At 32.4% G+C, this 72,089-nt stretch overlaps 3 protein-coding genes and 3 long non-coding RNA genes across 6 annotated transcripts; 4 read left to right on the forward strand and 2 right to left on the reverse strand.

The window, feature by feature from the left end:
* Positions 1-11,318: 11,318 nt before the first annotated feature.
* LOC128281504 (uncharacterized) lies at positions 11,319-12,349 on the reverse strand. The gene is made up of 2 exons (XR_008271724.1): positions 12,220-12,349; positions 11,319-11,838 (listed from the first exon to the last, which is right to left on the reverse strand). It is a non-coding gene; the product is annotated as an uncharacterized LOC128281504 (long non-coding RNA).
* On the forward strand, positions 11,479-12,578 carry LOC108488437 (uncharacterized). Its single transcript, XR_001871757.2, has 2 exons — positions 11,479-11,782; positions 12,245-12,578. It is a non-coding gene; the product is annotated as an uncharacterized LOC108488437 (long non-coding RNA).
* A 29,549-nt stretch (positions 12,579-42,127) lies between these two features.
* LOC108489708 (serine/arginine-rich SC35-like splicing factor SCL28) lies at positions 42,128-45,564 on the forward strand. Its single transcript, XM_017794412.2, has 7 exons — positions 42,128-42,447; positions 42,843-42,920; positions 43,174-43,338; positions 43,454-43,512; positions 43,630-43,669; positions 44,737-45,096; positions 45,218-45,564. Exons 1-7 carry the CDS (start codon positions 42,266-42,268, stop codon positions 45,225-45,227), a joined length of 894 nt encoding a protein of 297 aa, XP_017649901.1. The 5' UTR covers positions 42,128-42,265; the 3' UTR covers positions 45,228-45,564.
* Positions 45,565-49,490: 3,926 nt separating this feature from the next.
* On the reverse strand, positions 49,491-51,227 carry LOC108487078 (NADH dehydrogenase [ubiquinone] 1 alpha subcomplex subunit 8-B). The gene is made up of 3 exons (XM_017791308.2): positions 51,091-51,227; positions 50,768-51,008; positions 49,491-49,823 (listed from the first exon to the last, which is right to left on the reverse strand). The coding sequence occupies exons 2-3, from the start codon at positions 50,953-50,955 to the stop codon at positions 49,691-49,693; spliced, it is 321 nt and encodes a 106-aa protein (XP_017646797.1). The 5' UTR covers positions 50,956-51,008; positions 51,091-51,227; the 3' UTR covers positions 49,491-49,690.
* Positions 51,228-51,262: 35 nt separating this feature from the next.
* On the forward strand, positions 51,263-53,150 carry LOC108487079 (uncharacterized). Its single transcript, XM_017791309.2, has 2 exons — positions 51,263-51,357; positions 52,736-53,150. Exon 2 carries the CDS (start codon positions 52,738-52,740, stop codon positions 52,912-52,914), a length of 177 nt encoding a protein of 58 aa, XP_017646798.2. The 5' UTR covers positions 51,263-51,357; positions 52,736-52,737; the 3' UTR covers positions 52,915-53,150.
* A 792-nt stretch (positions 53,151-53,942) lies between these two features.
* On the forward strand, positions 53,943-70,592 carry LOC108489554 (uncharacterized). The gene is made up of 5 exons (XR_001872010.2): positions 53,943-54,638; positions 55,533-55,650; positions 65,693-65,811; positions 69,515-69,633; positions 70,150-70,592. It is a non-coding gene; the product is annotated as an uncharacterized LOC108489554 (long non-coding RNA).
* Positions 70,593-72,089: the final 1,497 nt, after the last annotated feature.

Below are 72,089 nucleotides of genomic sequence, written 5' to 3' on the forward strand. Positions count from 1 at the left end.
AACAAGTAATGCCGCCATATCTTCAAGGTGAACACTATGGCTGCTAGTTCAAGGTCATGGGTCGGATAGTTTCTCTCATGCGGCTTTAGTTGTCTCGACGCGTAAGCCACAACTCGACCTTCTTGCATCAACACACAACCTAACCCAAGCAAGGATGCGTCATCAGATATGACAAACTCTTTACCGGACCTACTGTATTTAGTCTGGGGCCTCGGTTAAATGTGTTTTAGTCGATCGAAACTTTCTTGACAAAGATTCGACCACTCGAACTTAACATCTTTTGAAGTAGTTTTGTCATCGGTGCAGCTATCATCGAAAAACCTTTCACAAATCGTCGATAGTATCCCAAGAAGCCCCAAAAGCTCCTAACCTCGGTAACATTCCTTGAGGTTTCTAATCGACTATGGTCGAAATTTTGTTCGGGTCCACCTCGACACCGATCGCGGACACCACGTGCCCCAAAAAGCTAACCTCTTTCAACCAAAATTCACATTTATCGAACTTTATGATAACGCTTATCTCGTAAGATTTGCAACACTAGCCTCAGTGTTCAAGATGTTCGGTTTCATCTCTCGAATAGACCAAAATGTCATCGATAAATACAACTACGAACCGATCCAAGTATGGCTGAAAATTCTATTCATTAAATCCATAAATACCGCAGGGCATTAGTAAGCCCAAACGGCATCACCAAGAATTCAGAGTGACCGTACCTCGCTCTAAAAGCGTCTTGGGTATGTCCGATTCTCGGACCCTTAACCGATAGTACCCGACCTCAAATCTATCTTTGAAAACACTGAGGCTCCCTTTAATTGATCAAACAAATCGTCAATTCATGGCAACGGATATTTGTTCTTTATCGTCACTTTATTCAACTGACGATAGTCGATGCACAATCTCATAGTTCCATCCTTCTTCTTCACAAACAATACCGGTGCGCCTATGGAGAAAAACTCGGTCGAGTGAAACCTCTATCCGTCAATTCTTGCAATTGAACCTTTAATTCCTTTAATTCCGTTAATGCCATACGATACGGGGCTATTGAGATCGGCGTAGTACCTAGTACAACTTCGATGCCGAATTCCACTTCTCGAACCGGTGGCAATCCCAGAACTCCTCGTGAAAAACATCTGAATACTCACAAACCACTGGTACCGATTCGAGTTTCCTTTCCGTCTCTTTACTTTCAAACACATACGCAAGGTATGTTTCACACCCCTTTTTCACATACCTCCGAGCGGTCATAGAAGATATTATCGCTGGCACTCCTTTTAAATCAGTAGACTCGACTCAGACTACCTCATTATTTGTACTCCTCAAATCAATGGTTTTCCTTTTGCGATCCACCAACTTGCATCATGTACGGTCAGCCAATCCATACCAAGAATAACATCGAATTCATCAAATGGTAGAAGCATCAGATCGGCCGGAAAACAGGATTCTCGAATTATTAGGGGGCATCTCTTGCACACTTTATCAACGAGTACGTATTGACCCAAAGGGTTTGACACTGAATTACGAACTCAAGAGACTCAACAGTAGAGTCTTCTTGGATGCTAAGGTTTCACATACATATGAATGAGTAGAGCCGGGTCAATCAATGCAATCACACTAGTATCAAAGAGAGTGAAAGTACCGTGATAACATCGGGGAGGATGCCTCTCTCTCGTGCGCGGATGGCATATGCTCTAGCAGAACACGGGTCTCGGATCGGACACCAGATTAGAGGCTCCTCTCGACTACCACCCTTACCTCCAGAGATTCTCGGGGTCTACCTCCACCGTCGCTCCACTAGGTCTTGCACCTTGCGTCTTATTCCTCTCATCTAGCTCCGTGCAATCTCTAATGAAGTGGTCCTTCGAACCGCATCCATAACAGGCCCTATTAACAGACTTACCCCAACATTCACCTAGGTGTCGTCTTCCATATTGGGGGCATTCAGGTCTCTCTTGACGATTATTGCCCACACTAGCTACCGAAGTAGCTCGGGAGTCCGTCAATAGTCGGGCTCTGATGGAAATTCCCGCAGTCGCCCTCGATTTATTAGTGTCCTCCCTGAACTTCTTTACTGCCGAGAACGGAGCTTTACTCGCCAATCTTTTACGATAATCTCTGGCTTCAAATTCAGCCTTCTTCTTTTCCTTTCCGAGTTCTTCCGCTTGCGTGCTCGCTCGACTAGTGTTACGAACTCCTTTATCTCCAAAATACCCACTAGCGACTTTAAGTTTTCATTCAATCCTTCTTCAAATCTTTTGCACATAGCAACCTCATCACCACACACTCCGAGCATACCGACTAAGTCTTACGAACTCATGTTCAGATTCAGATACTGGCCATCCGCCTTGCTTGAGTTCCAAGAATTCCTTACGCTTCGATCGATGAACTGTTGACTAATGTATTTCTTTCAAAATTCGGATTGAAAGAAATCCCAAGTAACTCGTTCATTTAGGACTATGGAAATTAAAGTCCTCCACCAATAGTAAGCTGAGTCTCGCAACAAGGATATAGCACACTTAAGACATTCATCGGGTGTGCATGACAGTTCATCTAACACTCGAATGGTGTTATCGAGCCAGAATTCGGCTCTTTCGGCATCATCAGTGACTATGGCCTTGAACTCCTCGGCCCCGCGCTTCCTAACCAAGTCTACAGGTGGTTTGCTTAACCTCACAGGATCAGTAACTAGAGGCATTGCAGACTCTTGGGGTGGAGTATTTAAATTCGGGAATGGTTGGACAGCTGAGTTGGTTCGGGCATATTGCGCGACCCACTCATTCATCATGGTGAAGAAGGCTTGTTTCGCCCCTTCATTTTGATTATTCGCGGATGACTGAGGCTCAACAGGTGGTGTCCCTTGTGCGGAGCAGCCGCTACACTTTCAACGTCATCCACCAAGGGTCTCTATCCCGGTTCCATTGCTAATCAAAACAAAAATTTCAACCGTCAAGTCATCACATTATTAAGCACTAACAATTTGGCATGTATAGCTACACTCACACGCCGCTATGGTAGTCCTAGAACCGACTAAACCATAGCTCGATACCAATAAATGTAACACCCCAAACCCGTGACCGCCACTGGATTTGACCACGTGGTGTTACGGGCTTACTTCCCTTTATTTGTCTCTCTCGAAATATTTGATTTGCCTCCAGGCAAAGCTAGTTAACTGCGTCACTGTCACCTTAAAGTCATATCTCGAGTTCCAGAACTCGAAAATCAGTTCCGTCAATTTTCCTGAAACTAGACTCATAATCCCATCTACACATTTTTTCTAGAATTTTTGGTCAAGCCAATTAGTACATTTTATTAGTTAAAGTCACCCCTGTTTCAGAGTTCGACTACACTGACCTTTGCGCATTACGACCTGGATATCATCTCGTACAGAGCTCCAATGATCATGCTGTTTGTTTCTAATGAAACTAGACTCAAAGGGGAATCTATGCATATAAGGAATGACTCCTAATTTTTTCTGGATAATTTATAGTAAATTTTCAAAGTCAAAACAGAGGATCCAGAAACTGTTCTGGCCCTGTCTCACAAAATCTCAAATATCTCTTAAAATACGACTCATATGATCGTTTCGTTTCATCCATATGAAAATAGATTCATCAAGGTTCAATTTCATAATTTATTCACTATTTAATTCTACTTATACTATTTTTAGTGATTTTTCCATCTCACCTCACTACTGCTGGCAGCATCTGTTACTGAAGCAAACAATGACTATTTCATAATTCTTCCATGGCCAACTATTTCATCATACATGGCCAACTATTTCATCATACATAATACAACTATGGCCACCTTATCAAAATTAAGGTTTTTAAGGCTCGTGACTATAGGTTTTAGGATCACACTCAACCGACCACATAGGCCATTTTCGCATGGCTTAAAGTTTACAACCCACAATTCAACAAAACAAAATAGCCTATACATGCCAAATGTTCTCCTAGTTTAACTACGAAGACAATACCAAAAGATTTCCAGCCGGTGTGATGACTTCAACGACGGTTCCGAGCACGCATAAATGATACGAGTCCAAGAGACCTAAAATGGGTGACAAGAAAACACCGAGTGAGTTTATAACTCAAGAAGTCATAAGCATTCATCAACCATCCATTAATAAAATTATCACAACATGAAACGATAAACGACGCTAGGTACTCCATCCATATCAAAACTATACCATAATTCCTGACCTTTCGGTTCAATCTCATACCAAGTCATACATCCACATTTCATATTCCGTATAATAAGATATTTGAGGCATTTTCACACACCAACTCATTTTCACCATAATCATACAATTGCAATCATCACATAGATTTAAAGCTTACCAAGCTCAACCCCGAGCATGAGCATATTGCCTATTCGTCATGAGCTCAAGGTACTTACCCGATCCGCTGTCCGGATTAACTCGATAATGTCGCACACTCAGTGCCAATTGTAATGCAAGAGCATATAGTGAATCCGCACACTTAGTGCTATAAAATCAGCTCGCACACATAATGCTATATAATCAAATTCGCACACTTAGTGCTATAAAATCAGCTCGCACACATAGTGCTATATAATTTGAGCTCGCACACTTAGTGCCATATATTTCCAGCTTGCACACTTAGTGCCATTCTCGCCACCGTACACACTTATTGCCCGCACACTTAGTGCCGAAAGCAAATTTTCTACACTTTTCACTATCTCTTTTACATTCATCAATATCATCTTTTCATACACATACATTCGTATATATTTCATCTCATTAAACACAATTTCATAGATATTACGATCATTTAATCAATAACAAATATATGCTTAATGACTTACCTTGTGTTAGGTAAAACGGTTCCAACTCAACTACTCGATGCTCTTTCCCTTGCCTTTGCTTGATTCTCCCCTTTAACTTCTTGTGCTAAATCAATAAGTTAACTAGTTTAACTGTCTTGCTAAATATTTATATCAAAATATTAATAATTTCATAGCATAGGAGACACATGACAAATTCATATATTTCTACTTTATGCTTTTGAGCTATTCGCTAATAACCTTATGCAATCACCATACTATCAAGAGTCCAATCACACATGCATATCCATACTTGGGCATTCGCAATCACCCTTGTTAATTTCTCATTTTCATCGGTTATATGTATACGTAATCCTAAGGTAATATTACGAATGGGCTTACATATATATGCATCTATGGTCGAATGACCAAGCTCAACTCGACATCACATATGCTCCTTATTGATGGTCGAATATGTATATATATATATATATATATATATATATCAACTATGCTATCACCTTTAACTCATCAAATCACAAAATTTTATCTCATGAACACTTGACCCATTTCTCATGAGAATGAAACAACAAATAAGATGAACATCCCATTTTACCCTATGTGGCCGAATGCACCATTTGCTACCCAACTAATGATTTCACAATTCCAACCTCATTTCAACCTCTAGTTATGCCATATAACATGAAAACAACCTCTACCCCTAACTCTTGATGTACGGCTTAGTGCTCCAAATCTCCATAGTAGTCTTGAGTTTCTTGACATTGTTAAAATGTATGCAACAATTGGATAAACATGTATAAACAAAGGTTTAAACAACACTTCAAGACTCACCTCCAACTAGCAAAAGGGTTGCCGAACTTCATAAATGAAGACTCTCTATTTCCTTCCCTTAGTTTCGGTTTTGGCAAGATGGAGAAGAAGATGAACACTCCTCTTCCATTATCTCTTTTATTAATCTCTATTTCTCATCTATTTTAATTTTACTTGCCAATATAAAATGATAAACAACATAACTTGGTGGGATGAAGCCTTGCTTGGCGGCCACTTAACATGGATTGGGCTTTTGACATGCAAATCCAATCTTTCCTATTTTAATACTATTTGGTCCTTACTCATTTACCTATCATAATTCTCTAAGTCTCTCAACTAAATCCTTTCAAGCAAAATTCACATTCCTCCTATAAAATTTAAAACATCAAATTTTTATACAAGTACTATCACACATATAAGATATGCAAATAAAATTTTAAATAAATTTTATGACTCGGTTTTGTGGTCTCGAAACCACTTCCCGACTAGGGTCAATTTGGGGCTGTCACAGCCTTCGTTTAAACAATTATTAAAAGACATGGGTGAAATACTAAAGGGACCTTCGGTTACTTTGAGCAAATGAGAAATTGCAACCCAACACGTTAGGGCACGATTCCGCGAATTGCCAAATATCGAATATCGCTTTCGTTTTAAAGAATTCTTAAATAATAGTGAAACTAGCTTAAAACGCATTAATTCAATTTGAAATAAGACGAAATTAATCATAAAAATTTGTATTTTATAAAACCACATTTCGTAAACCAAGTGGAAAACAATGATATGGGGTAATATATGTACGCATAAAAGTATGACAATGGAAGAATGAAGATAATGCAATTTATTTAATCAACTAACAAGCACTTAAACAACTAAGTATAACTAACTTGGAAATATAACTCAATTTCAATCATGCATGGAGAATAATTAACATGACAATATAAAGCAATGAATAAATAATATGCAACGACAACATACATGGCATAATATAAAATGATTACTACTAGATGCACAAAACTAAATGCAAATCGAAGAAGCAATATGGTATAAAACTATTTTAAAACAATGATAAGTACACGATACACACTATATGAATTGATGGATTGATAAATTGAAAAACATTTGTAAAGACAAGCTTAATATACACATGCAATCATTAGAATATATATTGTAGAATGAATATTTTAAAATACATAATATATAAGTTGACAAATTTGTGTGGAAACTAAGAGTACATAATTATTGAAATAAATATTATAGAATAAAAGTTTGAATCAAATTGCATGTAAAATATTTTAAACACAAATTCATTTATAGGTTTACAAAGTACATGATAATTTAAATAATATATGATACAAAAGAATAATAAAGATACATGACAAGACATAATACACAAAATAGATTTATAAAAATATGTACGTAAATCTATTGTAAAAGATCATGAGATTAATAATAATATATATATAAATTTTAAGTTAGTCTAAAATTATACATACCTTTATATCAAAACATTTAAATAATAGGCTATATAAAACATAAAAGCAATATAATATAAGGAAATATTCAAAATAATAATTTTATAATTACAAAAATGAAGTTTCTAAAATTGTTTCATATATACATAAAGAAAATACTTGACAAATCATAGAGCAAAAAGTGTTTTAAAATAGAAAAAAATCTATTAAAGTAATAAGTGTATTAATATATATACATATAAATCTAAAAGTAAGTACATGTAAATTAACATAGAAATGATAATATGTATAGGTTTAATAATGTATATAAATCAAATATGTGTACTAGTATAAGTAAGTATAAAATAATTTTATGCAAAGCATGTATACTGAAACATGGTAGAATAAAATATATGCTAAAATACATGGATAGAGTCAAAAGTCATTATATGTATGAAAATACATTAACTTTATTATAATATATATGTATATGTATAATAATATAAAGGAAATAAATATTTAAAGTATACAAAATGTGATAATAACATTACAAAAACAAATTTACAATAATGAAGAAACAATTACCAAATTTGTTTGAAAATGTACAAATAAATAAATAAGAATAAAAAGGGTTATAAAATAAAAAAGACTTAATTAAAATTAAACTAAAGCAAAAGGGGTAATTCAAAAATAAATCAATAATGGTAAGAGGGCCAATAGGTAATGCGCACAGTTGTGTAGGGACTCGAACTGGAAATATTCCAGGCCCCCAAAAAGCAGCACACAAGCGCAGACCAAAATGCGAACGCACACAAATTATAGGGAAAATTTAAAAGAAAAGGAGATACGTATATAACTGATTTGAAAACGACGCGAAAGGGGAAGGACTGATATTGCAAATAAACCCTTACCGAAAAAATGCGTGGGTCCTCGGGACAGCAAACTGGATCGGGTCGGGGCTCTTACCAAACGACGTCGTTTTTGAGCCACTGAAACAGGCTCGAAACGGCGTCGTATTTGGCCCTTAAAAGAGCTGAAACTGAAACAGTCATTCAAACCCTAGCCCCCCAATCCTTTCTCCTCAGCCGAAACCTAATCCCCTCATTCTGTTTGAATCTCAAGAGGTCCTAGCCGCCACTTGACCACCCCGAAAGGTGATCGACGGAGGGAGATTTGTACTCTCGCCGACCTTGCTTGGGTCCTTGCTTTAAGGACTTCCGATTTCAGCCCTTACACCCCATCCCGACTTCGATTAAAGTGAAGGAGACGAGGATTCCGGCGGTTCATGCGTATAGGTAACCCCGTTGCTCCCTTTTACCCTTTTTTATGCTCGAAATGACAGTATGTGCAACCAAACAATAAGAAAAGAAGATGAAAACAAACAGGAAAGAAGGGCCAAAGCCGAATAATCACCTTTTCAAGGTTTTGATTTCTTTTCTTTGTATTCAATATGCAAAAATGTGCGTGTATTCCTCTGAAAAAAACTTTACAATCGAAGATAGTAGGCTTTTATAGCCGAATGTTCGAAAAAAAAGTAAAAAATACAATTTTTCCTTTTGTTTTCGTGTTGCTGCTGTTGTTTTGGCTTACTAGCAGGTACGGGGTGTGTATTGGCATCGACGGAGGTTTGTCTTTGGCTGGCGTGGCGTGGTTGACGACATTTGAGCGCGTCTGGCGCTAGGGCCTCGACTACAACGCAAAGAAGGGAGGGGTGACCTAGGGTTGCTAAAGCAGTTTTAGTTTTTGGGCCGTTTGGGCCTTGAGGCTTTGGATTGTTTTGTAAATGGGCTAGGGTATTAGTTATAGGGTCATGTAATTGGGATTGGGTATTTTGCTGTAGGATATTTGGGTCTTTAATTTGAGGTTATTTGGGTTTTAAGGTCTTGAATTAATTTTGGGCTTTGGACTATAACAGGACATTTAATTAATTATTGGTTTTTTTGTTTCTTTATTTTGTATTTTGGTTCTAACGTGGGCTCGGGCAAATTGGCCCGTTTACAACGTGTATGTCCTTAGCCAAGAAAGTTTAAGGGTACAACTATACCTTGTTAAATGTCCAAAGACCATAGTGGTATGTGTAACACCCCTAACCCGTATCCGTTGCCGGACTAGGGTTACAAGCCATTATAGTACAAAAACATAATTCTAAACTTTCACAAATCTAATCATAGTGTATTATCATGAATCATTTATTCATTAGCAAATATATATTTACATACACAAATACTTTTGTCGAAACCATTTTTATTTGAAAAAAACGGGATCGACTTTTAAAGTAAAATGTGGAGTCGCCACCAATCTTTTGTTTTAGGTATGATTGGATCACCTACTAAAACATTTTGTTCCATTTAAACTAATTTTGGTCCACGTAAATTTAAAATTGGGTTCGGGAGCCGGTTACGTATGAGGAAGGGTTAGCACCCTCACTACGCCCAAAAACTAGTACCAGATTGATTAAGTGTTGTCCTTTAGTCTAGGCTTGTTTTAAAAAAAATTGAAATATGGTTCCTTTTAAAACATTTGAGTGGTTCAAATTGGTCTTCAAAACTCTCTCGTTTCAAAGGTATACAGCATTACATCCAGCACGATAGGACATGATCCTTTATACCTTTGAAAACACGATTGATTTTTGACTTCCAAAAGCTCTTAGTCAAAAATTACAAAAGGATGTCCAAATATTTAGTCCAACGAAAAATCGAAACCCAGCACGGTAGGGCATGATTTTTTGAATTTCTAAATATTGAACATTGCCTTGTTTTAAAAAAAAATTAAAATGAATGATTATAAACTAGCTCAAAAACGCCTTAATCTTATTTGAAATGAAATGGAATAATTGATTTAAAGAGTTGAAAATTACAAAGTGACATTTGTAAACCAAAAGAAAAATAATAAACATGAGATAATATGTACACATAAAATACAATACTTGATGAATGTAGATAATATAACCTTATTGAACCAACTAGTAAAACAAACAATCAATTATAACTAATCCAAAATATAACCAAATTCATAGGCATGGACATAGAAAATGAATAAATGTGGTGTAACTAATATATATGAAATAACATAAAACCATTAACATATGAGATGCCAAACAACATAAAACTAATATGATACAAAACACTTTCGAAAAAAAGTGGTACATTGATGAGCACGTAACACATGCTAGAACTTGAAATAATTTATAAAGGAAAACTAATAATAGATACATTTTAAAGTAGATGTTGCACAAAAAGACGTTTAAGTCAGATAACATGCAAAGTGTCAAAAACATTTGTTGAAATACATACAATAAAGGAAAATTTAAATAATATATAAAATATGAAAGGATAGCAAAAATACATAATAAAATATAGCAAAAATATATAATAAAATATAATCCTAAGAAATACACATAATAGGTTTACAAAACATATATCTACATAAATAGATTTAGAAGTAAATATTTGTAAAAAAATAGCATGAGATTAATAGTATATATAAAATTAATTTAATTTTTCCATAAATTATATATGTAATGATTTTAAAAATATAATTATGTATACAAAGAAAAACTATATGTATAAAATCCATGAATTTAATGATGTATATAGATCAAACATATGTTCCAAGATATATATGTATGTGTAAAAAGAATTTTGAAATAAATAATTTATAAAATAATTTTACATGAAATAAATAGATTTGGATTAATGATACATATAGATAATACATACATAAAGATAATAATATATGAAAGTGTATAAAATAAGTAAATTGTACAATTTAAAATAGGGTCCTTAAAAGAAACACATTATACACATAAATAAATTTAAAGGAAAATATATATACATACATAGAAAAATATTTACATAGAATAATATGAAATCAATAACGTGTACTATAGTAAAAATAATTTAATATAAGTTATGTATGTGTATGTATAATAGTATTGGATTAAATATCATACGAATCTTTAAACATAGAAATATATATATATATATATATATATATATATATATATAAAAAGAACATTTTAAATAAACAAATTAAAATATATATATATTTACATATATATATATACATGTATATAAATGAAAGTATAAAATAACAAACTAAGACCATGCAAAATTAATAAAATACTCCAAGATAATATATTAAATGACTAATTACAAATAAATTTTAAAAATAAAAGAATTACAAAGAATAAAAATATAAGCAGAAAATAAAAATAAAAACTCAATTGAGACAAAAATAAAACTAAAAGGACAATTTACAAATAAATAAAGCAACAAAGCATAATTAAGGATTAAAACACAACACGTACAAATGTTTGAGGACTAAAAGAGAAATTGTCCCAAATTCGAAAACGCAGCGTTTAACTATAGGCTAAATTAAAACTGCGTACAAATCTTAGGTAAAAATTAACAAGAAAGAAAATATAAAAAGGATCCTATCAAATAATAGCGCAGACAGGAAGGACGAATTGCGTAATTTACCCATCTGAAGTGCAAAGGCGCGAATCAGGGCTACGGAGCGGGTCGACGCGCGGATCCCCTTCCCCTTAAACGAAACCGTTTCTTCCCTTTTATAAAACCAAACATTTCCTTCAAAGAACAAAGAAAACAATCGGCCATCTCTAAAATAACCCTAGCCCCCTTTCCTTGATTCTTCCTCAACCAATCCCAAATCTCTACCCTCAGACGCCGTACCCTCGCCTCTAATAGTGGCCGACGGTGAGTAAATCTTCCCTTTCTAACCTCATTTAGAAAAACATTTAAGAATCTAACACCTTCAACCACAAAGAATCAAAAGAACGTCTCAACCTTGGTTGGATTCAGTTTTAATGGGGGAGAAACTTCGACGATATTCTAATGATTCAGGAGACCCCTATCATTTATCCTCTTCTTTTTTGTTTATAGCAGATGCAAAAATGAAAGCAAAAAAAGACGAAAAAAATTGAAATATAATAAATCACCTTCGAGTAATATTGATTTTCTGATTATTCTTGTATTTCATTTAGTATCCGTATTGTATTTTTGTGAAAAAAAAAGATCCCTTTACACTTGACTTCATTCGGTTTTATAGCCGAAAAATAAAAATATAAATAAAATCAAAAAATATAAATTTTCTTGCTGTAATTTGCTATTATTGGTTATCAATTACTGCTTACCATTGTAGGTGTTAGTCTATTGCAGGTGTGTATAGCGTGGAGAAGCCGTTCGTGGGCGTGTCGACGTGGAGTGTGAAGTAACGGCGCGTGTGGAAGCTGGCACGAAGGCAGCAGCGGTGCTGGAAGCTGCTGGAAACCAGTTGCGACGCAAGGGAAAGAAACCCTTAGGGTTTCTGCTCAAAAATGTCTTGGGTCGTTTGGGCCTGTCTCAGGATAATTGGGTAGGGTTTCAATTGGGTTAAGGCTATTAGGAATTTGGGTTAATAATTTGCTTGTAAGTGGGCTAGGTAATTTGGGCTTGTAACATGGACATTGAACTGCTGATTATTGGGTTTTATTTTGTTATTATTATTTTTTTATTTTGGCTTTGGTATGGTTTTGGTTTAGGCCCGGGCAAAATAGGCTTATTACAACTTTCTTTTTATATATATATATATATATATATCCAAACCATCATTCGAATTCACAAACATATACATAAATATGTGTACACATAATTATCATTTTCAAAATGCATAATTTCCATGGTGAACTATTACATAAAATTACTATTCAAATGGTCATTTATCAATGTTTCATTTACAAGACTTATTAAACAAAACAATCTGAATAACTAATCATTATTTAACCTTATAGCCAAATATAAAACTCATACATTTTCTATGCAAATCGAACTAAATTAACCTATGCATATTCGAACATATGCATGTCTCATACAATGCACTATCAAATTTACATTAATCATGCCTAACATTATAATCAAAACAAAATAAACCATTACCAAATTTATTATTATACAAAACACTATTCATTTGGTAAACTTTCATCTCTTTAACCAAATAGGCAAATCCTTATCATCATATTCCTTTCAACTTTATTACATCACAAACAAATATACATTCACACATGAAATCATGTATAAACCTCTTATAAGTTACATATTTTAAACTCATCATTCAAATATATTTTATCCAAACCAAAAACCTAAACCAAACAAATAATTATATCATGAAAATTATATATATAATCATTACATCAATCCACTTTCAGATCTAACATTAATAAATCATTTTCAAACATACCACATATATCACATATTTCATTCACATATAATATATAACATACCAACTAAAAGTAAGCTCAAACCATAACCAAGTATGAACGAATCTATCATGGAAATTAAGCCATTTTCGCATGGCTAAAGTTATACATATTCAAGGTCGAACAAAATACGAATTAGCCTATACATGCCAAAAGTTCAAAGATAAACTTTTAAAAATACCGAAAGCTAACGATAGTGTGGATGACTTCGATCATGATCCCCGAGCTCGTAACTTACAACCAAAATCTATAAAAACAGGGTAACAAACACACACAGTGTAAGCTAACTTAGCTTAGTAAGCCTTAAGCAAATTAAACAACTCAATGAATAATCAAAACATTCAAACTAACCAAATTATATCCATAATATTATACTTCATCTTAATAAATTACCTTGGCCGGATGTTCACAATCAATTATATAATACCAGATAAATATTTCATATAAATTGATTATACAAGATCAAATATTTCATCACATAGTCACTTACATATATGGCCAATTATACAAGATTCATTATATTTTCACATGTGGCCGAATATATGAGTTAAATAAAACATCACATATAACCTATAGTTCAAATTCAATATAGCATCACTTATGGCCGAATATGCACATATAAGATAACTTCACATATAATCGAACATTCAAGTTCAATATAAGCTCACATGTACTTACCCTTTTGGCCGAACATATATAATGCAATTTAGCTCAATTTCACTTGCTCAGTATCCACAATAACTTGAATTTTCATCATCATAAACTTGAAAACAAATTACCGGTATAAACCTGTTAGGCATAAGCCGGGATCACACACCGGTACAAGGCTTGCTAGACTCAAAGTCTGATATTTATTCACCGGCACTAAGCTTGCTAGGCATAAAGCCCGATCAAAGTCACCAGCACAAGGTTTGCTAGGCTCAAGGCCCAAATATCACAATTACAAAAATCATTCCACAACATTTCACATATATCAAATCGTATAATATTCCATGTAACACGTATACATTTTCAGAGGCTTTGATATCATTTAAATACAACTTAATCACATTAATTTATTTACATATATCATTCGGCTATCAACTAATACATTATAAAATTTGAATCATCATAGTAAATCATTCTATGTTCAAAATAAACCATGTTTAATTGCTTAAAGACGTACCTCGGATATCAACGGACGTTACGAATCGACTATTCAACTATTTTTGTTTTTCCCCGATCCAAGTCCGATTTCCTTTGTTTTTGATCTATATAATTTCAAATTAATCTCATTTAAACATAATTTCATTCAATTTAATCCAACAACACATAAATGGGCAAATTACCATTTTACCTCTGATATTTCATACTTTTACAAATTACTCCTAATTGCATAAAACACAAAATACACAAAATCTCAACACAACATAGTTAAGCCAAATCTTCTATATACTCATACTAATCCATTTATTTCATCTATTTCACATTTTAGTCCTTCAATTTATTATTTTTGCAATTTAGTCCTAATTACTCAAAATCTTCAAATACTCCAATACAAAACATGTTAATCTAAAACATATTTTTGATATTTCATCATCAAACATCACAAAACACAAATATTCATCAATGGCATAACTCAAAATATTCACCGAAATCAAAAATTCAAGCATGGGTCGGGTAGTATTCGAAGCAACGATCTCAAAAACGTAAAAATCATCAAAATCCGAAACAAAACATACCTTAAAATTGAACCAACAATGGCCGAATACCTTGTTTATTTTTTTCTTTTCTTTCTTCTTTTATTTTGCAACAAGGTATGAATGCATGGCTTTTTTTTATTTTCGCAACAACAAGGTACAAATGCATGGCTTTCTTATTTTTTTATGTTTTAATATAATATAAGTTAACTTTTAACATGTTTGACTTATTTAACCTTATAAATATAAAAACATAAACATATATTTTATGGGTATATTTGGCCATCACTAAATTAATGGATTATTTGCAACATAAATACTCCATATTAAAAAGCCACTATCAAATCAACCTTTATGATTTAAACTATCAAGTTTTCAACTTACGCGATTAAGTCCTTTTATCAAATTAATCACACAAACAATCAAATTTTCGTATGAAATTTTCACACATGTAAATTCACATATAATAAACACAAATAATAATATTTAAATATTTTCTGACTCAGATTCGTAGTCCCGAAACCACTTTTCTTATTAGGGTCTAAATCGGACTGTTCCAGTATGTATGGATGTTAGAGGGTGACCAAAGGCTTGGAAAATAGCCCTAAAAAGGTCCACACGGGTAGACACACGGGCATGTGTCTAGGCCGTGTGTGACACACGGTCAACCCTTATGGGCGTGTTGCTTGGCCGTGTGTCCCCTGCACCTAGAATTATAGGTCAGTTTGCATGGTAGTAAACATATAGACAGAGACACGGTCGTGTGTCTTAACCGTATCGAGGACACGACCTAGCACATGGGCGTTTCCTTGGGCTGTGTGCCCCCAAATAAGTGATCACATCATAAACAAAATGTTTGGGTTTTTGGACACGGGTGATGACATGCGCCTGTCTAGGCTGTGTGAGGGACACGGGTCAGGGACACGGGCGTGTGCTTGGCCGTGTGAAAACCCCTATAGGTTCGAAATGAAAAATAAATCAAATAATTCAACATAGGTGAGGGGCATAGGCGCGTCCCTATGCACACGAGCGTGTGCTTTGCCTCCACAGGAGCGTGTGAGGCATAACCCTAGGCATTTTACTAAAATTTTCTATAGTTTTCAGTTTCGTCCCTGACCGCTAATAATACACAATTTGGGCACCGTAGGCCCATAATAGGGACAATATGATTTTGTTCAATTGGTTTGAATTTGGAAATGAAATTTTATAACTCCTCTTTTCGAGATGTTCGAGTATGTGTCCAGTAATGCCTCGTACTTTGTCCCGGTCTCAGGTACGGGTAAGGGGTGTTACAAATCATAATAGGCATGCAATCAACTAAACATTCATAGCAAAATCATAAAACATCTACCAAATTGCCTTTTATTCCCAAACCCAATTAAAAAAATAATGTAACACCCCTAACCCACATCCGTCACCGAAATAGAGTTACAAAATGTTATCGAAGTTTACAGAATAATTACATAAAAATTCCATTATTTACTTATATTCACATCAAAGTTGTCCACTCGATTCATAGTCACTAAATTATTTATATCTGGAGCTACAGAACTACAAATTAATATCTGTAAAAATCATTTAAAACTAGACTCATATATCTTTTGACCATAAAATTTTTAGAATTTATTGATTAGCCAAAAATTACAGTTTATTCTTTAAAGTTACCCCTATTTTGCTATTTGACAATTTCAACCTTTCTTTACTAAAAATTAATTATCTCATAGTACAGAATTCGGGAGATGTTTCGTTTGTTTCTTTTGAAACTAGACTCATTAAGGATATTAAGAATATAAATTATAACCTATAATTATTTTTTTACAATTTTTAATGATTTTCCAAAGTTAGAACAGGGGAGCTCAAAGTCACTCTGACCTTGTCTAACAAAAATTCAAATATCTCCTAATATGAAAGTCTTTTGCTTGCACTGTTTCTTCTATGTGAAACTAGATTCAATAGGCTTTAATTTCATATCTTATTAAACTTCTAATTCGATTTCCATGATTTATGGTGAATTTTCAAATTTGAACTACTACTACTAACCAAAAACATTTTTAGTACAAAATATTGTTAACTAGTTTATAACATCTTTACTTCATTTCATTTAAACTCTATACATGCCATATAAATATTTAAACATAAAAAAAAGCTACCGGAATTGATCTGGATAGTGTGCCTTGTTGTGTTGATCCGATCTACCAACTTCACTTCAATTTAATCTGCATAAAAATATCAAACACACACAAGTAAGCTTATTGAAGTTTAGTAAGTTCATAGGTTTAAAAGTAATGCTTGCCAAACATAATATTTCCAAACAATAACAATACATTTACTAAAGTTCCTCGCCATTCACAACCACTGTTATAATACTTCATATAGTTGAGCTCAACATTAACAACTACTCAATCTCTTTCATTTGGTTCACTCCTCTTGTATTATTTATTATCGAATTAGGAAACGACTTACGAAATTGAGTACGTTGTTGCTCGGTGCAACGATTCACAACTCAGTATGGTTTTTCTCATTGAAATACCTTACCTACATTTTACAACTCGGTATGGGAAATGCCATACCTACGTTTCTTAACTCAGTATGGATAATACCATACCTACGTTTTACAACTCAGTATGGTTAATACCATACTTACGTTTCACAACTCAGTATGGATGATACCATACCTACATTTCACAACTTTGCCATGGATCAACCTTGGTCTTATCCGTCAATTCATCACATGTCACAATACGAACGTACTCAACCCTATGTTTTTCCTAATTTGAATTTCCACCTTTATTCTTTCATTTTAACATAATTTTCACAATCCCATAGCAAATTCATATTTAATAACACATTATATCATTCAATAATTTACAAATAAACATGTAAATTCAACCATATGAACTTACCCGACTGATTTGTAGAAGATATTGAAATTTAGGGACTATTCCGCAATTTTTTCTTTTTCTCGTTCTTATTTGGATTCTTGATCTATAATGTAAAATATTTTCACTAATTAGCATTTATTTCCTTTCTATTTCACTTCACAATTTATGCTCTTCAATTTTTAAAATTACACTTTTACCCCAAAATTTATAGTTTTTATAATTTAGTCCCTGCTCAATTCACCCATCAATTGAACTAATTTTTCTCAATTAACACTTTATTTTATCATTATAAACTATTTAACAACCTTTGATATTCTGAATTTCAACACCAACCTCTAATTCACAACTTTTTTACAATTAGGTCCTAAATACCATTTTCTATCAAAATCACTTAATAAAACCACCTTAATATGAAATTAGAACTTAAATTTCATAATAATTCATCATAAACTTCCCTTAATCAGCTAGGGTAACTTCCAATTTCACCCACCAAATCAAAAACTAATGAATTTTATAAGTGGACCTAATTGTAAAAGTCATAAAAAACATAAAAATTATCAAGAAAAAGCAAGAATTAAACTCACATGATGTAAAAATATGAAAACCAGCTTTCTCCAAATTTCCTATGACGTTTTGGCTGAGAAAATATGAAGAGATCTCTAGATTTTTCAATTTTGTCCTTATTTTATATGTTAAAGTTGTAAAATTTCCAATTTTGCCCTTATTTCTCTTATTTTTCTGCTGATTTTCTTGCCCTTTACATCCAACCTATTCACTTTTAGGCTTAATTTCCCTTTAAATCCTTAAGCTATTTAATCCTTCTAGCAAATTTTGCTTTTGTTGCAATTTAGTCCTTTTTATTTAATTGACTACCCAAACGTTAAAATTTCTCAACCAAACTTTAATACTAACTTAATGATGCGCCATAAATATTTCTAAAAATATTTATGGCTTGATTTTCAAATACGACGTCTCAATACCTCGTTTTTGACCTGTTTGACCTAATAAATTCTTTTAATTCAATAAATTCACCAATTCATAAATTCTTCTAAATTCTCACTTGACTCATAAATATTAAATTACTATCTTGTTCAATCTTACTTTTCGAATTTAGTGATCTCAAATCACCATTTCCGACACTACTGAAAATTAGGCCGTTACAAATAACACTTACTAATAGCAACTAAGTTCCTGGCTTGGATCACTTCTCGAGACCACACCGCTCACTCCAGCACTACTTATCTGCAATGGTTTAAAAGGAGTAGTTGAGCTTAACAAGCTCAGTGAATGCCCAGAATAACCACTACGCAAACAAGTCATCATGCATTAACCAAACAACTTATAGCATTTTTCCAAAACGTCTTTAACTTAGTGCCATAATTTACATATTTAATAATCTTTCATGTATCCCTTTTACCCATTTAAACGCAATTTATAATAATTTGCATAGCATCCACATACTCGTTTAGGCATACATCACATTACACATATATACACTCTTAAGGATAATTTGACACTTGAGCTATGAAACATAAAAGTGAGCTCTATCATCACTCATCGGATACACGGATCTCCAACACACCACACATAGACTCGTAGAGTCAAACATATCCCATAAGTGCAGCTTATAGCCAACAGCCTCCAATACACCAAACACACATATACCGATGAATGAAGGTTAGCTCGCATTCCCTTATCTCTCCAAAAATTATCCATGGGCTTCAACGCCCCAAATATCACAACACATATAAATGAGTACTCACAACCCTATGGATGTCAACTATATCCAATGGTCTCATTAAGTCACAAGGCCAAAATATCCATACTGTCATCAAATATTACTTTATTGATTATTCATTCATATTCTCTGCATAACCATATCATAGCACATTATACACACTGTCACATGGCATGAATAACATACCCTCATATTTACCGTCACAACAGTTATCACAACATGTTCATATTTGGTCACATCATAACTCTTTTTATCACAACTCACAAACATATTTATAACATATTTAGCATAGGTAAAAGAAAACTTACACTCGGAATTTAGAGAAGGGATTTAGGCTACCTCTAAATTCCCAAATAACACAATGAATCGCTTACGAGCAACTAATCCAAACACTAACCAAAATATATGCTTTTGCCAAAAACTAAAAACTTAGACAAGTTTTTCTTTGCCTTTATCGTTACTCTTTGAAGGTCCTATTGACTCTGACGTTTCAACAAGACAAACACAAACACACATTCAACAATCAGTCATCAACTTCATTAAAATAGTCACAAATATAAACCTAAACTACTTTATCTTTTACCAAAACTTTCAACATTGAAAACTTTATATCAAATATCTCGGCCTACACATAATCTTTTTACAAGAAACGAATTCCATTCATCTACATATTCATATACGACTAATTATCAACTTTTAAACTGCACAAAACTATACTTTTTAAGGTATCAAAATATTTCGACAAGTTTTGGCTTTTATGGCGAAAATTCATTAAAACTTAAGAATTTCTTAAAAAAGTTCAAAGTAACTTTATAAAGCTTCTAATCATGTTAAACTCAAGAAAATATATGCATTTGATCAAAAAATCGAAAAACCCAAAAGCTTGACAATAGAAGAACTATTGTATTTTTGGGTGTTTTTCTTGGTCTTTTATAGAGGTTTAAGGTTCAAGAGTGATAGAAATCAAAGAGGATTAGGAATTGGAGTTCAAAATTGATTGAAATAGCAAGAGAGAATCAAGGGATGGCAACACTAGTTTTGGAGAAGAGTTAACGTGAAAAACTGTAGGTGGGAAGAAGAAATAGGTTGGTTTTAAATTTGGTCTAATTCTTCTTAAAAACTCACAATTTTGAATCTTTTACAAATCAGTCATTTTTCTAAAATTAAATGTATTTAAAACTCATTTTCATAAATTGATTTAATTTCCTAAAAAATATAATTGAAAACATTACCGATTTGCGATGTCATAGAATTCCGGACACTCGAAGGCTAAAATTTCTAAAATACCCCTAAAACTCTTAGGCCCTATTTTGGGGTGTGACACCATGTCATTGGTTAGTGGATGGTTTGGTTACCAACTATTGATATTAGGTATTAAGTGATAAAAAGGAATAAAACATTTTTTTCTTTAAGATTATCTTTTCAACCGTGAGAAACTCCATTTTTGGAGCAAGGAAGATTTGACCAACTCCTTTCTAAGCTTGGGTGAGATTTTAGGGTTCATTTCTAATTATTTTTATGTTTTTAAGTTGGTTTTAGCTTAATCTAGCCCAAGGGTTAATTTGTGAAGTTGTTAAAAGTTTAAGGACTCACCATGAGTAAGATAGGTGAGTTTGTGAACTTAGTTGTTGGATCCTAGAGTCTAATGGTTAATTATAAGTATTTTGTTAAGTGATTTTTGATGATTTTGAGTTTGAAGACCTATTTGAGAAAATAGTAAATCTCAATGAGAATAATATGAAATAGTGGAAGATTTGGGCTATAACGAACTTATTAAAAATTCGACTAGCTTGTTTTTTTTAGATTGTAATTAAATTGTAACATCCTGATTTTCGGGTTTTTCGCGATTATTGATATTTTAAGTAAGTTTCTAAAATTTGGTATGTGATTATGGAATTCATAATTTGGGTATGTAAATGGGCTTATGGAAGGCCCATGAGTTGGCTTAAACCCGGTAGAATTTTTTTAAAATTTTGGACTTAGGAGTTAGGGGTTCTGGCGAGGTGCCCTTAAATAAAGTTGTGGGTAAAGTGTATCACAAAAAGAGCCTTGGTAAAGTGGTAAGGGTGACGCCACTAAGCTCCTAAAAAGGTGGCGTGTGGAGCTTAAGGGAGGACATGGGATCGATTCCCTGGAATGGCAAAGGTAATGTTATTTTTATGCTTGTGCATGCTAGAGTTTAAAGTTGGATGGAACTCTATGGGAGAGAGTTTAAAATAGTCAAGATGCGTGGATTAAGGAGGGATAAGGGGAGAGATTTTAGGGATTTGAGAAAGGGATAGAGCTTAGCTGATTTGAAGGGATTAGAGAGGGGATTTCGGCAGAGGGGTATTAGGTTAGCAATTTCGGCATTAGGGTCTTAGCTGTGCCGTTTTCTCTTTTGTTTTAGTTTTTCTCTTCTTTCTTCTTCTCTAGCCGAATCTACCATCTTTCCTCTCATCTTTTCTCCCTTTTCTTTTTCAAAAACCAGCCCATTACTTTCCTCTACTCATTTATTATTTCTTTCCATAATCTCTACTTCCGCCGAAATACCGCAAAAGCCGAAATTAGTGAAGATAGGGGGTACCGATTCTTTGTGACCAGCAACCTTTTCCTTCCTTTTCAATTGTTGGCATTCAATTCCTTTACCTTTTAGGCATCCGGATTCAAGAGGAGTAAGACTGTGGTAATTACTCAAACTCTAAACAATTCCTAGAGTAACTTTTGGCCAAAAGCCGAAACCCCTCTAGTTTAGGGAGGTGGCCGAATGTGGGTATAGGCCTTATGGGGTCTTCTTTTAATATTTTTATGGTTTATTTAGTGGAGGAGTAGCAAGGTGTAGTGTCAACTTAGAGTTGCTTGGATCACCGGAGTGGCTAGACCTAGTCATCAATCGCGACAAAGGTAAGATTCCTAAGGCCATTATGGATGGTGGCCGAATGTGTAAGTATTAATATTAGATGATTTTTGGTTTAGTTCAATTATGGGAAGCTGATTATTAATGATGGATTATAGGAGAAATCGTGTAGGAGATCTCGTCGAGGAATATCGCCAAAACAGGTGTGTAACGAACCTTTTTCATAAGCTTAAAGCGATAAATGCCGAAAAGCCGAAATACCGAAATTCTGGCATTTCGAGGACTCGTGAGCAAGCGAATGCTCATTAGTTAGTTAAATTCGTTGAGATGATGATCAGGAACATTGGAAATGGTAAGAACGTGATTTTTGGCATTCACGGTAAGTTGGGCCTCGAGGGGCTACAATAAGGCCCAATAGGCTTTCGGGCCCATTGGGGTAAAATTGGTAGAAAACGGAAATCTGTTAAATTGCATGTTAAGACTGTTAATACTGTTGTGGATATAGGCTAAATGGGTCTAGATGACGAAATTGGCTAAGTAGGGCCCATTAGGGGTTTTAGGCCCAATAACTCGATTTCGCTAAAAAAATGGGCCAGAATCACTGTTTGCACTCATGAATTGTTAGTAACCATTAATGAATATGGAAACCCTAATTTTTGGTAAAATTAAAAGATTACCCTTATAACATGAAAATGACCGTTTTGCTCTTAGGTAAAAATGACCATTATACCCCTAGGGTTTATGTATGATTTTAATACATGGGATTTTGATAAACATGGTATGTATGATATGCACATGACATGTATGATATGCACATGATATGTATGATATGCACATGATGTATTCATAAATGCATTGGGTTGGGTTTTATATGAATAGAGGAAGTGAAAAAGGGCTTATGCCCTAGTTATCAAAAGGGCTTATGCCCCAGTTATCAAAAGGGCTTATACCCTAGTTATTAAAGGGCTTATGACCCAGTTATTAAAAGGGCTTTTGCCCCAGTTATTAAAAGAGGCTAGACCTCCAGATATATGATAAACCAGCTATGCTGCCAGTGGAGGGTTATGGCGGGGTGGGTCGAGTTAATCCCCACATGGTGTGCTGGTTGGTACGGGTGGAGAGTAGCGGATGGTGGGTTGAGTAGTCTCCCCAATTGGGCTTTCATTCTTTCATTGACATTATAGGTGATATTGAAATGGGCCTATGGGTCATACCGTTTACAGTAAAGGCTTCGGCCCAGTAATATGAAATTTGAAAAGGCTTCGGCCCAGTGTTATGAAATATGAAATATGAAAAGGGCTATGGCCCAGTACATGTTTGAGATTGGATTTGGGCTTAGACCCAACAGTCATCATTGTTTTGGGCTCGAAAGGGCTTGTTGCACACTGAGTTTCCAAACTCACCCCCTTTCCTTAACCTTGCAGGTGAGCCTTGATGTGGGGACTTGGGCCGAATGGGATTCAGAATGGCCACGGTGATCGCTTTTGGACCTTTAAATAAGCGTTGGTTTTCATTTAATTTCCTTTAATTATTATTTATTTTTGGGTTGTAATAAGGCCATTTTTAACTTTTCTTTTATTTCTTCTCGGGATTATTTTATTTTTAATAACTTCAAACCTGGTTGATAATTGTTCAAATGGGCTAGACTTAGGACGTGTTTTCAAAGCGATGCTTGTTTTCAAAATATCTCAACACCACGATTAATCGATTTATCAAAGACGTCCACTTAAACAAATTTAAACTCGATATAACAAAGTGTGGATATAGTTGTGGGCATGTCTAGGATTGGATCCAATCAAAGAGCTTGGTACTTAAGCAGCCTTCATGGCTCACCTCCTCTGTCTCGGATACCTACCTGGTGCCCAGTTTCCATACACTTTGTTAACTCAACAAAATATATGATTTTTAAAACACTAAAATGGAACGTGGGTTTTCAACTCCAACGTGGCATGTCAGGTTCGGCCATAACGTCTGGGCCGGGTTTGGGGTGTTACATAAATTGTGAGTGTCGATTGAGGGACTTAATTCCACAAATATTAAAATGTTAAGGGTAATTTAGTAAAATCATTTTAAAATGGATTATAGGTTTGAATTAGTTATTTTAAGTTTTTTTTTTTTGGATTATGTAATTGAAAGAAATTATTATCTAGATAAAGACATCCAACAACTGGACCTGAATCGTGGAAAAGCGAAGGTTTCAGATTAGTCATTGATTCTATCGGTGTAATCGCATTAGTCAAGGTAAGTTCATATAACTGTAACTAACTATTTTTTTTAATAGAAAATTTATTAATGTTGCGCTTTGTATAACTTCTATTGTAATTAAAATTATGAATTTGTTATTTGAATGAAGTTGAAACGTTTATGTAATTGAAGATTATGTGGGTAAAATTATGAGATTCATGGAATAATATGAAAACACACCCCGTTTGAACCTTGTGAATACTTCGAATACAAAAGACATGTCATTAGTGATCATATGTTTTCGAGTGTTGGTCTTGGATGTTCTACCGATGGCTGAGATCTTACATTTGTTACAGATTTTCCAGCTAGTGTGAGCAACATTGTGTACATTAAAATCCTAACACACAGCTCGTATGAGCAAGACTTCCGTGTATCTAATAATGTTTCATTTGGTTCCACGGGCATTAAAGGCTTAAACTAAGCAAAGTGATTTCATGGTAAATCATGTGTTAAATGGAATGATCAAATGTTTCATGTATGAGTTCACCAACTTGTGAGAATGATGATTAAAAATAGGAATTGGAGATACACATGAGCATGATAATCGAATAATGCATTAACTTTATAATTAAAGCCTTTTTGGTAAGTTCTTGTTTAAATTTTATACGACTTTACTAAGCATTATATGCTTATGTATTTGTCTTTCATTCTTGTAGATCATTGGAAAGCTCGATTGGTTGGAATTTTGTTGGAGCACAATCACACTATTCAATCATCATTTCGGTAGCTTTTGGTTACTTTGGTTAAGGTTATAAATGGCATATAATAAGGCTTAAATATTATCTTGGTTTGTTTTGATTAGGTGCCAGGTTTATTTGTGTTTTATTGCCTTTTTTTAGGATGTTTTGTGAACATTGTATAGATATGTGATGTTAAATTCTTATGCATGCCCTTTTGAAAGTTAGTAGTATTGGTTGCTTTGGCATGTTTTAGGCTTGTTTAAATGTGTTTTTAAAGTATGAAAATAGTTGATTTTGATTTGGCTTGGAACCTAGGTGTTGGATGAAAGTTTGCCTTGTTTTAGAAGTTTTTTAAGGTGCACACGGCCTAGGTTCTTCCACATGAACGTGTGACACACACGGCTTGGCCATATGGTCATGTGTCTTATTAATTTTTAGGTGCAGGATTTTTCACACGGTCACAATTAGTTACACGGTCTGGCTACACGGTCGTGTGACCCTTGTTTCCAAAATTTTTAAATTTTTGCATATTTTTCTATTTTGATTCAAATTGCTCCCAAATTATCCCCAAACTATTTTAGGGCCCCGTAAGCTCGATTTATAAGTGTATTTTTACCCTGATTTTTCCAAGTTATTGAATGTTATCATTTATTTTATATTTTTGTTTCTATTTGATGATAGATGTGCTATTTTGTATTGTAATGCTCCATAACCCCAATCCAAAGACAAAGACGAGTTAGGGGTGTTACAGATACCTTAGGAAATATATCGATACCTTAATAAAAGTATTGATACTAGATCGATACCTACCAGGGTTTGAAAATGGCAAAATGTCAATTTGGTATAGATTATTAAAGGGGTATCAATATCTTGTAAAATATCGATACTTAGACAAAAAAGTATCAATACTTTTTGTCCTGGAGGAATTCTAACTTGTTTGAAAATAGCTAAAACATATTTGAAAAAGTTTGATTCAATTGAAACCATTTCAATTTAATTTTTATGAAATTGCTCTAACTTTAATTTTATTCAAAAACACATTAATTTGTTATATGGAAACATACTATCCAATAAGGCTTAGATTAACAATCTCCCCTTTTTTGAAATAACAAAACATTTTGTAGTTTTTTTTGAATAGGTTGCTCTCCCTTAATAAAAGTCATTTTCAATTTAAGTTTCCCTATATAAAAATCATTTTCAATTTAAGGCATAAAGATTTGGAGCATAAAAATTTGAAATAAGCTCAAATTTGACATTCATTTTGCTTTGAAAACATAGTCACTAAAATTAGTATATAAGCAATCAATCAACCATAAAATTTACCTTTCTCTTCTCCCCCCTTTTTTTATATAAAAAAACTAATCAAGTAAAACTTAAGAGGAAAAGAATGTCGTTAGTCTAAAGATAGATATATTAAAAATAAAGAACAAATGAACTACCATATCAAATAAAATTAATGTGCAATCACATAGAATTTGCATTTGTTCACCTTGAAGCAATGCTCCTTACCTACAAACATAGAATTAAGTTTTTGAGACCCAATTTCTTTTGGGTCCATAATCTTTAGTCTTCAAAATCTTAGTCCCTTTAGGAATCTTTTTTTGAAAGAGCTTCCTTGTCTTAAGTAGCACCAAGTCCTTTAGGGACCCATACACTCTTAACAAGTTTTCCCTTATAAAATCTTGAGGGACCTCTATGTTTATAGAAAATAAAGCTATTTTAAACAAAGTTTTGTTTTGAATTTTCTCCTTTTTCAAAAACTTTGTTAGAGTTAGCTTTTTCACTCTTAAGCAACTCAAGTTGCTTTTGATGATCCTCATGAACTTTTAAAAGTAAATTATGCAAGTCTAAAATTTTCTTTTCAAAGTCATTAATAATTTCTTACATTTTGTTTACTTTCTCTTCAAGTTCATTATTGGTTTTGGAAAGTAAGTCGTTTTCATTTCTCAATTTTGAAACTTTTTTTTTTTGTGTTTTGATATCATGACTTCAAATTCCAAACTATAACAACTCGTTTTCAGTTAAATCGAAACAGTGGTTTCGGGACCACAAATCTGATGTCAAAATATTTATTTTATTATTATTTTATTTCCTACGGCATGATAGTAATACTATATAAAAATTTTGTTAAGAAATTTTACCGTTTATATGCTTAATTTGATAAAAAAGACTAAATCACATAAAATGTAAAAGTTGAGTTCTAGTAGCTAAAAATATTAAATAGCTATAGAACCTTAAAGTATGAGTCCTTATATTGAAATTAGACCATTTTGTTGATAGTGGATGTACATGGCTTGGCATAAGTGTAATTAGTGATGTTTTTAAAGGTTATTTAAGTAAATCATAAAATAACTGATAAAAACAAATGAAATAAAATAAGCCATCATCTTTTCTTTCATCATTTACAACTGAAATTAGAAGAGAAAGAAGCCATTATTGAAGCTAGGGTTAAGAAGCCATTATTGAAGCTAGGGTTCGGCCATGCTTGTTTGGCTTGATTGGTATATACTTTTGTCCCATTTTTAATGATTTATATGTTTACGGGATCGTTGTAGTTTTAAATATGCACGAGTTTTTTTTGAGTTATGGAAGAAAATGATTAGTTGTTGTTAGATAAACAATTTTTGTAAAGAGATTTTTGATGAAAATGTCAAATAGGGATTAAATTGAAAAAATAAAAAATTTTACATGGTGAAATAGTGAATTAAATGAAATATAAAGCTTCCTAGGGACCTAATTGATATTCGTCTATAGTGGGTTGTCGTGGAATTTCATGAATTTCCATTTTTATGAGTTAAGGACTAAATTACAAAGAAATTAAAAGTATAAGGGTAAAATGGTAATTTTTCTAAAATATTTATTTTGGGTTAAATTGAATGAAATATATATTGAATTAAGTTAAATTTATCCGTATAGATCAGGACAAACCTCGTACGACTTTAGATATGGGCAAAGGGAAAGTCTTGGATTAATCGCCTCCGTATCTACGTATACTCGTCGAGGTAAGTTCGTGTAATTAAATTGTGTATATATGCTTTTGATTGGAGTATACTTGTGTTTTGAATTGTTATACGTATCCAACGACGTACGACTATTACTAAGCCCTGTTTGAACCTTAGGAATTTGTAGGATAGAAATGACATGTCATTAGGGTTTACATGATTCAGGTGCTGGTCCTAAACATCCTACCGATGGCTGAGGTCCGGCATGTGTTGCAAATACTCCACAGATTGTGTGAGTAGCATCGTGTAGCTACGTTTAGACTCACAGCTCGTGTGAGCATACTAATTCACAGCTCATGTGAGCATGCATGTACAGGATTTGACAGATTACAGTTAAATGAGTTAGCACACTATGTATGAGCTATCCCAAGTATCCAACAGTATTCTAATGGTTCAACGAGAATTATTCTAGTGCGAAATGGTAATGGTTCATTACGGACTATTACAGGGATACATATGAAATATATGGAAATGTTGTTACATGGTTTATGGAAAATTGAATTGGATAATACATGCATATGAAACTTAATCAATTGTTGTGCTCATCCATGATTATTGGTTTGTATATGTATTTACATGGCTAACATGGTTGGTGTATATGTACTTAGGCATTTGGCCAAGTTATGTTGGGATGTGTTATGTTTATCTTACCTATTTTGTGATTAAATGGTAAGTTATGTTTTAAGTTATACGAACTTACTAAGCTTAAATGCTTACTCTATGTTATTTTTTGTGTTTTATAGTGAATCGGAAGCTCGTTCAGGTTGGAAGCTTGTCGGAGCTATATCACACTATTTATCGGCTCTTTTAGTACTTTCGGTTGTTTAATTTTGGTTATAATGGCATGTATAAGTATCTTGGCTAATGTTGGCCATGTGTTTTGAAGTTGAAATGACCATTTGGTTTGGCTTAAGTTATGGTATTTTGGTTGTGTAATAAATATAGATTTGGCATGTAAATATTAGCCTTAAAATGGTTGATGTTTGGCTTGTTATGTTTGAAAGATGGATGATGGAATGATAATTCAAATATGCATATGGTAAGTTTCATTATGAAGCATGTGAATGTGGTGATTTGGTGCATTAGTTATAAGTGAATTATATGATTACTTGATGATAATTCTTGAATGACATATTTAGTACCTTTTGGTATGTTTTTGATAGGTAAAATAAATAGTACAATATGGTATAAAATTTGTTAAGCCTTAGTTGATCATTTGATCAATTTGTGTTTATATTGGTACATGTTTTGATGTTGTCATTTGAGGTGCCTTTGGACATATTGGTTGTATGATATTATACCATATGTATATGACTTGTTTATGCATGATTTTGGTGCCTTGTTATGGCTTGTGTATATGTGTAATTTTTGGTTGTAGGTATGTGCTAAGTTGGGTGAGAAAAATGGCTTGTAAAATGGCCTATTTTCGTCCACACGGGTGTTGTATCTTAGCCATGTATGACATACAGCCAATTGACACGACTGTGTGTCCCTTGTAGCTTTTAAAGGGCTGCAAGTCAAGCTATTATGTGGCCTGGCACACGGCCTAGCACACAGGTGTGTGGGGTTATTATGAAGGGTATACGGCCGGTACACAGGCATGTGGCTTGGCCGTGCGACCCAAGTCAGTGAGTTACACGGGCATAGACACAGGCTGGGACATGGCCATGTGTCCCTACTTCGAATGCCCATAAGGCCTGAGACATGGGCATATCTCTTCGCCGTGTGACCCCTACAGTGTTGAAAATTTTCAATGTTTTCTGAAAAAATTCTCTGAGTTTTTGATTTAGTCCTGACTTGTTTCTAAACGTATTTAGGGCCTCGAGGACTCATGTAAGGGACAATATGTATATTTTGACTTTGTTTTATTTATTGATATGATATGAAATGTTTATAGATATGTGTTTGTATGATTTGAAAACTCAAGTAATGCTCTGTAACCCTACTCCGGCAACGAATGCTGGTTAGGGGTGTTACACAAACCCATTTCATCATAGGCATCTTGCAACTCATCAAAAGAATAATTATTTAAAGTAGATGAGTTAGAAGTTACCTTAGGATCATTGATGGCCATAAGGCATAAGTTGGCTACTTTATCATCGGATGAATCTTCATCACTCCAAGCAGCAAAACATGTTTTTTGTTTGCTAGACCCCTTCTTTTTAAGTTGAGGACAATCATACTTGATGTGTCCCAGTTTCTTGCACTCATAGCAAATAATGTGATCTTTCTCCTTGGTAGATTCAAGCTTGAGTCATTCCTTCTTTTGAAATTCTCTTCCTTTGTTGGACCTCATGAATCTCTTGAATCTTCTAGCAAACATCTTCATCTCTTTATCTTCATCCACTTCTTCACTTGATTCACTATCGTTATTAGTAGTGGATTTTAGAGCTTTACCAATATTCTTCTTCATAACTCTTTCTTCTTCCCTCACTTTGTTAAGCCTCATCTCATGTGTAAGCAAAGAACCGATGAGCTTATCCAATTATAGAGTTTCTAATTTCTTTACTTCTTCAATTGCGATCACCTTGGCTCCCCATGATGTAGGTAAGCTATGAAGCACCTTCCTTATCACCTCTTCATTTGGATAAGTCTTCCCATAAGTGTAACAACCCATTTTTAGTCGAATCGGAACAGTGGTTTTGAGACCACAAATTCGAGGTTAAAAAATATTTTAATATTATTTAAAGTGTTTACAGCATGATAGTATGTATGTGTGAAAGTTTTTTGAAGTAATTTTATCGTTTAAATGGCCAATTTGAGAAAAAAGAACTTAATCGCAAAAAATGCAAAACTTAGATTCTAATAGCTAAAGGTGTAAATACCTATAGAACCTTAATGTTAATGTCCTTATGTTGTAATTTGACCATCCTTAGTGTAAGTGGACAATATTGGACATTAAATGGATGTTTTAAATGGTTTATCATTAAGGTTATCTTTGTAATTTAGTTATTAAAGTTAAATTAAATGAAACAAAAATAAAAATATGGTTCATTCATCTTCTCCACTACCGAATTTAGAATAAAGAAATGTCTATAAAGGCTTGCTAGGTTTCGACTATTATATTCCTTGATTGTAAGTCCGTTTTTGCTCGGTTTTTAATGATTTCTATGTTTTTGTGATCGTTGCATCTAGTACTAGCTAGACTAGGGGCTATTTTGCAAAACTGTTAAAGATTTTGAAAGTTTCCATTGATGAATATGTATGATTTTTGATGTTTGATGGTAGATTATGAATATTTATTATGAATTGTGCAAGTTTTGTAAAGTGATTTTTAGTGAAAATGTAAAATAGGGATTAAATTGAGAAATATGCAAAGTTAGTGGGTATAATATGAAATAAATGAAAATTATAGGCTGCTAGGGGCATATGGTAATTCGGCTAACATCGGTATAATTGGAATTTCATTAATTTGTAATTTTATGAAATAAGGACTAAATTGTAAAAAATGTGACAGTTTAGGGGTAAATATGTAAAATAGTCATAATATGTATTTTGGATTGAATTGAATAAATAGTTGATTAAATAAGTTAATTTTGAATATATATAGATCAAGAAAAACGGAATTCGGGTCAAGATCGGGGAAAAATGAAAGTTATCGACTAAACGACTTATTTAGTCATTTACACATCCGAGGTAAGTTTGTATGTAATAAACATTGTTATAAATATGCTTTAAATGCTTTGATATTGCATAAATTGTGTATACGAGACTACAGTCATATTTGACAACAATTCGGCTATGTATGGCACTTAGTGTGCTATTCAAGATAGCTTCGACTATGTATTGGCACTTAGAATTCGAGTATTCGACATTTTTCCATTTGAGTATGAGTTTGTTATGGATTGGTTCAGGTATGTATATGAATCATACGAGCTTTAAATTGAAGAAGTTATGAAGTTTGCATATAAGTATATGATTAAACATGTGGAAGCTTTGTTAGTATTTATGAATTATGAATTAACAAGTTCAAATTGATGAATTGTGTATTTATGATTAGTTGAGTTTATTTCATATGAGCTTACTAAGCTATAAAGCTTCCTTTGTTTATTTTTCCCATGCTTTATAGTGATTTCAAAGCTAGCTCGGATTCAGGGATCTTCGGGGACTACGTCATGCTATCCAACCATCACTTTGGTACTTTTGAGCTTTTGGTTTGGTCATATGGCATGTATAGGATTATGGTTATTTTGATATGTATCTTGATAGTGAGTTTTTCCATTTGATATGGCTTATGAATGGTTATGTTTTGGTTTGTACATATAGCTATGAGACTTGGCTTAATTTTCCTAGTTTGGTTATGTATATATATAAGTATGCATATGGTTTATATTGAGTGATTGAGGTTGGTTTGCAATGTTATTGATAGTTGGTATTATATATGTCAAATGGTTGATAATTGAGAAGCTATGTGCTTGTGGATTGATGTATGATGATACATGTTGGGAAAATGTTTAATTAGATGATTTGAATATGTAAAGTTGGTATGATTTGAATGAGTAAAATAGGAGATAGTAAGCATGCTAGTTGTTGGAATTGAAATGATTTGTTTTAGTCTTGATTTTGGTTGAATTGGATGATCATTTATGCTATAAGTGAGTACAATTTAAATTGTATAGGTATGCACAAATTTTGGGTTGCAAATTGGCTTGGTAAATAGCCTATTTTTGTCCACATGGGCAGAGGCACGGGCATGTGTCTCAGCCGTGTGTGACACACGGTCTTGTTACACAGCCGTGTGTCCCTTGGTGTTGAAATTTAAATCAAGTCAGTATGCTCTACACGGCCTCACACACGGGCGTGTGACTTGGCCGTGTGGCATTTAGTATACCCTACAGATTTTACACCGCCTAGTACACAACCTGGCGCACAGGCGTATGAGGCCATTTCTAGGGCACACGGGCATGTGTATTGGCCGTGTGACCCAAGTCAGAGGGTTACACGGGGTAAGACACGGGCTGGGACACAGCCATGTGCTTTCATTTCGAATGTTCACATAGCTTGTGACACGGGCGTGTCTAGTGGCCGTGTGAGACACATGGCCTGGCCACACGGGCGTGTGTCCCCTGTTTTGACAAAAATTTTCCAAGTTCACGAAAGTTTCTTAAGATATCGGTTTAGTCCCGAACCACTCCTAATGTATGTTTAGAGCTTCGTAGGCTCGTATTAGGGACAAATTGATTAAGATTGAATAATGATTGTATGAATTGATTTAAATGTATGTGAAAAGTATGTATAAATGTGTTGTAAGTTCGGTAATCCTCCGTAACCTTATTTCGGCATTGAATACAGGTGAGAGGTGTTACAATAAGACTTTAATCCATTTATGATAATTGTAAACCAATCAGACATCTCCTTGATATCTTCTTCAGGCTTCATCTTGAAAGTTTCGTAGTCGAGAGTAAGGATTCCAAGTTTAGACTTCTTCACTTGGCTAATGCCTTCATGGGTGACTTCAAGTTTGCCTCATATCTCATTGGCGTTTGAACAAGACGAAACTCTACTATACTCATTTGGACCAGGTGCACAAAATAGAGTATGCATTGCCTTAGCATTTTGTTACATGTTCTTCCTATCTTCCTCATTCCATTCATTTTTGCTTTTTGGAACAAAGATCTCTCCTTCTTTCTTTGGAGGTATGGTTGGACCATCTGTGATGATATCCTACACGACATAATCATTAGCTTATATAAACAAGGTCATTATAGTATTCCAATAAGAATAATTTGGACCATTGAAATAAGGAGGTTTATTGATGGATTGAGACTCACCAAGGAATATTGACCCAAAAGTAGACGTCATTATTGTCGAATGGGTTGATGATTGTTTTGAGCTTTTTCGAGGATCTTTTATTGGTTTTTAAACTGTCTTTAGAGGCTAACTCTGATACCAATTGTTAGCCCTGAAGGATTAACTCGAAATCGCCAATGGAAAAGTTGAATAAGCCTTTGATAAGTTTTGGTGGAAGCAATGAAAATTATGCAACAAAGAACACAATGATTTATAGTGGTTTGGCCCCAATTGCCTACTCTACTACCTTAGCTTACCACAACTAAGGATTTTCCTGAATTTACTAATTTGGCAACCTTTGACGACAATGCTTAACCTTACAATCTCTTTTGAGATTTATGCTTCAAAATCTGAAGATACAACTCTCTTAAGGTTTCTACCCAAACATTAAGAATTAACCCTATCTCAAAGAGAAACAAATAAGCAAACAAAGAAACAATCCTTACAAGATTAGGATGTTTTCCAATTAAGCACAAATACAAAGAAAAACATTTGAGCTAAATGAATACAATGAAAGCTCACAAATGTTTGCAAGAAAAGGTATGCATGAATTAAGCTTTAGGTTGTTTTGATTGATCTTTAAGCTTTACAAATGTTTCTTCTTGTTGCTAAACCTTTGAAAGATGGTATTTATACCCTTTAATTGATTTTCAACCATTTTGGTTGTTGTAGAAGTGAATATAGCCGTTGGGGATAAAATATCAGGTCACTAACTTCACCTGCAGCAACAAGTATCTATACCTACTAAAAGGGTATCGATATTTTTTGTAATTAATGTTGATTTCAGTGACTGTTGGAGCAGGAATATCAATACCTTAGGAAACATATTGATACCTTAAGAAAAGTATCGATACTGGATCGATACCTACTAGGGTTTGAGAATGGCAGGATGTTAATTTGGTATCGATTATTAAAGGGGTATTGATATCTTGTAAAATATCAATACTTAGACAAAAGGAATTAATACTTTTTCTCCTAGAGCAATTCTAACTTGTTTGAAAATGGTTAAAACATATTTGAAAAAGTTTGACTCAATTGAAATCATTTCAACTTGATTTTTATGAAATTGCTCTAACTTTAATTTTATTCAAAAACACTTTAATTTGTTATGTCAAAACATATTATCCAATAAGGCTTAGTTTAGCACATAGTCATTCATGTCCTTATATGTAATCAAAATACCAAATTTCTAGCATCTAAAAGTTGACCATAATGCCAATCTAATAGCCTATTATTTGATAACAAGCATAAGCTCACATGTCATACTAATAACATCCAATTTAACCATCAAAATGTTATACCATAATAACCAACAAAATCTCACATTTTTTATCATTCCATATCATTATCAAACTTACCAAAACTCCATAATGATATATACATCCTCTCACATACTTAACAATTACATTCAAAATTACCGTTTCCAAGCCATAAGATATCATAACCACATACCAACAAGCACACATAATTTACACAATACCATTAAACACTTAACTTTCAATCCAAAACACATAAATACAATTCAACTCCTATTTGCATGCCACATAACTTAGTTGAACGAATAAAGGTATACCAAAACGAAGGTTGGATAGTATGATCTTCAAGATGATCCGATTTGCTGAGTTTGACAAATTCAACTACAGAAAATGAAACAGAGTAAGCTTTAAATAAGCTTAGTAATTTCATTGGATTAAAACGATAACTTACCTCAAATCACATTAATTTATACTGAATTAACTAATTTATCTATATCCTTGTCACAACATATCACATTTACAAGGTGAGCATTTCGTACATATAAACCATTAACTATCCATTCATTTCAATATCATTTCTAAGTAATTGTTAAATACATACTCATCATTTGTTCAATTCAATCATCTAACATTTTAATAACCATATAAACATATCCATTTTCCATGCATTTCAAACATATCCATTTCCATGTATCTCATGGAATCAATAACTACTCTTTCTTTTATAAAGTTAGTCAGATGAACTAAATAATAAGATATAGATACGCGGGTAATTACACCACATCAGATAGCTTAATAGAGCAATAATTACACCACACCAAGGCATAATAGTGCAAAGCCTGTAGGCACAAATATCATATCTTGCAATGTATCATCCCTCCACCACACCAAATAGCTCAATAGAGCGATAACTACACCACATTAAAGTCTTTGTAGAGTCAAAGCTCAATAATCTGCAAAAAATGCAGGATTTTGACGTAAATAGTGATATCTCTGTCAAATCTTTTACTCCATATAAAATTTTAAACATATCCCGTACTAGCGCACAATCAACCCTATTAACATACCAATTGTATCTTATCCTACGTTTATCTGAGCTTTATTAACATAGCAAGACAATTCTTTACAGTTCAGTTCTTTTCTCACCTTTGTACCAATTTGAGTACAGTTTCAAAATATCATATATATACTAAAAACTCAAATTTTAAGTACATTCAACATATTTTTAAATATAAATACCCTATAGGAACTTACCAGGTATAAACAATAGTAGGAGAAAGGTTAGGGACTAATTCATAATTTTCTCTTTTCCTCGGTTATCTACTGATTCATTTGATTTATGCATAAAAAAAAAGTTTGACTGAACCTTTATCTTCTCTAATGGTGAAAACGACAATGAAGGATGAAGAAAGATGATATGATTTTCATGGTTTTCTTTTTCTTTAATGTTTAATATACATATAACTTTAATTAATAAAATTTTAACATATACAATAAATAAAAGTCAAGCCTCAATTGTCCATCATGTTATAGGATTATGGTCTAAATACCATATAAGTCCTCCCACATTTACTAAATAAGCCATTTAATTAATAAAATTAATGTGACTTACTTTTATGATTTAGTTCTTTTTCCTTAATTAATATCAAATCATCAAAATTTCCGGATCAAACTTCAATCCACTTATACAATAAATTCGTAAATATTTTATTAAATATTTGCGAGCTCGGTTTATGAAAATGAAGTCCTGATACCTCATTTTTCAAAACCACTAACTTTCGGTACAAACCACTTATACTTTGACTAATTGACCAATTAATAAAATTTATTAAATCAAAATTCAAAATAACACTATATTTAACTTGTAAATATTAAATAATAATATTTAAGAACTCAATCATTGGAATCGTAGTCCCAAAACTACTATTTTCGACACTACTGAAAAATGAACTATTATAAAACTTATAGTTGTAGGTTTCAATTCTAAATTTGAACTCTTCTATAGACAAAGAGTGAAAGTTGATATATATTACTTTTGTAAGGTTTTGAATTCGCTATGTGAGCAAAAAAAAAAATATTTCAATAATGTTACTTAATTTATGTTACTTAATTTAATAGGGTTGAGCAATCGATTGATTTAGTCTAAAAATTAAAGACCGACAGAATCAATTTTTTCATTTTAAAACCAGACTCAAACTGATTTATCTATAAAATTTTAAAAATAATTAACCTAATTTCGGTTAATTTGGTCAAAAACCTGACAAAACCAACTTTATTTGGTTTTTTTTAAATTATACAAATTACTGCATAACAAATATTCTTACACAATAGTAGACACACATAGATAGTAATATAACACAACACAATAATACAACACAGCAGAACACAATATATCTATAATCTATAATATAAATAAAATATGAGTTTAGAAAATTTGAATTGACGAGAATATTTGTTATTGTTTATCATATTATTATATGGACATTAGAATAATAATTTATTGTTATATTACTAATTAGATAAAAACAAAAAAATAATTAAACATTAATTTATTTAATATAATTAGATAAATTAAAAATAATAATACATCTTTAGATAAATGATATATGCATATTTTTTTGGTAAAGATTAAATAAGTTGAAACTGATATAGTACGTATATATAGAGAGAGAGTATTAACTAATATATGGTTGTGGAGCAAGTTTTAGTGATCCCGGATGAAGTTGCTCGCTTTGGCAGCCAGTGAACCGTTCTTCTTGTTGTTGCTCATCTTGGAATAGCATGATCTTGTGTTGTAGTCGCCGTACGTCTGCCAGAAGCGAGTATATATCTTCCAGTGCACAGATATTTGGCCGATGAAGTATTTTTTCCGTTTCCTATTCGGGAAGTGGATATAGTATGTTGTGGAAGGCAGCTGACGTAGTTTGCAAAGGATTTGTCTTATGAAGAGTAGTTTGCTGTGTGTTTTGGTGATAGGTTGTGGCAATTGCTGTTGCTGAGCCATATTTTTGGGAATGGGCATCTTTCTTAAAAGAGAAAATGACATATTTGGGTAGGTACTCGAGGGGTTGTAATGGACTGGGTAGATGTTGAAAGGTTTGTGCTTGTGTTCGTCGGTTTGCGGTTTTCACCGGTTTGAGTTTGATATTTGTTGCGATGATAATATGTTAAAAATTTTAAATTATTTTAGGTGATTTGATGCAAGTTGAAAGGTAAAATGAAATGAGAAGTAAAGAGAGAACTAAAATAATATTTTTATGTAAAGTTGAAAGGTAAATAAATTATTATATCTATATTTTATGAACCAATATTAATATTTTCATCATGTTATATGGATATTAGAAGTATATAATCTAACTATCTATCAAAGAAAAAAAAATCAACGCTTTACAATATATAGATTATTTATTTTAGAACTCAAAGAAACATTATTATTCAATTATTATTTAATTTATTTTTTTAATATAATAATGATTGAATCCTAATCTATTAATTTTAATTCATTTATAAAACAACTAATTTATTTATATAATTTTGTCGGAGATTAAGACAATAAAATTTAAAGAGTTGATTTCACCAAAAATAAATAAATTTGAAGAGTTGAAAGTATGGAATGCAATGTGTTCATATTTTAAGCATTAGAGAACAACAAGTCTTTCTGAATACTTTTTCTTTATATATTTACTTATCTTTTAATGTATTAATTATATAAAATTAAACTTTTCATTAAAAATAAAATAATTAAACATGCATATTCACGCAACGCACTTACCGTAAGAATACTAGTTACGGAAAAGACACATCATAATGAATTTTATAGTCCAACAAAACACTATAACATAATAATTAATTGACATAATTGAACGCGATGAGAACTGAGTGAGGAAATCATGTGATCAAATTTGCCCTAAATGGTATTACCCATATATCTATACTATATATAAAGATTCGATTAAGTTGGTATTACCCATAATCGAGTCTCAACTCAATTATTAAATTACCAAAATACTCTTATTTTAACAAAGCAATAAATATTAATTTAAAGATATTTTTCATTTTATATAAAATCTAGAAAAAATTCATGCTTATTATGAGATTTGAACCCAAAACACCAAATATACACTTTCTCAACTTTATCATCTCAACTAAAGTAACTCTTGGTTTTTTATATGAACTTTTAAAAAATTTATTTTCATCCACATGGTGGGTATGTCATAATCTTATTGCTAATGTCGCCGATTGAGTTAGTATCACAAGTAAACTCGATATAAACTAAAAAAAAATGACAATTTTATGATGAACAATTGGAGTGTATTTAATATTCTTAATATAATGTATTTACCTATTTAAATTTCCTTTTACTCATGATTTAAACTATTTTTCTAATTTTGGTACATATTGCATATGTGTTATTATTAGTTTCAAGTCTTATATTTAATATCGTTAATTATAAATGCAACCATATGTTCTAAATACGTGATTTTCACATGCATACATGCGTGGTAGAATTTCTAGTGGTAAAAGTACTATAGAGACCCTTGTATTAGAAGTTAGATTGCATTTTGCCCCATTCACTAAAAAAGGGGGCAAATTAGTCCCTTGCATAAGATAAAAGAGCAAAATGATCATTTTTGTTAAAAATTTCATCTATTTCTCCAGTTAAAAACTAGTATGACAAACGGAATAACTAGACGATTATACATGGTGTGCTACCTATACCTCATGCTAATGTAAATAGACCAGTTTTTAATAGTAAAAATTCATGAAATTTTTAACTAAAAGACCTATTTGCTTTTTGATATTACGTATATAGATTAATTTGTTCGTTTTTAAATAAAGAAAATAAAATATAATTTGACTCTCCATAGTACTTTTACCTTTTAATTTATCATTATTCTTTTATTAAACGTATTTATTATTGAAGTGGAAACTGAAGTACAAAATTGATTGATTTTAGTATTTTGGATTTATTTTATTAGTTACTTTATTATTCTTTTATGCTTAAATGGTAAATGAATTATTTCATCTTCTAATTCCTATCTGTCTGTTGAATATAAATTAAGAAAAAGTGGACTAAAATGTGAAAATTTGATAACGTTAATGATTTTTTCATAACAAATTAAATTTGATGACTAAAGTATAATTTAAATGTGTAATTTACCGTTTAAAAAATTACATCTCAATGTTATAAAAATGAGACAGGTACCTCATTTTTAGCTCTACAAATGTAGTTAGAGGTGAGCTTTTGATTGAATCGAGTAAAAATATTTTGAGTTAATTGAGTTGACAAGTCCTATTTTATCATCCTAACTCGATTTGAAATTTTTTTGAATCGAGTTGAGTGAAATGAAATTTAAATCGAGCCGAATCAAGTGAAATTTTTTGAGTTAAATTAAAAAATTAAACATGTCAAATTAAAATTTTGTTACAATATAATTAATTTCATGTTCATGCACGTAATTTTGAAATCATATATATCTGAAAACATTTTCAAAACAAAATAAAAAATTAATATGATAAAATTGAATTATTAATACTTATTTAGGTCCTTAAAATTATTATTCTAGAAATTTTTAATTTTTAACTTTCTTTATATATATTTTAAATTCTTTTATTTTTTATAAATTTAAAAATATTTTGAATTTTGAAAAATAATTTGAATTATTTTGTAATTTTTGAAAGAGAAATCAATTTGCTCATTTTTCAAACTTGACAGGGACCAATAGAATATTTACACCAATTTATTATTCGAATTATTCAAAATTTGAGTTATTCGAAATGCAAAATTCAACTTAATTCAAACTCAAATTATTTATTCATATTAACTCGAACAATTCAAATAACTTAATTTGATTAACTCAAAATTTAATTTTTTTTATCTTTTTATTTGAATCTAGTTTTACTCACCACTATATATAATGGGTATGATTAGACCACAAATGTTTAAATAGTAAACTTGGGCAGAACATTTGCACTAAAAAAACAAAAAAAGGGCCTCTGTTTATGAAACGAGAGCAGACGAGCCCAACATCTGAGCCATTGACTTTCGCTATAGTTAATTTTACACTCTATTTGTTTTTGGGTAAACTCCAACATTAGTCACTACACTATAAATAAGTTATTGTTTTAATCATTTAATTGAAAAAAGTTATAATTTGGTCACTAATCTCTTCAAAAGTTTCCATTTAAATCACTGGGCTAATAAAATTGATGCTATATAGCTTTCTTTGTTCGCACTGTTTGTACCAATCAAAAGTTCTTTTTTCCTTTCTCTTTTACAATTTATTTTTTTCACGAAATAACTTTAAATATTACGAATCTACGAACTAAAATTCAAACAAACTTTTTTCTCCGATCTTCGACACTGACCATTAGATCAACTTAGATCTACGGCATGTTTTTTCTACTCGTCGATGGGTATTGATGTCGAATTGTCACTTAAAGCTCACTAGCAGAATTTTCCTTTTTTTTTAAAAAAATTAACAGTCTAATAACTTAAATAAAAAAAATTAGAATAGTTCGGTGATTTATATGAAATATTCCAAATAGTTTAATGATAAAATTATAACTTATTTTAAGTAAGTGACCAAAAGAAAAGCTTACCCATAATATAGTGACTAATTGTGTAGTTTACCCTTATTGTTTTTTTAACTCTGACTCGCAGCAGTCAAATTTTTTTTATTTTATTAATTTTAACCTTCGCTTATTATCTCTTTCCCTATGTTAAAGAAGTGCATTTCTCCCTCCAAAACTTTGCAAACACGCCGTCCTCTTCATTTATTATCATTTTTCATTGTTTTCGTTTGGTTTAGGGTTTCATTTTTCTGTTTAGTACGAGATGGGGAGGTATCGGAGCCGGAGCAAAAGCTACAGTCCTCGTCGTCGTAGCCGGAGTCCCACTCGTGGAAGGAAGAGGTACGACGATGAACCTCGCAATCGCCAGCGATCTCACCGTGACCACCGTCGCCGCTCCCCTCTCCCTTCTGGTTTGCTCATTCGCAATCTCCCTCTCGACGCTAGGTATTCACATCTCTCCCGCTTCCGCGTATTCTTATCCGCTCTGATTTTAACTCTAGTTATTTATTTATTTATTTTTTTATGGGTTCTGTATTCGATTACTTGTCCTATGAATGTGTTAGAAGAGAGGAAATTTGAAAATTTGGTTCAAATTTTAGGGCTTTGTAACTGTTTACGGTTCTCGCCCCTCCATTTGTTCTTATCGATACTGATTTTAACTGTAATTTTGTTTAGGGTTTTCTCTATTCAATTACTTTTCTTATTGAGTATGTGTTAGAAGAGAGGAAATTTGTAATTTTGGTTTAATTGTTGAGTCTTATTAACTGACATTTGTGCAATAGTAAGTTTCCTTATCGAGAAATGGATTTATAAAAGTTTAATTTCATTGTGCTGTGCAGGCCTGAAGATCTTAGGGTTCCCTTTGAACGGTATGGTCCGGTGAAGGACGTTTATCTGCCAAAAAACTATTATACAGGGTATGTTATTGCTTGCTTCTGTATTCATATGTGTGTTTGTTTTTCTTTGATGTTTCATCATTTAGTTTTGCTTCTTCTAGTTTTATGTTGAAATTTGTAGTGCTTTGAATACAAGGCAAGAGCATAATAATGTTCTTTACTGAAATTGCTTTTGTATCCATTTGATGACCTGCAGATATTTTGTTTTTAGTAACAGTAAAGGTCTCCTACTCTTTAATTATGCTTGTAATGATTTAATGATTTGAATTTATAGGGAACCACGGGGCTTTGGTTTTGTGAAGTTTCGGTATGGTGAAGATGCTGCTGAAGCAAAACAACGAATGAACCATCAAGTTATTGGTGGACGTGAGATAAGAATTGTTTTTGCTGAGGAGAATAGAAAGACTCCCCAAGAAATGCGTCTGACTGCCCGTGTAAGGTGCTGCACCACATTTCTCTCTTATGTACACCAATGGTTATATTCTTTGTTCTTAAGTCTTAGAATAAAAAGCTGATGTGGTAATCGTTGTTTACTCTTTCATTTCTGTTTAAAGTGGTCGAGATAGGGGAAGCAGGAGAACACCGCCTAGGTCCCCAAGACGCCGATATCGCTGTCAGTTAAACACTTATGCTTCTTGCATTTATCTTAACCTTTTCAATTACTAGGTAATGGCTTTTGGAGGATAATTCTCTTTCTTAACGTGAGCTCAATTATTGTTTGTGGTCACAGCTTACTCTCGCTCACCTTCACCTGCTGGGCATGATTCAAGGTTTGAAATTTACTTATCAGAAATTTTTTGTGGTTTTCTTCTAATGTGTTATTAGTGGCTGTTCTTTTTGTTGCCTAACTCTACTCTTTTACATATCTAATGTTGTAGAGCTTTTTAACTGTGAATTTCATTTACCCTTTCTTTTGATTCAGACCATCGCTGTCAATTAGACACAATGCAAAACCACCAGTGAATCAAAATAATATTTGCTGTGATGGCCTTGTTTATGCAGATAGTAAAGTGAAAAGAGATTCCTAAAGACTTCTGGATTAATAAAGATTAAAGAGATCATAAAGTGATGGACAACTTGATTTTCTATCAAAGCTTCTCCATAAGTATTATCCATAATCCCACCTTCACCAGCCATTGACTACAAATTGCATGAGGTCTTGTTTTTTGACCTTGGGTTTGTCAGGCTTGCTGCCATTGAATGAACTGACCAGCTAAAATGTTTGTGAGATGATTAGTATCCCAGGAGTATCTTATCTTTTCCTTTTACATCTAAGCTTCTCATTAGTGTTTTTGTTTTCCATGAGAAAATTTTGTTAAGTTTGATATCTTCTTTTCATATACTATCCAGTTAAGAAAGAATTTAGAGCTTATATTTGGTCAAAGAAAGAACCATCCTCAAACAAAGGAAGCCAATCAAAGTATTTACTGGTAGAGATTTGTTGGCAGTGTACAAGAAAAAGTTAATTTGAGGTTTAGAAAGTTGGGCCAAAGAGAGCTATGAAGTTGTCAGATGCTGATCAACCAGTACAACATTATAGAGACTTAACTCTCAGTTTTTTGGATCCAAGTATTATATTTTTGTTCAGAAACACTGGAAAGGTACAGGTGAAGGTCAATATTTTAATCCGCTGATTTGTGCGAGGATGTTATTAAAAAATTGTTGTCATTGTCTTTGGAAGAAGGTTTGCCTTTATGAAGAATGGAAATGCTCCTTTTATACTTTCTTTTTAATTTTTCTATATGACCTGAATATATCTGCTTGCCCTGATAGTCATTATGTGTTAATTTTTTTGGTGTATTAGTTTCTTATGCATTCTTTTTTCACATGAAACTAGAGACAGGGATCAGAGGGGGAAAGATTATCACCACTCCCCTAGGCGGTCTAGATCAATTTCTCAGGATCGTGGTATGAGAGATGATTATCGCTCTCCCAGTCGGTCCAGATCCATGTCAAGGGATCGTGGGGCAAAAGATGATTATCGCTCTCCCAGGCGATCTAGATCTGTTTCTCGGTCTCTTTCTCCACGTTCTCCACATGGTGACAGGGACAGGGAATACAGAACCAAGCAGAGGTCCCCTAGTCCTAGGGAGAATGGTCAGAGTCTACAAGATGAGAGAGATCATGTGAGCAGCAGGTCAAAGAGCCCAAGGCGTGTCAATCGCAGTCCTTCAAGGTCTCGTTCACGATCTTTGAGGTAGGTGCTTTCCAACTTTCTGTTTCTTAAAGGCCTTAGGGTATACATACTTGATTTGATACTTTGAACCGATTCTTGTGCAACAATTAAAGTTAGAATATGTATGCATTTGTGTCTGCAGTCCTCGCTAGCAGCTTTCCAAATGATGCTGCCTTCTCATGGCTCTATGCACGTGGTTACTGCTGGAAACTGTAAGTGTGTTTGTCCGGTGCTTTATATTTACGTACAAGTAGGTACCATGTGGTAGTGGTGGGTAGATTATGGACATGTATGGAGTCTAGCGGGTTTTTGAAGTGTCTGTTGATATGTTTCTGCAACTTGTTTTGAATGATTTTAGAGATACAATTTGATGTTGCAGTCTACTTCAATCCTGAAAGGATTTATCTAAATACACTTTAGTATAGTCTTGTTTAATGGGAGTTGCTAACTGATCTGAAATCTTGTTATATGCAAATTTACTTGAGATAATATTGTGTATGATGGGTTTGGCGATTGTGGATTTTGGAGTTAGCAATCGTAATCATATTCATCAGTGGAGTCTGGATTTAGTTTCAATTCATCTATTTAATAATTTTCAAGGAGTGGATTCAAATCTAACTGACGACACAACCAACTAATTTGTGTTTTTCTTAAAACAAATTTTGCATCCAGTTTGGTCTAGTTCTATGGTTTTCAGGTTTCAGTATCAGAAAAATTAGTATAAAAAAATTGAAAATGTCATTATGGGGTATTTTGATTTTGTATAATTTTATAAAAAAAAAGAATAATTTAAATTAAATCAGAGTGTGATATATAAAGTTATTACATAAAACAAACGCCATAATCTAGTGTTTCTTTATAAGCTTGTTTATTATGATTCCCATAATATTTTAGACGCCTGGTTTAGTTGATGAAAAACTTAATATGAATACTAGAAACAGTACTAATTTGATTTGACGTTTGGTAAACAAATTTGTTGATCAACTAAAGCAAAAGTCATTTTGTCCTTAACAAAAGAAGATATTTAATATCATGATTAAATATACTATTTTTATATTTATGGCATAAAATTAATACGAGATTGTTTTTTTTTTACATGAAAATATTTTATAAAGTATAAACCAAAAAGTTTTGGCATGAATTGTGATATTTAAAAAAAATTCTGAATTATATAATTTCAAAAGATTAAAAAATAAAATATATTAGTTGAAAACAACGTCAGAAGAACTAGGTAGAAACATAGCTCTAAACTTCACTTTTTGAGCAAAGGACATTTTGGACGACAAAAATTTATGAGGGGAAAAAACCTAAATAAAAAAATTTCCTCTCTAAAAATTTACGGTCATATGATTTCTCAAGTGATACTATGCTTAGGATATTGCCAATGGTACTTTTTTTTTTTTCTGGTTCCGGTCATTCCCAAAAAACTTGGGGTCCTTTTTTCTTTACATTTTCTAAGACTTGAAATAACCAATTTTAAGACCGGTGAGGAACCTCTGGACAAAACAAATGAATTATTAAATTATGTTGATTTGGGTAGAAAAATTATTTAATAAATTTATAAAAATAATATGACTTTGGTTGAGGTATTGAATGTTATAATGTCTTGGGTTTAAATTTCATTATATGTATATATTTTTAGAGTTTATATAAAATAAAATAAGATAAAAATACTTCAAAATAATATTTGTTGTTGGATTTTGGTAATTTTGCATTTGAGTTAAGACTTTCATTGATGAGTAACTACATCTCAAATAAACATCTATCATGTGGGTGAAAAAATATGTAATAAATATATTTATTAAAGATTTATATAAAAATCAATTGATGCTTTGATTACAACAACAAAGTTAAATGTTTATTATGTATAGTGTCATGGGTTTAAATCTTATTATCAATTTTTATTGATTTATTATATATAAAAAAATACTCTCATAAAAATATAACTTAATTTATATATGAGAAGGTAATTTAATAATTTTACAATTGAATTAAAGTCTAGTTAACTTATGACATCAACTTAATAAAATATTTAATATAAGTATACATAAATAGATGGTCATGATAAGCCGTGTATAGGAACATATCATAAAGCTTGGTTTCAAATTCTATAAACTTTACTCCTCCCAAGTTATCATATATAATCTATATTTTATATAAAAGCACGAGTTTGGAAAAAAATGAACCAATGAGAATAACTTTTATTTTTCACCATATTACTAAATTGACATTTAAAAATATTTATAATTTAATTTAAAATTATTAGTTATAACTCTTTAAAAACAAGTTGTGACAATTGTATTAACTCTATAATAGAATTATAGCTTGAATAAAAGTCTAAGGATACTCACTCTCAATAAGTCAAAATAATTAATAATTAAGGTTAAAATATAATTTTAAAAATTCTGATTTTTTATTTTTATAAGTATTTTTTATTTTCATATTTATTAACATAAAAAATAAAGTTATAACTTGAATAGAAGTCTAAGTATATAAATAGAGATTGATTTTATCTCTTAATTAACATTAGGCTTATATTTCAATTAAAATTTAAGTTTAGATCTATAAATAGCATTAATTTGTAGCATCAGAATCTCAAAAAGAAAGATCTGGACAAAAATGGCATCGGATAGATATGCAAGATCGTTTTAATTAAATTTTTTATAAGCTATTTATTCCGTGCGAAGCAAGTACTCTAGACCTGTTCATGGGCTTAGCTATCTGCCCAGGCTTGAAGGCTCACCTAAAATTTGAAAGGGTTTGAGTAAAAATATTAGGCCTAAAAAATGAGCTTTGGAAAAAAATTAAGCCTAGTTAAAATATGGGTCGGGTTTGAGCTTGAACATTTAAAGCCCAAACTTGGCCCAACCTGACCTGTTTTAAGTTTATAATACATTATATTATGTTATTTTTATATATTATATAATTTAGAACACATTAAAAAAATAAACCTATACTAAATATATAATATTACTCTAATGTAAACATTAATAAAAAAATGTTAAGATGATTATATAAAAATTTTCAATAAATAAAAAATGTATAAAATTATTAAATATTAAAATAAAACAATATAAATATATCTTAAAAAATAAAAAAATATCGGTGGGCTTAAAATGGGCTTGGGTTAGCCTTTTACAAATATGGATGAGTTTGGAAAAAATTTTAAACCCAAAATTCAAGTCAATTTGACTTGAGCAAGCATAAAGTATATTTATATCATGCTTAGGCGACTCGAACTCAACCCATGAACACATCTAAATTACTCTTTTATACTTTCTTTTTACCTTATTATTGTTATTATTATTATTATACATTAAGTTGTAAACAAATGAGAGATTTTTAAAAAAGTAAAAATATTTATCATATAAAATTTCAAAATTATTTTTAATTACTATTATTAAATATGTCTATTAATTTAATGTAAATATCATGAAGATTAAACGGGTGAGATATTTTTTAAAAAGTAAACGGAATTTACCATATAAGATATCAATAATTATTTTTTAATCACTATTATTAACTGTGGTTATTATTTAATGTAAATATATTTCATATTTAATCAATTTAGTGTAAATATATATTGTACTTATCATGAATCATTATTATAATTTATACATTTTATTTTACCACTTTTAATTTTAATTTAATATTATAATTTACTTTTTAATATATTTCTAAATTTCTATACTATTTTCAAATTTTTATTTATAAAATATTATTTATTTTAAATATTACTTACATTAAATATATTGTATATATTATATATTATTTATTTTAATTTATAAAAAAATTAAACACGTAAAATCACATGCAACATTAGAAACTAATGTTAAATAAATGGTGAGATTATTAGGTATATTACTAACAAATAAGAAACAAATTATAAAGTGATAAATCTCAAAATTATACTTGAATCTTGATTTAATGTGCAGTTGCTTACATGAACTTTAATTTGGTGCAATTATAAATGTGAAACTCTAATTGTAGTTCAAATGTATACTTGAAACTTTAATTTTGATTTAATCATACACATTTAAAGAAATAAATACATCAATTTATTTCTTATATTTGATGAATATAATTATTTATGTATAATATATTAACAAAAAATAATGTTATATTAATAATTTACAAAAGTTAGATTAAATTAAAATTTAATGTATAAAATTACACAAAATCAAAATTCATATATAGTTTTAATATTTATCCCATTTAATAAACAAATAAAGCGAAACGAGGATACAACAGGGCCAATTTACTTACTATTGTTTTAGTTTTGTTTGCTGTAGCATATATTTCCTTTAGCAGCTGATCAGAAAGAAAAAAAAGGAAAAGATATGCATGAATGAAGGGAAGAAGATCATGAACGAGAATCACACTCATCATGAATTATGTTTAAAAAAATGGAGTCATTTTCGGATGAAAATAGAAAAAAGAGAATTTTGGCAAGAACAGTCTTTTTATCCATACATGAGGGGATACAATGCCGAAAGCATATATAATGGGACAGTTCTTGTTCAATGCAAACTGGACCTAACTTATTCATAATTCAAGCATGAAAAGAGAATGTGTTTGATGAGTGCCAGCTGCTGGCTGCTGCTGAAAGCCGAAGTCAGTCCAAAGGGCAAGCTTTCTCAAAGGCTTGTTGCTCTTTGCGACATAAATCGAACTCATTTGTGTAGTAATACATGCATCCCACATAAGCTTCCATGGGGTCTTTGCATCTCTGATACAGATCTTTTAGCCTGCACCACGCGGTCCAACATTCCATAATTCAGATTAAAAAAGAAACGGAAAGGGTAACAGTAATGCACAATGTAGTCACCTATTCGAGTAATGCTTTGAGTTCCCCCCCAAAAATGTGCTTTTTAAAATATCCGGACAAGGGTACAAAGATAGGATTCACCTAAGTTCCTCCAAACACATAGAAAAGCTTAAAAGAATAAAGATGGAACATACCTATATTTGACACACGAACCAAGTTCGATAACATAGAGTAAGAACCGCAAAATATTCAGTGTTCAGAGGCATTTTTTAAGCTACAAAATGCTATAAACCCAAATCAAGTGAATGCGGCAAATGTCTTACTCTTGATTGGAGAAGTGGGAAGCCCCATTTTTACAATCAAACACAAACAGAAAGCCGAAAACCTATTAAAACTCAGTTGGTTTTCAGTAAATAGATCTAAAAAAGAATCAAACTAACATAAAGAGGAAGAAAAAACATCAGATTCAATGGCTCGGTTACACATGAATCTATTTCGCCTAATCATAGGGAGACTTAACATGGATTCATTTGAAGTTTCCATTGCTAATTGAAACACAAAGATACCAAATGAGAGATGATCATTTCCCCGCCCCGCCTACCCAAAGAGATAAACCCTATGTTTCTCGAGGATATGCCCGTACCTATATCGATATGGATACTTTCGAGAGAAATGACCTATCCCTATCCTTTTAACCACACTTTCACAGTATAAAACCTCCTAAAAAACCTGTTCCAAAATTTCCATTACAAAGATATTAAAACCAATAATCCTAATTATCACACATTTTCCTAGTTAATTTCATTTCCCAGTTTTAATTCCCTTTCAATTCCAACATTGTCATATACGAACCAATTGAGCAAGAAAAACCCACAAAGAAATTCAAAATGGGAAAAACTGAAAATTGAAAAAAAAAATGCTTACACTCCAAGGGCACAGCGAGTAGCTTGGCGGCCCTTATCGAGACATTTCTCAGGGTTGGGATCTTTCTTCTTACACTTGAGGAACTCCACGTTTTCGGACATACATTTAATCTCTATGTGCTTTGCTGATGACATCAGCACCGACGACGTTGGGATCGGTTCCCCCGTCGCATCCACCACTTTCGCCATTTCCGCCACCGAACCCAGAAAGAAATAAAAAAAAATAAAAAGATCGCTTCTTTCTGCATCAACAATGAAAAGACGTCAAAATTTCATCAATCAAGATGAAAAAAAGGGAAAAATTACTGGGAATTAATCTCTTACCTTAATCAAGTAAAGGGTTTTCACTTAAACACTGAGATAGAGAATAGGGTTGTAAAGGACTCAAGAGTGAAGAGTTAAGGTTTTGTTTAAACAGACGTAAACGGTGGAGTTGGTTGGTAATTCATTTTTGCTTTGAAGGGTATTTACGTCATTCCATGTTTCTTTTTGGGGTTTTATGCTTCCAATCCCAAAACCCTTGCTTTCTTCAGTTTTCTTTTCTCTTTTGTGCCAATCACCAAAGCAGTCATTTTCCGAGACAATTTAAGGGTAAGTTAAATTAAATTATTGTGATTTGATTTAATGTTAAAGTGACTTCCTTAGATCTCTTCTTTGCTTAGTTTTTCATCTGTTTTTTTATGGATAAAATGTTGAATTTGCTGAAATTTGTAGAGATCTTCGAATTGACTTTACCCCTTGAAAAGTGTAGGCAAAAGATTTCATTTTTCTTTTCCGTTTCATTGTTGCATAGGAAATTTCCTTTTTCCTTCTTTTGCCTATTGCAATTGGAGTGACCGTTCTTTATATTACTATACATGTTTGGCATCAATGATCAAACTTAAATTGTCGGGTTGGGTTGGGTTGGTTTTGGATATGACAAAGAAAGGCATGATTTTGAGCAATGTCCCTTGGCTCATTTAGATAATGCCTTTAAACCTGAAAGAATTGGTGATTGATTGTCAGTGCTGAATTATTGCTAGAATCCATTTTTGTTTTGAAATGGACAGGATGTTTTGACATTGAATATTACATAATTTGCTCGGGTTGGGGGGATTGATATAATGAAGTAAAGGATTGGATATCAGGCTCACTTCCTTTGCATTCTAGACTTGCTTAGGTGAAGCTAGTAAGCTGAAATGGTGATGGATTAGCAACCAGGTGATTATTTTATGATTTTCTCTTGGAGAGCCAGGGTTGTCAAGGCATTGTGTTACAGTCCCAAGTTACGGATCGAGTCACTGGATGATTTGTAGGAAATTTGTTTGACTTAACTGATCTTTTCCCTTTGTTTCTGTTTCTTTCGTGGGATGACCCATAATGAACAAGTGGAACTCGTCAAAGGGAATTCCAGACCTTAGAATCGTTAAAAGTGTCTTAAACCCCTGAATATTAGAATAAATTCCGACTTAATTTATTCTTATTTGCAACAGCAGCTATCTTTTTTTTTAATCCCAAATTTAGTGTGAGCATTTTATTTGTCTCTTTAACACTTTATAACTCTTCCCCCCTTCTGCAAAGTTTATAAGTTAAATAAAATTCATTGTCTAGAGAATCTCTTTGTTATTCACACTGAGGTGGACTCTGTAAAAGAAATTGTCAACTTGACTAGGTTTGTTGGTCGCCAGTAAACACTTGAATATGTTTTGAGTGATGCGGGATATGATGGTGTGGTGTGGAGGGCTTTATGTGTTATCATTGGACCTCTTTGTTGCTCATGGTATGCATTTGGACTCAAATCCGTTGCTCACTCACTCCGATGCCATGTTTAAATTGTGTGCATTTATAACTGTGGGCAAAACATAATAAGTACGGTTTTCTTCATACATATATACAACATGCATGTAAGGATGGATGTTTTGTGCTGTTTATGTTATAAAAATGCATCCGTTCGTACTGATTAGGTTGGTGTTTTCTTGTGTATGTATAGAGATGGGCGACAAGAAGAAAAAGACTTTTATGTTTATCCGTCTTGTCTCGGCTGCTGGGACTGGATTCTTCTACGTGAAGAGGAAAAGTGCTAAGAAAGTGGCTGAGAAACTCGAGTTCCGCAAGTATGATCCCCGGGTAAATCGCCATGTTCTTTTTACAGAGCAAAAAATGAAATAAGGAACCTGTTATTTTGCTTGCAGCTATTCCGTTCTCAACTTATTGACTTTTTAGATTGATGTAGCCGTACTGTTTTTGGTAGAAGATACCAAATTATGCGAACTGGAATGAAAGATGATCGTGTTTTGTCAAATTTGTTTAAGCCTCCAAAGCTTGCATTATCATGTATTAAATGCATCATTTAAAGAGACGGTCAATGAGCAAAACATATATTTTAGGTTAAATTATGAGGATAATCCCTGTACTTGTTGATTTGTGTGGGTTGTCTTTCTACTTTTATTTGCTTTAGTTTGGTCCCTCATTTTCAGTTAGCTCTACTAAAAAATTATTTACAATAACAAATTTAGCCTCTCAATCTTTACCACTGTTATCAATTTGACCTCTACTTTTTTTTCTTATAAAAATATTAAAAAAAACTATAAAATTATATTAAAAAATTATAGATTAGTTAAAATTTTTTAAATGTGTCGACAAATTAACGAAAAAAAAAAAACACTGAAACTTAATATCAATCACTAGATTAGAAATCATTGTTCAATTAGTTACGAGTGTAATCTTACACAATTGAAAAAATAATTTTCTTAATAATGAGCTTTGAAAAAAACTCCCTCTATCAACCCTTCCCACTTTCTTCTTTTATATGGCTTCAATTCTCATGGTTTCGCATAGTAATCAAAATTAACAAACAAAACCTCTCTCCTTTTTTTTCTAAAAAAAATCGAAACCAAAAAAGATGAATGGAAAAAATATCTTCATGTCGTTTCTTTTTTTGGTGTGGTTTCATTCGATTTTTCAAAGACCCACAATCTTTTTCAGTGTGAGGGTGTTGAAATTCAATGAAACACTATTTTCATTTAAAGTTTCTTTTTGAAAAATACAATTTTTATTTCTTGTTTTTGATTTTCGAAGAAAACTTGTAGACTTTTATTTAAAATATTTTTTTACTCAATGAAATAATGACACACAAACCAAGAAAGAAATAAGTGAAAAAAGATTACCAGAAAAGAATGTGTATCTATTTTGAATGTCATCTTGTCTTTTTTTTTTTTTTTGAGAATAAGATATGGATGCCATTAAAATTGATGGAACTAATCCTAATTAATGCAAAAGTTGTACCCTACTTAGTTCTTAAAGGACTTAAATCGTCCAGTCTTAAAAAGAAACAAATAAACAACCTAAAAGAAGCAAACCCTAAAAATTGACTACATCCTAGTTTCTAGAAAAAAAACCCAGTAGTTTCTCTTTTGGCAATTCACTCTTTCATCTACCACCATCGTTCCACCCTGAAATGATCTGTACTTTTAGCGTCCTCCATGAAAGTTCTTGTAGAAAAAAGAAACCGACGAAACCTTTCGTTTTTCATTTCTTCCAACCCATTTCAAATCCTGTTCGAAAAATTTCTGTCTCTTTTAGCCGCTAACTCTACCCTTTGAGGGGCCTCATCAATCCATACCTTTGTTCCTGGCCAGTTCTTCCCTTCCTCTGCCATTACGTGCGCCGTTTGGTTTGTTGTTCATCCAGCGAAAGAGCAGGTAACATTTTCGAATCTCCGACATCTTTCTTTTATTTCTTGAATAATCACCGCAATACCATATTTTCTTGATTACTGTCAAGGAATCTCCTTCCACTATCATATTTCGAAAACCCAGCTCCTCAGCCACCGAAACTGCCTAAAGACATTCTTTCGCCTCTACCGTGGTGGCATCTACTATAAAGGTGTTGTGGTGAGTCCATGCAACCAATATATGATCTTCACAGTCCCTGGACAATATTCCCATCACTGATTTGAATGTATTGTTGCAAAATGCTGCATCAAAATTGCATTTTATCATATCTGCTCTCAGTGGAACCCACATAATGTTGATTTGTCTAGTAGATGTTGAAGTTTCTGTATTAATGATATTGCTTTCTTCCTGATATGCTTTAATAAATGTTATTACCTCAAATGTGTTCAAATTTTCTCCTTGATGATGGACCTTATTTCTTATCTTCCATATCGCTCAGAAGGATATTGTTAGGCATTTTCTTTGTTCTTCATTCATGTTGGTAAAAATCTCTGCTAACTACATTTTCCATTATTGTCCTTGGGAGCTTGGAGAAGTATCAATCCCCACTCCTAGTAGGATATCTTTTGAAATCATGCATTCCCAGAAAACACGAGCCACTAATTCCTCCATTACTCGACATAGTGGGCAGATATTCGTTACTAACAGATTTATTGCCTGTAAATTATTGAATATAGACATGTAATTGTTTACTATTTTCCAGAATGTAATTTTAACCATGCTTGCTAGTTGTAAGTTCCAGAGTCTGAGTAGAGAGTCTATAGGTCTATTGGGGGAGGGTTATAGTCCTTTGCAGTATCACTATATCTTCTTTATTTAGCCATTTGTACCCACTTTTAGCTAAGTACATACTTGTGTTATCACCTCTCCATACTCTGACATCCTTGATATCGATTCCTGCAACGGGAATGGTCATGATTCTGTGTACTTGGTCTTTGTAAAAAAGTTTTCCTAGGACCTCCGTTTTCCAAGTAGACTGTTCATTGTTAATTAAATCAGCAACTGTTGTATAGTTTATATCAATGGTCTGACATGTGATTCTTCCTGGCCTAGGTCTTGGAATCCACGCCTCATTCCAAACATTAATGGATTTTCCATCACCAACCCTCCAACCCAAACCCTCATCTAGGAGTCTTCTTACGCTCTATATGCTCCACCAGGTATAAGATGGGTGAGAACCTAAACTTGCTTTTAAAAATTCACTATTTGGGTAGTATTTACCTTTCATTATTCTAGCAAAAAGAAATCCGGTTGCATCGTTAACTTCTATCCTTATTTTGCAAGCAATGCGATATTAAACTTGGCCAAATCTCTAAAACCTAAACCTCCCATTGCTTTCGGTTTGCACATATGTTGTGTGTAAATAACTAATGCAATTGTGCAATTGTACACGCCATTTAAGTAATAAAGTGATAAGTAAGTATCGTCTCCACGGGGATAAAAAATTGGTAAGAAATTGAGTAAGTTATTATAATCTAAATAGTAGGAAATACTTTCAAGTTGAACAAGATGTTTGTATAATGAATTAGTGAAATGAAATGTTAAAAGCAAAGAATTGATATGGCAAATAAATGCTGTGGCAAATTATAGAGAAAAGCAAGAGTAATTCTATTGTTAAATGAATAGGGTTGAAATTATTCAGGTGAAATGTTCATATCAAAATAAAGCCATGGAAAAATATTGTGTAATCAACTACTTAGAGAGTCACTACTGTAACCTGCCTCTTTCGATAGCTAGATCTTAAACTAGAAATCTAAGTTACTGTATGTCTACAGAACTCTGGATTAATAACTACCATGAATATTCTTCTCTATACAACTCACAACATCCATGTCTAGAGTGCTACGAATATTCTGTCTAGTATTCGCTTGTAAGAAACGATTTAAGATCCAGTATATTTAACCTTTTTAGAATTAAAAATAGATCTAAGAACACAACACACAATCAACTATGTCTAGAGCTTGCATGCATGTATTTAAAATAAGCATAAATCGAATGAAACAGTGACAAACAATCTCAACTCATGGGCATTAAAGATGATAAAACATTTGCTCGAATAACTCCAACCCAAAAAAGATTTAGTTCATGGGTGGAAAAGTTAACATCAAAATAAAATCATTCATTAACATTCTCAAATAGGTTCGAATAACAGAAATAAGGAAAATAAAGGCAGAAATGCAAGAATTCTCACCATACTCCAGCTTTTCTTTTATCTTCAGATTGTACGTAAATCCAGGTTAACTATTTCCCCCTTCTTCGCGTCTGTATTATGCTATCTTAAGTTGCTACCCTTTATTTCTCTCTAGAATTTTCCACCAGATTTTTCTGAATAGAAAACTAATCCCTAAATCTTCTCTAATTCCTCTCTCTAAAAAATCCTCTCCTCATTTATTTTCTCTTTCCTCTTTTATAGGGTAGTTCCCTCTTTCTCCCTCTTTTGAGGTGGATTTATCTGGTACATAGACAGCTGGCTAAAAAGGACGAGGACTAAGTGCTACGTCAGCATTATCCTAGAATTGCCATGGCATTTATGTTGGCAATCCATCCAACCTTTTGCAATGGCAATATTTCACTTCATTCTCTTTCTCATTTTCTTCATATTTTCTTCAGCTACTGTATACAGCAATCAATTATCTTTCTCTCAACAGGAAAAATAACATAAAATTACATTCAAGACACAATCTAAGTGTTATTATGCAATGTTCTAAAATTAACCTAAAGATGCAAATATATCTACTTAAGTACATACATTCAATCAAGTTTAGAGGCTAGAAATATAACTCTTTTCAAGAGTTATCAGCATTATCCTGGAATTGCCATAACATTTATGTTGGCAATCCATCCAACCTTTTGCCATGGCAATATTTCACTTTCTTTATTCTCTTTCTTATTTTCTTTATCTTTTCTGCACCTACTGCATACATGTAACACCTCTTACCCGTATTCGACGTCGGAATAGGGTACGAGGCATTATCAGACTTAAACATAAACATTTATACAAAATCGAGACATGAATTTTCACTCAAATTTAAAACTTTTCGTAAACATTCATATCGTCCCTTAAACGAGCCAACGAGGCCCAAAACATATATTAGGAATGATTCGAGACTAAATCGAGAACTTTAGAAACTCTCGGGAAACTTAGAAATTTTCATCATGAAATTGGTCCACACGCCCGTGTGGCATATCGCACGCCTGTGCTTCAGGCCATGTCCATCTTAGGGTGCATTTTGTTTATGACGTCATCATCAAATTTAGGTCACACGGCCAAGTCACACACTCGTGTGCTAGGCCGTGTAGCACACACGACTGACGCACATGCTCGTGTCTCTGCCCGTGTGCTCAATTATGGACATTTTGTTTTGTCTAAATTAAGGTGCAGGGGACACACGGCTAGATCACACGCCCATGAGGCTGACCATGTGTCAAACACGACCTAGACACACACCCATGTGTCTACCCGTGTAGACAAATACAGGGCTATTTTTCAAGCCATTTTGTCACCCTTACTTACACATATTCACACAACATCACATGTCACAAATCATGGCATATAAATGCCTTAAAAAAAAACTACAATTAAGCAATACCTTATCATTTTCATACCATTAACTGTCATGAATTATAACATTAGGCCTTGCCAAATCATTCCATGCTAAGTTTGCACTCAAAGGGCATTAACATATGAATAAACTCGTAACCATCATATATTAAGCAAATATAAATCACATAGCAAAACATTGACATATGCACATACATACTTATATGGGCTTACAACAATTTAACCAATCTAAGCCAATTTGCATGGCTACGAATTACATCCAACTTTTAGCCATCACAAGCTAATACATTTAGCTAAATCGTAATGACTCATACACCAAATGATTAAGTCTCTATACACGCCATAGACTTAAAATACTTGCATTCACTTATACCCAAATGATAGCTTGATAGTGTGATAGAATCTCCGACGATCTTCAACCCAAGCTAGCTTAGTGACCCTATAAAATGAGGAAAAGGGAGGGGGTAAGCTATATAGCTTAGTAAGCCTGTATGAAAATAATAAGCAATTTATTAACATGTTTTCACCAATTCTCACAATATGTTCTCAAGGTAATACAATCATAATTGCATATAATTCCACTATTTACTCAAGTTCAAAACAAGTTGTCTATTCGAGTCACAGTCACTAAATTATTTATATTTGGAGCTATGGAACTCCAAATTAAGATCCGCTAATTTTTCCAGAAACTAGACTCGCATATATTATTACCATAAAATTTTCAGAATTTTTGGTTTGGCCAATAAGTGTACTTTATTCTTTAAATTCATCCCTGTTTCGCTGTCTGACAGTTCCGACCCCTCTTAACTAAAAATTTAATTATCTCCTCATACGTGATTCGGATGATGTTCCCATTTGTTTCTTTTAAAAATAGACTCATTAAGGATTTTAAGCATATAAATTATAACCCATAATTATTTTTTCCTAAATCAGAACAGGGGATTCCGAAATCATTCTGACTTGTCTCACAAAAATTCAAATATCTCATGATATGAAATTCTTTTGCTTACACCATTTCCTTTATATGAAAATAGACTCAATAAGCTTTAATTTTATATCTTATTCAACCTCTAATCGATTTCCACCATTTTTGGTGATTTTTCAAAGTTACACAACTACTGCTGTCCAAAACTGTTTTATTAACTAAATTTCACTCTTTCATGTTTTTTTTGTAGTAACTTTCATTGTAACACTTACTTCATATGAATCTTACCAAAGTTCGATCACATATCGAGCACATTGCTCATAAGTTTACACACACATACTGCAATTATTCATCACATAGTCATATTCAATTAAACCTAGTCATTTCCCGTTGAATACATCAGAATAATAACGGATACCCGGTGGCCTGCACATAGTACCACCATTGTAGTCAAAGCTACCTTCTTCACAAAGTGGCCTCCATATAATACCACACTTGTGACCAAAGCTATCTTTCTTCATAAAGTGGCCCTCACATAGTACCACACTTATGACCAAGCTATCTCTTCTCAAAGTGGCCTTCACATGGTACCGCACTGAGTCACTAGTAACATGTCACTTGTATCCTATTCTGTTCCTAATGTTCAACCGGGAAATTTTTTACTTTTCGATACTTGTCAATTTCATTCAATATTCAGCCACATTTCATAAAACATTATAAAATGTGATAACGTAAGTAAAAACGATGCAGTATTTACATACAAACTTACCTTGAAAGCAAAATCGGTAAAAAGGAATTATTCGTCAATTACTTATTTTTCCTCAATCTAGATCGAACCTTGTTTTTCTTGATCTAAAATATCACATTTAACTTATTTAATCATTATAATAATCAACTTAGCCCAAAAATCATATTTGGCAAAAATTATATTTTTGCCCCTAAATTTTGTCATATTTACACTTTTTCCCTAGACTTATAAAATGATTTTCATTCAATTTATTTAACATACAAGCCTAGTAGAATCATTTTCATAACTATAGCAGCCCACAATTTTCACTAAATCACCTTTTTATGACAAATTTTATAACTTTTACAAATTAGTCATTTTAGGCATTTTTACTGAAAACTACTTAGTAAAAGTCGTTTAACACACAACAAACTTTCATATTCCTCCATCAAACATCAAAATACACATATGTCACACATGGGTAAATTTTTAAACATGAACCCTACTTCCAATCAAGGGTAGAAATAGGTAAATCTTATTATGAAGATTTCAAAAACGTGAAAATCATTAAAAACGGGGCAAGACCGGACTTACTATGGAGCTTGGAAAGTTGAAAAAAACCCTAGCCATGGTTTTTCCATGCAAGTTTTGGCCAAGGGGTTGAAGATGGAAAAAAATTGGCTTTTAAATTTGTTTTTAATTCATTTTAATAACTAAATGACTAAAATGCCCTTAATAAAAAATTTGGAAACATGCCTAACCATGTCCATTTTTGTCCAAAAAATTAACCAATGGTCTAATTTCCATTTAAGTACCTCCAATTTAAAATTTCATAACAATTGGACACCTCTAACATATAGAACTCAAGTTTTGCAATTTTTACAATTTAGTCCTTTTGACTAAATTGAGTTCCCGAACGTCAAAATTTTCAAATGAAATTTTTATGAAATCATTTTATGAAATCGTAGACCATAAAAATATAATAAAAATAAATTTTATTATATCGAATTTGTGGTCTCGAAACCATTATTCCGACTAGGCCCAAAATCGAGCTGTTACAATACAATAACCAATTCTCTTTCTCCGAACAGGAAAAATAACATAAAAATTACATTCAAGACAAAATCTAAGTGTTATCATGCAATGTTCTAAAAGTAACCTAAAAATGCAAATAAATCTACTTAAGTACATACATTTAATCAAGTTTAGAGGCTATAAATATAACTTTTTTCAAGAGTTATCAGCATTATCCTGGAATTGCCTTGGCATTTATGTTGGCAATCCATCCAACCTTTTACTGTGGCAATATTTCACTTCCTTTATTCTCTTTCTCCTTTTCTTCATCTTTTCTGCACTTATTGCATACAACAACCAATTCTCTTTCTCCCAATAGGAAAAATAACATAAAATTACATTCAAGACACAATCTAAGTGTTATTATGCAATGTTCTAAAATTAACCTAAAAATGGAAATATATCTACTTAAGTATGTACATTTAATCAAGTTTAGAGGCTAGAAATATAACTCTTTTCAAGATTTCTCAGCATTATCCTGGAATTGCCATGGCATTAATGTTGGCAATTCATCCAACCTTTGGCCATGGCAATATTTCACTTCCTTTATTCTTTTTCTCATTTTCTTTATCTTTTCTGCACCTGCTGCATACAACAACCAGTTCTCTTTCTCCCAACAGGAAAACTAACATAATATTACATTCAAGACATAATCTAAGTGTTATTATGCAATGTTCTAAAATTAACCTAAAAATGAAAATATATCTATTTAAGTACATACATTTAATCAAGTTTAGAGGCTAGAAATATAACTTTTTTCAAGAGTTATCACACCCCAAAACCTGAATTCTTACTTATCCTCAAGTAGAATATGTGTAAGTATGCATGAATTTTCTATAACACTATAATTACCTCATATGCTACTAAACTTTCTGAAGTATACTTTATACCTCCATTCTAGCAGTCTTCTATCTCAGAAATAGCATACGAAGTGCAGAAAATGTTACCTAACATTAAAATTTACTAAATATTCACATAGTGCTGACTATAGCAAGCATTCTCTAATATACTTATTTTATCTTTCTCCTAAAACTCAGTGTCTCTTCTCATAATTATCTTGTCATTGCATACTTTAATTATATTTTTTTTCCTAGGGAATTCATTTTGTCACATGATTTCTTTACTTGACAATCTTAACGGAACATACACTAGATTTCTAGATATTACATCATGCTACAATTTGAATGTAATTCACTCATGAAGCTAAGGCTTTTGACTAAAAAGATAGAAGGAGCAAACAACTACCCCCTTAGCTACTCAGTTTACTACTACTACTACAGTGAAGTGCCTCTAAACTGTTTTCTCTCTTTTTTTCTTTTCTTTTTTTTACTCGCTCTTATTTGATCTTTCTTTTTTAATCAATAATATAATGGAGCAAACAGAGTGTTAGTGACCTACTCAAAAATTTCAAACACTGGAGTGCTTCATAGTGTCTTTTTAATTTTCTTATTGATTTACCCTCAGCTTTGCTGTGGTATTTCTTATTACACATTGCTAATTTACTAATCTTAGGCTCAAGAATTTCTATATGTATTAAAAGAAACCTACTATAGACTAATTGTAATTATAATTAGGGATCAATTTTAGGGATTTAGGGATCAATTTTCAAACAACTAAGTTAAACATACCTAATCAACTATCACAATTTTCTAAATTTATTGAAGAGTTATTATCCTTATCGAACATCATAGATAACAATATACTTGTCATAGTCTGACAGTTATTTGGCATTTGTATGTCATGGTAAAATAAATGACAAAATGAACAAATATTAAAACACATTTCTAATGAGACTATATGCAAAACACAACATACCCCCAAACCTAAGGGATGCATTGTCATTAATGCATGAACAATTTAAAATTCTAGAATGCGAAAACAAACATATACATAAATATATATATGTAAAATGCAATGACAACAATTATGAATGCATGAAAAACACATGGCATATAATGAAAAATATGCAAATGAAAATAAAGACGAAAGCTTGGGAAAATTTTAATTTTACTTTAATTAGGGAGAGTTGTTTTTCGAGCAACGCACTTGTAATGCTGCTTCATTTTCAGCATATTGATTGGAACCTTTTCTTCATCATTATCATCTAATTTAGTGAGATCATCAATCAGTTGATTAATCTCATGATCTTGCTTCAATATGGGCACAGTTGATAGAGGTGTAGTAGCAGGTTCAGTTAGTGCAGGAATATGGTTCACTTATTCTTTTTCCTGGTTAGATTCAATGTTCATTGATTTTGTCTTCTCTTCATCATCCTCTGTTGCAGTATTTCATAAGCGATTATTGCATTATCTGTGATCTATCTCCCTGGAACAAAGGCTGCTTGTGCTTCGTCAATGAAAATGTCTAATACTGATTTGAATCCATTAACCATAACTTCATAAATAATTTTATACACCACGTTCCATAAGCTGACTGGTTTGAATTGTGTCATACTATTTACTTGATTGACTTTTGGAATAAGTACAATACTTGTACTGTTGATATCATCGAACTCTTTCCTCCTGTTTAATATGTCCAAGCAGAAACTCGCTGTTTCTTCCCCCACAATATGTCAGTACTTTTGGTAAAACAAAGTGGGGGTAGCTGTCCACTCCAGAAGCCTTCAAATGTGCTATATTGTTTATTGCTATTATGATTTCTTCAATTCGAAATTCCTTTGTTAATGCCCTGCTCATATTTTTGTTAATACAATTGGTAAACCCTGGTAACATCCTTTCACCATTCCTTGTATTTGATTCCTTAAAATGTTCTTTGAAGTAATTCATTGCGATCTTTAATTTCTTTTCTTTGGTTACAAGCCACTACCTATATGGCCCTCTTAGCTTTCTTACCCTATTCCTTTATTTCGCTGATTTGCTAAATTATGAAAAAAAATGATGTATTTCTATCTCCAAATTTGATCCAATTCGCTCTTGCTCATTGCTCATTGAATAGTTCTTCTTTATCAGCTTCTAAGTTTAAAGCCAATTTGACTTCTTCCAACTCTGTAAGCATTTCGTCATCTGAATCCATTGAACTCAATTCAACTAATCTTTTAGTCAAAAAGTGGGTTTCTTTTTTTTTTACTAGTCATGAGTCTCCCCATCTTCACATCTAGTGCTTCTCTTAGTATTTGGAGTTTTGTAGACACCTCTTCTGAATTCCCCTCCCAAAGGGATTTTATTCATTGTTCACATTCTTCTTCTAAGATCCAATTTGCATTGAACTGAAAGCTCTGCTCCATGCGAATCCTATTATCTTCAATCACCATATCAACCAATAATGGGCGATGATCAGAAATAGAGTGCGTTAAGTGTTTTAGAGAGTACCCTGGAAAAGATTCCTACCATGCCTGATTTGCCACACCACTATCGAGTCTTTCGTGCACATTATTTTCTAGCAACTTGCCTTTTTCCCAAGTGTACCATTTTTCGAAAAAACCTAGGTCATTAAGAGTACATTCTTCCAATGTCTTACAGAATCGGGCCATGTTTCTATCACTTCTTAACCTACCATCCATCTTCTCAAAAGATAACATGATTTCGTTGAAATCTCTAATGACTATCCATGACAAACCTTGATAATTCCCCAATCTCCTCAAGTGGCTCCAAGCTCCCCTTCTATTCTATTTTTCCAGCACACTGTAAAACCTTATGAGTCTCCATGACAACATTCCCTCTTTCTCTTTAACTATCACGTCGATATGATTGATTGAATAATTTCTCAGTTGCACTTCATGCTCCATTTTCCATCCAACAGATAATTTTCATTTGGTTTATTGCGCACCAACATCTATTTCATTGTGAAACCCACATCTTACACAAACTTTATCCATTCTTTTATCACTTAAATTTGTTTCTATTAGAAACAAAATTTGGGGCTATACATACCTCACCTTGTTCTGGAGGCGATTAATCGCTCGTGGATGCCCTAATCCACGAACATTCCAACTTAAGATTTTTTATTGCACTCAATTAGCACGCTTACTAGTGGTCATTGATATATTAATAGATTGAATCATAGCTTCCAAATCTTCCCTTTTATTGTAGTTTTCATGTCTTGTTCGTTGACATTTCTTTCCTTCACAAATATCGATTGTTGTATTCTCCTGCATGGTTTTCCTTTGTTCTATAACCCCGTTTCCTTGAGATGTTACATATTTGTCTAACCCTCATTTTTTCCTTCTATAAATTTCTATGCCAATGAAGTTATTCCTTCCCTGGAACCCGCCTAGCCATTTTTCTCTTAGCCATTTGCTTTCGACAAGTAACTCGTTCCTCGTAGGTGCTTTTAGGGATAGATCCATCCAAATTTGACCTCTTGAGTATTGATTGTCTTTCTTACTGGGAAAAACCCTTCCTCATGCCCCAATTTTCTATATAGTAAACAAAATAATGAGAGCCTCTCGTATTGAAAGCATGCATATCCTTTCTTCCTTTGTCCCAATGATAGTTTTTTCTTCCTTTTCAGTGCTAATCTTACTTCGAATTTTACGCGAAATCTCATATATCTTCGTTCCCCTTTAGAAATTAATGCAGCATCATATTGTATGAACTGTCCAATGAACTCCCCCAATGTTCTTGCCAATCCCTCTGATATAGCTCCATACGACAAATTATGAATCTGAATCCAAAAATAAGTATGATTCAAAGGGATTTTCTTTGGATTTTCACCTTTAATCAATTGATAGAATATTGTAAACTCAAAATTATATAGGTTTTTTTCTATATGTTTTTACCATCTTTTTAGTTAATTATTATGTTTATCTCGAGTAATTATTATTGAAATAAGTGAATTTTACTTAATTAGTAATTTTAGACATGAATTTAGAAAGTATGTGAAATTATGCTTAAGTACATGATTTTCATGCATATTTTGTATTAATTTATCTTAATTTATTAATGTATGTACTTTTCACTATGTAGGAGGTCTATTGGAGACATGATTTAAATAAATAAAAGATGGCCATGCACAAATTATCCATGTGGATGGCAAGACCATGTAATTTTGGGCATGGGGTTGACTACTTGACCCAGTAAAGAAGGTGATAAAAGATGGACATGTCTGCTAAGTTATTAGACTGAAAAAACCATCCAACAAAGAGAATTAAAAGCCCAATTTTGAAACTTGATGTTGGCTGCCAAAAATGTGTTTTGGGATATTTAATTGAAGGTCTCTGCAATTGGAAGATAATTAGAATTCAGCCCAACAACTTTCCTATTGAAACCGTCCACTCTATAGCTATTTTTAGCTTGAAATTCAAATTCAAATTGAGAAGACTTGGTCATCCCTTTTCCTTGAAGCATGGGTGACCACATGAGAGAGGGAAGGAAGAAAATTTAAACCTATTTTTAGTAAACTCATACCCTTACTTTACCTATAAATACCTTTCCATTCCTCACTTTTCCATCATCCCTCATTTCTCAACATTCCTCTCTCACTCACTCTGGTTTTCTCTCAATTCTTTTTCCCTTGCATAGCCTCCAACCCTTCTCCCTTCTTTAGGCTCAAAAACTTTGTCAAAAGCACTCTTTAGCTGGCTATCTTCTAAACCCTTAGCAAAAGAAGTTTCAATCAGAACGGAGGAGCGCTTCAGCTAGAATAGATAGAATAAATCCGAAAGGCTGCTGAACTGAGTAAAGTTGAGCACATCAGTCAGAACAGATTCGAAAGGCTGCTGAACTGAGTCTACTATTTCTTCATGATTATCTGTTTTGACATGTTTGATTTGAGTTTTATGCTTTTTACATCAACTATGAAGTTTTAAATCCTATTTGCAGGGATAATTATATTAAGTTAATGAGATTTATTTAATTTATGTTTTCCATTAATATCATGATGCATTTAATTCATACGTGATTAGGTGCACTTAGATTAGCTGAGCGATCCTACCTAGACGACGGCTAGTAAATGCATAATTGAAAAGTGCAATGCTTAATTTAGGTCATTAAAACAGACTAAGTTAAGGCTCATTATATCTTTAGTTAGCTCTATTATCTTGCATGGTTTTTAGTTTTATGTAATTAAATTGTTGCAAACGTAAATGTATCTGTGACCTTGCATAAATGCTAAGAAACCCTTAGCCTAATGTGTTTAATAACATGCATATTTAACTAAGTAAAAGATCTGTGAGGACTTAATTTGGTTTCTAAACCCATAAGAGATCGAGTTGCCATGGAAGTAATTCCAAACATGTTAGCACGATGAATGTAAGTTGATTTGATTAATATAATTATCCTATCCCATTTAATGTTGATTGTTTTTGTTTCTAATTCATGTAGACGACAAGACAATGCAATTTGGGTCATGAGGTTGGTAACTTGACCCAGTAAAAGTGGTGCTAAAAGATGGACATGTCTGCTACATTATTGGACTGAGAAACCATCCAACAAAGGGGAACTAAAGCCTAGTTTTGACACAAGTAGATGGAAGCCCAAAAACAAGCTTTGGGGTATTCAATTGAAGATCCTTACATATGGAAAATAATTAGAAATTAGCCCAACTACTTCACTGTTGAAACCGTCGACCCTATGACTATGAATAGCCTTAGTTTGAATCCAAAATGAGGAGACTAAATCATCCCCTTTTCATTGAAATGTGGTTGGCCATGTGTGATAGAAAAGGAAGGGATTTGAAATCTATTTTTAGCTAACTCTACCCCTTACCTTCACATATAAATACCATGCACCTATCACTTTTCAAAGCATCCCTTATCCTTCAAAACTCATTTCTCTTCTCTCATTAGCATTTTCTCTACATTTCATTTCCCTTTTCCTTTCCTTTGCATAGCTGCCCATCTTCTTTCCATCCTTTAGCCACAAAAGCTTTGTTAAAAGTATTCCTTGGCCGACCACCTTAGAAACTCCTTAGCAAAAGAGCATCGAGTAGAACAGAGGAGCACATTAGTCAGAATAGATCCGAATGGCTGCTGAACTGAATAGAGTTTACTCTTTCCTCTTGTTATTTATTTTAATCATGTCTGCTTTGAGTTTATTATGTTTGACATCAACAATGATATTTTAAATCCTATTTTCTAGGATTATGTTAATTCAATAAGATCTATTTTATTCATGTTTAATATGTTTAGGCCTCAGTCTATCATGTTTTCAATTAATATCATGATGCATTTCATTCATACATGATTGGGTGCACTCAGATTAGTTGAGCGATCCTAACTAGATGATGGCTAGTAGACACATAATTGAAAAGTGCAATACTCAATTTAGATCATTAAACCCGACTAAGTTGAGGTACATAATATCTTTAGTTAGCTCTATTATCTTGCATATTTTTTAGGTTTATGTAATTAAACTGTTTCATCTCCGTGACCTTACATAAATGCTAAGAAACCCTTAGTTAATATGATCAATAAAATTCATATTTAACTAAGTAAAAGACTCTGAAAGGACTTAATTTAGTTTTCAAACTCATGAAAGATCGAGTTTCCATGGAAGTATTTCCGAACATTGTTAAGCATGATAAAGTAAATTGAATTGATTAATATAATTATCCTAGGCCATTTAATGTTGATTGTTTTCGTCGCTAAATCCATTCATTCATACATTTAGGTAAATTGCATCTAGATAAAAATTTCACTCTTTACATTTAATTAATTTAATCACCATCCAAAATTATTGAGTTTTTACATCAAATTGTCATTTATAATTTTTCAATTATTTGGTTAAACTTATATAGTCCATATGGAGATGATAACTCATTTTTACTTATTACTTGAACGACTGTGTATACTTGCCCATATTTCTCGTTATAACCCTTTAGAAGGATGCCTTGGAATTTGTGGCTAAGTGTAAGCCTTACCAAAAGTTTTCACCCATACTCTATCAACTAGTCGAGCCATTGTAGTTCATTTTCGATCTATGGTCCTTTGCCACATGGGAATTGGACATTGTATGTAAGACCCAATTTTCATCAGTGTCTAAAAATTTATTTTCAAAATTGAATTTCATAAAAATGAGTTAGTTGGAAATTATTAGTTAAGATAATTATGTGTTAAATATGACTCCTATTTTCAGTCAAATTTGAGAAATAATCTTTCGCTTAAACTCATTTACTTGTTTCAATCAAATCTTGATTAGTTTAGATTATTTTATTATTATTTGACCTATGAATTTAGCCTATAAATAGGCTCTTTTACAACCTTAGAAAAATACTCCCATTAGAGATTAGAACTCAGAACACATTTAGATAATTTTGTGTTTACGTTTTGTGGGTTCTTTGTTTTCGGGTTTTTGGGGTTTAGTTTTTATCTCCATCTTTTGTACTCTTCATTCTTTTGCCATTATAGTAAAATTATCTTTGCCCGTGATTTTTTATCCTATTTGGAGGGGTTTTTCCACGTTAAATTTGTGTGTTTAATTTCTCAATTTATTCCGCTATTTTACTTGTTCGCTGCTTAATCGTGTCGAAATCCTAACATTATGTGCTCGATAAGAAATAATAATATTAATATACTAAGTGATTAAATTGATTAAGCTATTAATAATATGACATGGACTAGATTGAAAGTAACTAAAATTAATGAGGTTTAATTGAAGAGAATTTAAAATCCTTAATGTACAATTTTATCTAGGACTATGAAATGATTATACCAATTATAATTTATGGAAATGCTTTTGTATGATTATATCATCATTTTCCACTAATCATTATCAAAATATATTTTAACTAATAGATTAAAGTTAGTTAATGTTAATTAATTGAAGTTTATATATTGTGAAAAGTGGTAGAGAGGAGTGGTGGCATTTCATCTTCATCTTTTCACCACCGAAACCAAAGAAATAAAGAAGAAGAACAAAAGCTTTGCATGCCATTTTCAAGCCATTGTTGTGAGCTCTAACATGGAAAAGTAAGTATTTTTTTTCCTTTAATTTTAAGGTGGACTTTAGCTTATTAAACATCAATTTCCATGGCACATCCATTGGATGTTTGAATTTTTAAGTATATCTTAGATTATCATTGTTGAATTCTTAGAAAAAAATAGAAGCTTAGAGCTCAAGAATTTATGAAGGCTAAATTCAATATTCAATTATAGAAAATACATGCTAATTCAATGTAGAGGAATGTGTAGAATCAAGTTTGACATAAGTTTAAGATATATGTATAGTTATGTGTTATAAGGGACCTAATTGTAAGGGACAATAACTTTGAGGTTTGTTAATGAATAATGATAGATTGAGGTATTTATACTATATTTATGAAGCTAAATTTAGATTTGATCGGGTAAATTATAAATTATAGAAATTTTATATATTAGTGAAATAAGGGATCTAATTGAAAAATATGTAAATGAGTCTAATTTGAATTAATATGTATTTTAAGTTCATAATTTAATAATGTTTCTATACTTTGTAAATTGAATGAGGTTGAAAATGATGTCGGAATGTCACGGGGCAATAGGAAGACGAAGACGAGCAACGAGCCACAAGCAACAAATTCAACGGCTATTATGTTATGGATCAACAAGGAGAGTCAGTAACATCTAGATCTCACATCTCAACTCAACTAGACTTTTGCAATGCTTCATTTTATTTATGAGTTGTAAAGGCATGTACTTAGATAATTAGGGTCCTATAAGGTCTTTTTATTGGTATAGACTGTTGATGTCTCTGTTGGGGCATTTTTTTGTCACTTGGTAATCTTTGACGATGACATTTAAACTAATAAGTATAAGTCATGATGTTGCTATGTAACAAATTATGTATACCTATGGGTGTTAACTAGTTGAGATGTTACTAGGTGTTAATTATGTGTGTTTGTGTGCCAAGTTGGTGTTGGTTGATATTATGTTATAATGGTTTTATAGAAGTATGGTTTTGATCTTTAATGTATGAAGAATAGTGATACATTTGGAAACTTTACCATTTACTCTCGAAAGAATGAAGCTATTGTCTCGAGACATCAAGAATAATTTCACCATTTTAGGCATTTCAAGTTAATGGTCTCAAGTCACTAATATGCAATGAATTGAAGAGCCAGAATAATTATTTCCCCCTAATATGCAATTACTGGTAGCGATGCTGCGGTAATGTGACGGTTTATTAACCTAGAATCGACAATTTATAGGCTTCTCTTAGAGTCACTATGTTCAATCCTTTAACTAATTTAACATATGTCTATGCCAATTTAATATAGATAATACAGTTGTAAGCACTATTACTACAAGATTATGCACAGTAATGATATATGTTTATATTATTACATATTTAAAACCAAAGAAATTAAACATGCACCATTCAAGTCTTACGTACATTAATCACAACCTTTTCAAAATTAGTAATTAACACAATTACCCACTAATGTTGATCAAGCAATAGCAAGCATTAACATGAATAACACTTGAATGCATAAACCTCATATTGCAACAAACATTCTTAACAAAGTACCAATAATCTCATATTAGAATTCCATAATTATTTTAGATAACAAACGTTTAGCCCATAATCATAAAATTTAAAACAAACAAGCAAAACTTAGCCATGGTTCAAAATAGAAAAAGAATAGAAACAAAAGGCAAAGAGAAAGTGTAACACCCCTAACCCATATCTGTCACCAGAATAGGGTTACAGAGTATTACCATGCATACAAAACATTAATTTATTCATTTCATAAATCAATGAAAACATAATATAACTACATTCAATCACATACACAATGTCCTTTAATCAAGCACTCGTGGCCCTAAAAGTACTTTAGAAACAATCTCAGACTAAAATGGAAACAATCGAAAAGTATAAGACAAAGTTAGAAAAATTGAACTGCATGGGTCACAAGACTGAGACACACACCCGTGTCTCAAGTTGTGTAATAATCGAAATAGGGACACACGACTGTGTCCCAGCCCGTGTCCTCACCCGTGTAACTCTCTGAGTTGGATCACACGGCCAAGCCATATGCCCATGTTCTAGGCCGTGTAACTCTTGAAATAGCCACACACTTTTGTGTGCCAGGCCATGTGCTAGGCCATGTAATAGCCTAACTTGCATGTATTAAAAGCTATAGGGGACACACGACCATGTTTCTTGGTCGTGTGCCACACACGACTGAGTCACATGCTTGTGTCTCAGGCAGTGTGGACATGAAATTACCCAAAATCAAGCCATTTCCATCAGCAAATCAAGCATGTACCTAAAAGAATTTTTACACATAATCAAAGCTTCAAAACCTTACCAAAACATGCATGGAATGACCAATTCAATACACCAAATCCATTCAACCAATATGCCAAAAAAGAAACCTCAGATGCATTCGTTCAAATCTTACCTAAACATGTATACATTACCACATTTCAGTCATGCACATGAA

This window comes from Gossypium arboreum, chromosome 10 (genome assembly GCF_025698485.1).
Source record: "Gossypium arboreum isolate Shixiya-1 chromosome 10, ASM2569848v2, whole genome shotgun sequence".
NCBI classification, from domain to species: Eukaryota; Viridiplantae; Streptophyta; class Magnoliopsida; order Malvales; family Malvaceae; genus Gossypium; species Gossypium arboreum.

Coding starts and splice junctions, on each gene's coding strand:
- LOC108489708 (XM_017794412.2), top strand. CDS start 42,266: ATGGGGAGGTATCGGAGCCGGAGCAAAAGCTACAGTCCTCGTCGTCGT. Junction 43,339..43,453: donor CGTCTGACTGCCCGTGTAAG/GTGCTGCACCAC, acceptor TTCTGTTTAAAG/TGGTCGAGATAGGGGAAGCA. Junction 43,670..44,736: donor CCTGCTGGGCATGATTCAAG/GTTTGAAATTTA, acceptor ACATGAAACTAG/AGACAGGGATCAGAGGGGGA.
- LOC108487078 (XM_017791308.2), bottom strand. CDS start 50,955: ATGGCGAAAGTGGTGGATGCGACGGGGGAACCGATCCCAACGTCGTCG. Junction 49,824..50,767: donor ACTCGCTGTGCCCTTGGAGT/GTAAGCATTTTT, acceptor CGCGTGGTGCAG/GCTAAAAGATCTGTATCAGA.
- LOC108487079 (XM_017791309.2), top strand. CDS start 52,738: ATGGGCGACAAGAAGAAAAAGACTTTTATGTTTATCCGTCTTGTCTCG.